Source organism: Papaver somniferum, unplaced genomic scaffold (genome assembly GCF_003573695.1).
Source record: "Papaver somniferum cultivar HN1 unplaced genomic scaffold, ASM357369v1 unplaced-scaffold_133, whole genome shotgun sequence".
NCBI classification, from domain to species: Eukaryota; Viridiplantae; Streptophyta; class Magnoliopsida; order Ranunculales; family Papaveraceae; genus Papaver; species Papaver somniferum.
Genome location: NW_020622492.1, coordinates 18,300,834 through 18,372,922, shown reverse-complemented (window position 1 = coordinate 18,372,922; position 72,089 = coordinate 18,300,834). Strand labels below are relative to the sequence as shown.

Sequence of the window (72,089 nt, the reverse complement as noted above, 5' to 3'; positions counted from 1 at the left end):
AACATCTTTTGCAAGCAAATTGCAAAGAGGTCTAGAAATCAAGCTAAAATCCTTAATGAATCGACGGTAAAAACCTGCATGCCCTAGGAATGACCTAATGTCTTTTACGGTTTTTGGGACCTGTAAAGTCTTAATAAGGTCAACTTTGGCTTTGTCTACCTCTATACCCTTTGAAGAAATGATGTGCCCTAAAACAATTCCTGATTTAACCATGAAATGGCATTTTTCCCAATTAAGCACTAAATTCTTTTCCTTACACCTAGTCAACACTAATGTCAAATGATGCAAGCACTCATCAAAAGATGAACCAAACACTGAAAAATCATCCATAAAGACCTCTAAAAACCGTTCTACCATATCAGAAAATATGCTCATCATACAACGCTGAAAAGTCGCAGGGGCATTACACAGCCCGAAAGGCATGCGTCTATGCGAATGTACCAAAGGGACAGGTAAAAGTGGTTTTCTCTTGGTCTTCTGGGGCAATAACGATCTGATTATATCCGGAAAAGCCATCTAAAAAGCAATAGAAACTATATCCAGCTAATCTCTCTAGCATTTGGTCGATAAAAGGAAGGGGAAAGTGATCCTTCCTTGTGACCTTGTTCAATTTCCTATAGTCGATACAGACACGCCATCCCGTGGTCACTCGGGTTGGGATTAACTCATTATCCTCATTCTGGACTACAGTGATACCTGATTTCTTGGGAACAACCTGAACGGGGCTGACCCACTTACTGTCTGAAATTGGGTAGATAATACCCGCATCTAACAACTTAAGCACCTCTTTTCGAACTACTTCTTTCATGTTAGGGTTCAGTCGACGTTGCATCTCCCTAGACGGTTTGGAGTCTTCCTCTAAATGAATCTGATGCATACAAACGGTAGGACTAATACCCTTAATGTCTGCTATAGACCACCCTAAAGCTTCCTTATTATCTTGAAGTACTTTTACTAGCCTACTTTCCTGATCACTATCCAAGTCGGCAGCAATAATCACAGGTAAAGTCTCAGATGGGCCTAAGAACACATACTTCAGGTATCTGGTAGTGGTTTGAGGTCCAACTTAGGGGGCTCTTCTAAGGAAGGAACTGAGGTAGTCTCAGAAGCTGGTAATGGTTCGAACCTAGCTTTCCATCTATCAGTGTCTAACACAGGGGTAGAATCTAATAGAGCATTCACTTGTTCAATGGTACTATCATCGTCAAAATCTAAACCAAAATGGGATAGACAACTCTCTAATGGGTCTTCAGACAAGATGTTTGGTAATGACTCCTGAACTAAGGATTCTATCATATTCACCTCTTTAACACATGTGTCATCTAGCTCATAAGGTAGCTTACTGACATTAAAAATGTTCATTTCGATAGTCATATTACCAAAGGATAAATTCATCACACCATTTCGACAGTTTATGATCGCATTAGACGTAGCTAAGAATGGGCGACCTAAAATCACAGGTATCTGGTTCTCTGGGTCAGGGACAGGTTGGGTATCTAGGACCACGAAATCCACTGGATAAATAAACTTGTCGACCTCAATAAGAACATCCTCGATAACACCTCGAGGAATTTTGACAGACCTATCAGCTAACTGCAGTGTTATCTGAGTAGGTTTCATTTCACCAAGTCCTAGCTGTAAGTACACATGGTACGGCGAGTAAGTTCACACTGGCTCCTAAGTCAAGTAAAGCTTTTTCTACCCGGTGTTTACCTATTGTACAAGCAATGGTTGGGGAACCTGGGTCTTTGTACTTTGGAGTGGTAGTGTTCTGAATGATTGAACTTACATGACTAGCTAAAAAGGCTTTCTTATGGACGCTAAGTTTTCGCTTTCGCGTACACATATCCTTAAGGAACTTGGCATAAGCAGGAATTTGCCTAATTGCATCTAATAAAGGAAGGTTTATGGTAACTTGCTTAAAAACCTCCAATATGTCATTAAAGTTCGATTCCTTCTTTGTTGATGCTAATAGCTGGGGAAATGGGGCTCTAGGCACAGAATCAGACCTCTCAGGAACCGAATTGGCATCATCGGAAATTTTATCAGTCCCCTCAGTTAGTGGTCCTGAGGGATGAGATCCTGAGGGGTGAACTACAGTATGTTCACTATCGGGCATGGTTACCTGATTGTCTACTACTCTACCACTCCTAAGGGTTCTAATAGCATTCAATTGATTCGATGGTTTTGCACCTACTTCATGAACTCCTCTAGGGTTGGGGGTAGTCTGACTAGGGAGCCTTCCGTTATCTCTCTCACTTAAGGTCTTAGCTATTTGGCCGACTTGAAGTTCTAGCTTAGCAAGGCTCTGAGCATTAGTTTGAAAGTTCTGCTTGGTTTCCTGTTGAAAACTAATTTGGCTCTGTGCTAACATATCCTGAGTTTTTGCTAACATCTTAATAGATTCCTCTAAGCTAGTCGTTTTGTTTTCTGGGCCTGATGAATTCTTAGTGTAACCAAAACCTGGGGGAGCATTAGAATTACTAAACTGACCTTGACTCTGGCCCTTAGACCATGAAAGGTTCGGATGGTTTCTCCAACCAGGATTATAGGTTTCTGAATATGGGTCAAACTTCTGACGGTTATCATACCTAGTGTTATTATAGAGAGCATTGGCTTGCTCTTCATTATTCTGGCCTTCCCAAAAAGGCTCCAATCTACCACTAGTGTGACCCACTTCTAAAGCTTCTAACCTTTTCGCTATAGCAGCAATTTTGGCATCTGATTCAAAGCTTCCTTCTACCCTATTAACGTTTCCTCTGCCTAGAAGAATTGTTTTCTGGGGTACCCTATTGCTTTCCCATTGTTGGGTCTTTTCGGCGATTTCATGCAAATATGTCATCGCATCATCAACTGTTTGGTTTTCAAACCCACCTGTACACATGGACTCTACTGTAGTTGTGGTGGGATAATCTAAACCCTCATAAAGGATCTGAACTAACCTAACCTTTTCTAAACCATGATGAGGACATTGGGCTAATAAATCATTGAACCTTTCCAAATACCTATACAAAGATTCTCCCTCCTGTTGGTAAACGTGCAGATTTGCGTCCTAATAGACGAGGTTTTGTGCCTAGGGAAAAACTTGTTCAAAAAGGCAGATGTAAGTTGTTCATAGGTTTCAATTGATTCGGAAGCCAAACTATACAGCCACGACTTGGCTTTATCTTTTAAGGAAAAGGGGAATAACCTGAGTTTTAAAGCATCATCATCAAGGTTTCTAATTTTCAGGGTACTACAAATTTCCTCAAAGTCCCTAACATGGAAATAGGGGTTTTCATTTTCTTTCCCTAAAAAGATTGGGAGCAACTGTAAGGTTCCAGGCTTAAGTTCATAATTTGCTTCAGTTTCAGGTAACCTGATACACGAGGGACGAGTAGTCCTAGTAGGATTCAACAAGGCTTTCAAAGTTGCCATTTCTGGCGCTATTGGACTATCAGGGATTCTTTCCTCAAACGGACGTTCAAAAACGGAATCTTCACGAATCGGACTTTCTAAATTGAGGTAATCAAGACGCTTAGAACTACTAGGTTTCTCTTTAACAAATCTACCTAGGGCGTCTCTTTTACGTTCAGGCATGCAACAGAATAAGGTAGGGAATTCTATGCAAACACAAAACAAGGCTGACTCAACCAAATCAAACCTAAATTTCTAGCAAACAAAAAGCATGATGGCTCCACTTAGATTGTTTCTAGACCAGCTTCTATTCTTTCGAAAAGGAACTCGTTACAATCTGAGCAAACCCCTCTGGAATCAATCCGAGTCAAAGTAAGTTGAATCGAGGCGAGGGAAGCTTAGTGGAGCTTTGATACCCAAGGCCTCACCGGTTACAAGGCGCGCAGTCACGCATTCAACTCACAGAAACCTTCAAGAACTTCGAAGTATGCTCAAAAGAGTAACCAATATTCTTCGAACGACTTTCCTATTAAGCTCGTTACCCTATAGGTCTCGTTCTAGTCAAAATTTTAGGCTTAGGTTCGCGTTTGGTTTCGTTTTCCTAAGGCGGGCAAGAAGAGAACGGTGATGAAATCCGAACCCTTATCTTGTATGGCCAGTCCTTGCCCTTTACTAGGAAATTAAAGCAGCCGTTTTCAAGTCCTCAGCATATATGCAAACGAAGGAATACAGTAAACCCGCTGACAGGGGATTCGCGGGTGTTTCGAAAAACTTACCTCCCGTACCAGACGGGCGAAGAACCGCTGAAGTCGACTCGGGCCACGACTCCTATGTCATGTACGAACCCGAGGGGCCGAGGCGATATCGTAATCACCGTCCTTCTCTGCACACAGTTTATATTTAAACCAACCCTTCCTTAGGGTTTAAAATAATAATGTCCAAAGTTTAATGTCCAAGTGTCCAAAAAAAAAGAAAAATTACAAAAATAACAAACCCTAATACAGTTCTTTTTTTTATAATAAAAAAAAATAAAAAACTAAAAAGAAATTGTTTCTTTTCCGTTCTTTTCGCTTTAATCTTTCGCTCCAAGTCTTTATGCTTTAAGATCCATCTTTACGAAATCACCAAACTCCTTGGCTCAATTCTTTATGATCCAAAACCTGTAGACAAAAGATAAATACCCAAAAACGTAAAAAAGAACAAAAATAATAAAAACCTAAAAAATAAAAAAAAAATAAGTCTAAAACCCTAAAAGCAAATCCCGCGCGGCGCCAAAAATTGATGTGATTTAGATAGTGATAAAAGTGGTTCGATTCTCAGACTTGCGAAGGATAAAATATAGACTTAAATTCTAAAACAAAAATAGAAAACTCAAACAAAGATGATGTTGTTATCAATATTAAAAGAACACTGAGGCTAAGATTCCACTATTTTCCAAGTTCAAAGTGATTTAAATCCAATATTATATTTATTCAATTTTTTCGTTTAATTTGATTCTAAGATGTTGCAACAAGTAGATTTTTAAAATAACAAGTGTAAATCAGAAGCATGGGATATCAAAAACCTAAGTCCAAGCATATACCATCAATGGAAATCACAATTGTTGAATAAAAATCATTAAAACAATTCTCAAACAAGGCAAATAATCATATAAATAATTGTAATAAATAAGATAAATAGAAAATACCACTCTTTATTGGAAAAATAGCTTCCTCTATCGCCTCAGCAATGGGGTTTAGCTCCTCATATCAAAAATAGGTTCAAAATATTTTTCCATTGCTCAAAAGGTGTTTTCAAAGGTGAAGAGACTCAAAGGGAGTAAAACAGTTCAATCGCAATGTTTATATGTGTTGCAGATCGACTGTTACAAAAGAAACAGAAGGAATAAGTCTGCTACAGAAACGATAGAAGCGAAGTGCTGTAGAACAACGACAGTGTTCTGCGACAGTTAGGTGTGGGTTGATGTTCTTCGTGTTCTTCAGCAGCACCAGCAGAACAGCTTTCATGCAACTCGTGATTTTTGCTCTCTGTTCTCTTCTAAACCTCTCCTAGAGTTGTCTCCCTCTCTCTGTGACTTGAAGCAACCTTTTTATAGCCAACAGGAACCATAATACTCGATTTAATTCTCTCTTTACTTCGGCAGAAAGTCTCGCATTTCTCCACTTTCCAAAATCTTCTCTACGCATTTCTGAGCTTTCCCGATTGTCTCAAACTCTTCCTTAGATAGATATGTATCTTTGGAAAGATTTTTAGGTCTTTAGTCTCTCTAGAACTTCTAAAAATAATCTCAATAGGGTCTCGTGTATAACTCTACCTCTGTTTTGCTCCAAATCGATTTCTAGCCCAATTCAATCCATTCCAGCGCCCATACCAAGCCTGTTATGCTTAATCACGTCCAGCCCAACAAATTCCAGCGATTTAATCTCTCTAAAACAGCCGAGAAATTCGAACCAAGTTTCGCTCGTTGCTGCCATTTTTTTCCCGCCAATTTCAGTTTTTGAACGTGAAGGGGAAAGGTTACCCCTTATCCAGTGGTCGCCCCTTATCCGCTTCTGGACTCCGTATAACACTTGTCCCTTGGGTGCGTTTAGTAATTTTTCTGGGATGTTTTCAACACTTTTCTCGGGGTTCCTCCGGGGTATTTCTGGGGTGTCACTGGTACGTCTTCCACGGAGGTTCAAATGCCACGTTTTGAGCGAATTTCGCCGTAAAAGCTTATTTCTCCAAAAACACCTACACACATAAAACACCATAATAAGTACAAAAATGAGAACTATCAATATATAGAATCGAGACAAATTAGACACAAAAATGTGTCTATCAAATACCCCCAAACTTATTATTTGCTAGTCCTCGAGCAAAACTGAAATAGAAAATAAAATCCTAACTTATTGTCGCAGGCATCGTCGATTGCATTTAACGTATGCAATAAGCCTTTAAACCCCTAAGTGTCCCTAGTGGCCGAGTTGTAGTCTCGGGAGGGCTTACCAAAGGTATACCCACAAAACCTTTATACTCCAGACCCTAGCTATCTACGCAGAACCTTGGAAAGCACTAAAGAATCTCCTTGGTTGGCATACTTATTGACTACAGGAGGAAGTACCCTGATGCGAAATTCCAATTGTTGTACACGAGTTTGCACTCAAGCATACTAAAATTCATTTAAAGTGACTGAGCTCTACTCAGATAGTCGCACTACGGACATCAATATCCGGAGTCAAAACTAATCACATGGATAGATCAAGAAGATGGATATCGATAAACGTAGATGGTTTTGATGTTTACTAAGTGAACGGTGTTTCTCATATCTGTCTAAAGGCCTCCGCTAAAATGAACCTATCCTAATGGGCTGAGATACTAGTATGACTAATATCAACACAACTGGCATATACAAGGGAACCAGTGATTGATAATCCTAACTCTAGGTCAACACAGCTGGCATATACAAGGGTACCAGTGGTCGACTTTATTGAATTTATTCCTTTTGGTCAAATGGTTTGGTCTCAATTTTTTTTTAATTTTTTTTTAATTTTTTTCATCTCTTTTTTTTTCTCTTTTTTTTATTATTTTTTTTTCTTTTTTTTCTTGGTATCTCAATCACTCTAATTCACCCTAGCATTGGTAACAACTTGAATCGTGAGCCCCACCTAGTTTTGGCCACGCCAAACCGCGCCAAGGCATGCCATGCCACATGTGCCAATGGCATGCCAACCACCTTGCCGCCCCATACCATGCCGGCCTTCCCTATGCGGCTACCAAAACGAAGTCCTGCAACAATCAACGACCACTTTTTCATCTAAGATGCAGATCTTAGCCGTCCAAGGTTACCAGCTAACACATGACAACCTTTGGCCCTAGTTTGGTCGCGCCTAAACAAAGCCAAAATCCTAACTTTTGGCCGCGCCTAAACTGGGACATATTAAAGCCATACTGATCATACTTTCATACTACTGGATACCAAATGAAAGGTTGCAATAATAAACGGCTACCTTCCTATTAAGATGCAAAATCTCGACCGTTGAAGGTCACCACCGAGCAGGCAAGTCTCCCAAGCTCAACTTGCTAGACAACAACAACATGCTACATGTTTTCCACGAAAACACTCGAGACATCAACACATGTCACAAACTGGGGGATGCTCATTGGGTATTGGTTTGGCGGTTTACAGCGTGCGGCGTACACTAGGCTCGTTATTAGAAAGTGTCATAAGGATGAGGCGGTTAGTAAATACAGGGAGTAATGGTGAAACGATTTCTTTTATGAAACCTCAATTCCAAGTGTTAACGGTTACCACCTCCTCCCATTTACTCACCCGTTTTCCATTTCTTAATGAGATCAGAGTACGTGTCACTTCGACTTGTATAAATAGGCATTACCTATTTCCACCGAACGACAAGTTATGGTCAAGGAGCATACAACAATCAGAAAACGTTTTCTAGATTTCCCATTTGTTAGCTTCCCACTTTCTGATACAAGTCACAAAACAACTACTCTTCCAGAATCAACTATTCTGGTCTTAACACTCTCTTCGCTTCCCTCCCCAAAACCAACCCTTCTCCTCCACTTTGTGACCGAAGCAAGTCTGGAACGGCCATTTCTTGGTTTAGGCCGGACTTGTACAGATTGATCTCTCGAATCTAAAGTACTCCCTTGCAGTACATTGTTTAGGGTTTAGATTTGTTTCTCACCCACATCACATGAAATTACCGAAACCAGCAGAAATTGTTTTCACCCTCAAACAATTGGCGACCGCAGTGGGAGATTGGTCTTTCGGTTACAATGTCAATTTTCAATCCTCGATCTCATGCTTCGACCCAGACGTCAGGACGGTAGAGGCAAACGATACGCTCAGGGATCGACGACTCAGCTACCAGACGGCCCGATACGATCCGCTCAGGGATCGACGACTCAGTTACCAGACGACCCGATTACTAGTCATGGCACGACAAGGGGAGACTGGAAACTTCCCAGAGGTTAAAAGAAAACGATCCGCCCAGGGATTGAAGACTCGATTATCAAGTGACTCAGGGACGACTGGGGACTTTCCACAATTGCGGTGCTTCTCACAAAACTCGGACTTGCACCTGACTCATTTTTCGTTAGCAGATCCAAAAATCCGAGTAAGTCTTGCCTAGAAAAAATACATGGTTTACTATTTCAAGTTTTCACGGGAATGATAAAACCGATAGCCATGTTATGTTTCATCCCATGTCATCTATTAACATGCAACATTCATGGTTCCACATCTTCCCAGGGATGTTTGTGTCACTTACAATCATATCCAAAAACGACATCATCCTAAAACAGTTCATCCCGAATAATAATCCAAAACCCTCATAGGTAACACTTGTCTACCAACCCAAAAATCCAGAAAATCAAAACCATAAAGCCAGGTGTTTCATTTGCCTTTCAAAAAAAAAACGAAACAGAAGAATTTCAGAAGACAGAACTGCATTCAAAGGAAGCCATTCAATGGTGTTTTGCTCTTCTTGAAGAAGGCGTCCTTCGTCATTTGGAGGACCTACTGTTTCAGCTCCAACTCTTTGAACAGCCGTTCGACCTTCGCTTCTTGTTTTTTGACCACGTTCGTGGAAGGACCTTCGGTCACCTTGGCGTGCAACTTTTGGATCTCAGAGAAACTCTAATGCCCAGTTCCTCGTGGAATCAGTCACCTACCCGCACGTACCTACTTTGCATAATAACGGTTACCAGTCCCTATTCATGAGGTAGTCGACGCTACTATAGTGATATTCGAAGAGAAGAACAATATTTCTACGGATTCATGGAAGGCATACCTATGGCTAGGATTTGCCCCAAAACAAGAAAACAAATTGAAAGAGAAACGCTGGAGTATATAGCTGGAATACGCTTTCCCACTTTATTGCTACCGCGCTACCGCTAACACCAAGACGTGAGAACAAAGATACGAGATAAAAAGGAGAGCCAACCCATTTCATACGCATAAAATTTTTGGAATTTGAATAAGGAAATGATTTCCTATTTGAGCTAAGTATGGAAAGAGGCAACTGGGCCCGCAAGAACAAGTCCGCGCCACGCCAAGCCAGCGCCGTGCCAAGCCATCGTCGTGCCAAGCCAACAATCCGCGCCATACCCAGCCAACAGTCCGCACCATACCAAATCCAAGACAGCGTCCACGCCAAGCCAGCGCCCATTCCAAGACGATCCAGCACTAATAGCTTGCATCTTTCCAGCGCCAGCAACTTGCATCCTTCCAGCGCTAACAGCTTGCATCTTTCCAGCGCCAGCAGCTGGCATCCTTCCAGCGTTGCCTTTTGAAACTCCCAATAGAAGGGAATCAACAATCTAATTTCATCACACGTAAAGATCAGGAACGACTTCTCTAAAATCGAAGCAAAGAAAATCAGCAACCCCCCTGAGTTCACAAAGACTCTCTTCCTGTCAGGAGCTTCATTATTTCTGGGGACTTCTCCCACAAAATCGTGCAGTCTATGATGAAACACTTATGTGAAATTCTGTAGGCGCAGCGTCAAGACATATTCGCAGCCCTCAACCGCACTGCATCAGGGAAGCAACTGTTTCCAACCAGAGAAGCCATTTCCAAACCCCGACCTCTCCAAAGCACGATTGATAGATGGAACCGGGGATTCCTAACCATTGTTCGCTTGAAGGGTGTATAGTTTGACAGCACACTGATTAACGTAGCCAGTCCGCTTCAACATTCGCTCCAACAGCCGCTTCACTTCAACGTCCTCCAGCAGCGGCTCCGCTTCAACGTTCGCTCCGACAGCCGCTCCGCTTCAACGCTCGCTCAAGCAGCCGCTCCGCTTCAGCGTTCTCTCCATAAGCTGCTCCAGAATCCGAAGCCGAAGCTTCAGCGTTTGTCTCCTTAAGTTTCAGCATCCTTTCCAAGAGCCGAAGCTGCTTCAACGCCGTTTCTTCCTGCAAAGGGTCGTACCACCACGCTCTCCATGTCAAGGATCATGATCACAGCCATCCAACCTTCGTAGTCATGACCGCCTTTTGATCCATCTCGGCAAAACTCGTGATCATGGAAAGTTTGCTCGCTTATGCGTCCAGCCAATCTTTTTACTTCCATGGATGCCCATACAATTCCAGCCAACCTACTTTGTTACCACGACAATGTAGTCTCTTCTGATTACATCTGATACCAAGAACTGTTTCCGCTCATTTGTTGATACCATCCAGAGCTTCACCACAACAGTAATCACTACAAAAGTAACCCGTACTCCTCCATATTTTAAGTTCCACGTAGAAAAAGTAACAAAATCACTAGTACGAACGCATGATGGTGATGTCTTTATCATGGTCAACCCACTGACCATACAAGATGGAAAAATATAAACCATACTTGGGGACTGAGGATATACACGGAATCCCTTTACTGTCAAAGCTCAGAAGTCACGTTCAACCAAAAGGTCATAGCCACAACAAGGTCATCTGCTCTTCAAGGGTGCAGCGCAAGAAAATCATCACCTATCTGTCCAGAAGATGCCTTCAACATTTTACAAGGCCGCGGAGGATCCCAAGCCTGCTCAGAGGAAAACAACTTCAGAAAATGAAGAAAAATGCGACTGGGGACTGCTCATCGCAGTCCATCCCGACGACCATCAAAGACTCATGAGATAACTCCAGAGACGCGGATGAAATATTTTCTTGAAGAAACAGAGGGAGCCATGATAAACAAAATGACTCTCTCATTCCTACCACTTCACTATCCAGGATATTTCATCATGTGATATTCTGATCACGCCAGCGTCACATCCAGAAGAGTACGATAAGCTTATATCAAATCCCGTGGACGTGGATTCAAGGCGATGCAATGAAAGTAGGCTACACATGGGGACTACCAACATGGGACGCTTTCACTCCCCTCAACCAGGTTATTTTTGATTTCAACATCATCAATGTCGAAGTTTTACGAGACGCAGGAATTTCTCAACATGAATCCGTACATGTGCACCGAAGACTCCAAATGCACGTCACAAAGATACATTCACATATTCGTCTAAGCCATCAGATCTAACAGAAGCATAACTGGGGACTGCTCACCATATCCCATTCCACACGATAGTCCAAGATTCAGAAGATGGTTTTAAGGATGCCACTTGGAACCAAGTCCTTGAAGACTTGATAGTATCACATCGCCAACGAAACGTCTCCAAACTCATCTATTTCATCCAGTGTCTCCGGAAGATTTCGACCAATACAATCATCCACAACATATTGTCATCGCGGTCAGAGGGTCCAGGCACTGAACAACCTAAAATCAAGGACGGACCGAAAACGCAACCACATCCATCCGTCCCAAGAATGCAATGGAGTTTGATAAATTTTGGAATCCACTGGAGAGACACTGCAGACGAAAGCATGGATCCGGACGAGCAACAGAAAATAGAAGAATGTCAATATCTCTTTTCATGCGGACGGAGTTTCTAGAGTTTGAACAAAATAAAGATTCCTTCTTGCTCCATGAAACGGATGACTGGGCGCGACTATGCCACCTTGGGCCCGCAACATCCCTCCTGAGTTCTTCCTGAATTTTACTGTCGAGCTGTTTTCACCTTCCGAACGAGCTCAAAACCTAAATATTCCCTCGCGGTAGATAGGAAATTCTTTTCCGTTCAGAATGGAGGGGCGGACCGTCAAAATCCGAGTTCGTACGAGAATTCTACAGCGATTCTAGTAAGGGGCGCTAATTAGAGTTGCAACATGCTAACAATTGAAGCAAGTTGTTACCTTCCCGAAGCCAGTCATCACCTTCCCAGGGAACTGAAACAAGTTGTTATCTTCCTGAAGCCAGTCGTCACCTTCCCATGGAACTGAAGCAAGTTGTTACCTTCCCGAAGCCTGTCGTCACCTTCCCAGGGAACTGAAGCAAGTTGTTATCTTCCCGAGGCCAGTCGTCACCTTCCCAGGGAACTGAAGCAAGTTGTTATCTTCCCAAAGCAATTCATCATCTTCCCACGGAACTAAAGCAAGCTTCCATCATTCCACGGGCCTGCAATTCTTCCTGAATTTTACTCCTCCCGAACGAGTTCAAAACCTAAATATTTTCGCGATGAAGATAGGAAATTCTTTTCTGTTCAGAATGGAGGGGCGGACCGTCAAAATCAGAGTTCGTACGAGAATTCTACAGCGATTCTAGTAAAGGGCGCTAATTAGGGTTTCGGCATGCCAAACCCTAATTCAGACAAAGTTGCCATCATCCCATGAAACTGAAGCCGGTCGTCATCCTTCCACGGAACTGAAGATAGTCGTCATCCTTCTAAGGAACTCAAGCTAGATCCACTCCAAGCCGAGCAACGCAAGCAGCTCCATTTCAAGCCGACCAACGCCTGCAGCTCCCATTCAAAGCCGACTAACGCCTGAGGCTCCCATTCCAAACCGACCAATGCCCGCGACTCCCATTCCAAGCCGACTAATGCCCGTGGCTCCCATTCCAAGCCGACCAATGCCTGCGGCTCCCATTCCAAGCCGACCAACGCCAGCGGATCCTCTCAAGCCGCACCAACACCGACAACTAGCTAATCCAGCACCTCCGCGTTCCCTAGCCCAGCCAAGATGACGCGTGACCAAGCCAAGCCGACAGTCTGCATCTCAACCAGCAACCGCCTCTACCATTTCAAGGTCTATCCAGCAACACCACGAGTAGAATTTACGCAAGGCCTCCAACACAAGAATCACGAATTCTCATTACCTCTCGAAAAAGGATAGTCGGGTCTTCCTGACCATCTTTTCATGACTTGCCATTTCGATTTTGTCCTGGCCTGTCACTATCTTATGATTACCTCGCAACAATGCTCCTGTTCCGAGCTAAGCAGGGGACTTAATGTTGATGGTGGTTTTTAGCTTAGGGTTAAAATCGTAAAACCTTACATCTGACATGACGTCACTACAACCACTAGCGCGTTTATTGAATCATTCAACATACCTACGTAAGAATTACCAGGGTACCTTTTTTTATATATATATGTCATGTTCCACGGCAGAACCCTTAGTATTGACCGACATCATCTTCGTACATATCGAACCATAATTCTCATGCTACCGCACCAAGGCATTCCAACCATGCCAGCGGCACCAATGTGCCAATGGAAAACCATGCCAGCCACATCTCCGTGCCAAGGCATGCCAACCATGCCAGTTGCACCACTGTGCCAATGGCAAACCATGCCAACCACATCTCCGCGCTAAGGCATGCCAACCATGCCATCCGCACCACTGTGCCAATGACAAACCATGCCAGCCACATCTCCGCGCCAAAGCATGCCAACCATGCCATCCGCACCACTGTGCCAATGGCAAACCTTGCCAGCCACATCTCCACGCCAAGGCATGCCGACCATGCCAGCCGCACCACTGTGCCAATGGCAAACCATGCCAGCCACATATCCACGCCAAGCCATGCCAACCGTGCCAGCCGCACCACTGTGCCAATGGAAAACCATGCCAGCCATGTCTACCACGCCAAGGCAAGCCAACCATGCTAGCCGCACCATGCGCCAATGGCATGCCAAACCTTGGCCCCACCATGCCAAGCCAACCGCACCTTGCCTTGGACCCAACCATGCTAGACGCACCATGCACCAATGGCATGCCAAAACCTTGGCCCCACCATGCCAACCAACCGCGCCTTGCCTTGGCACCAACCATGCTAGCCGCACCATGCGCCAATAGCATGCCAAACCCTTGGCCCCACCATGCCAAGCCAACCGCGCCTTGCCTTGGACCCAACCATGCTAGCCGCACCATGCGCCAATGGCATGCCAAACCCTTGGCCCCACCATGCCAAGCCAACCACACCTTGCCTTGGCCCCACCATGCCAAGCCGTCCGTACCAAACCCTTGGCCCCACTATGCCAATCCATCCTCGCCATTGGCCTTGGCCCCACCATGTCGGCCTTCCCTATGCGGCTACCAAAACGAAGGCGTGCGACGATCAACGACCACCCTTCCATTCTAGATGCAAATCCTAGCCGTCCAAGGTCACCAAACAACGCATGGTAACCTTTGGCCCAAAACCCTAGTTTTGGCTACGCCAAGGCATGCCATGCCACATGTGCCAATGGCATGCAAACCACCTTTCCGCGCCACACCATGCCGGCCTTCCCTATGCGGCTACCAAAACGAAGGCGTGCGACGATCAACGACCACCCTTCCATCCTAGATGCAAATCCTATCCGTCCAAGGTCGCCAAAAAACGCATGGTAACCTTTGACCCAAAACCCTAGTTTTGGCCACGCCAAACCGCGCCAAGGCATGCCATGCCACATGTACCAATGGCATGCTAACCACCTTGCCGCGCCATACCATGCCGGCCTTCCCCATGCGACTACCAAAACGAAAGCGTGCGACGATCAACGGTCACCCTTCCATCCTAGATGCAAATCCTAGCCGTCCAAGGTCCCCAAACAACGCATGGTAACCTTTGGACCAAAACCCTAGTTTTGGCCACGCCAAACCGCGCCAAGGCATGCCATGCCACATGTGTCAATGGCATGCCAACCACCTTGCCGCCCCATGCCATGCCGGCCTTCCCTATGCGGCTACCAAAACGAAGTCCTGCAACAATCAACGACCACTTTTTCATCTAAGATGCAGATCTTAGCCGTCCAAGGTTACCAGCTAACGCATGGCAACCTTTGGCCCTAGTTTGGTCGCGCCTAAACAACGCAAAAATCCTAACTTTTGGCCGCGCCTAAACTGGGACATATTAAAGCCATACTAATCATACTTTCATGCCACTGGCTACCAAATGAAAGGTTGCAATAATCAACGGCTACCTTCCTCTTAAGATGCAAAATCTCGACCGTTGAAGGTCACCACCGAGCCGGCAAGTCTCCTAAGCTCAACTTTCCAGACAACAACAACATGCTACATGTTTTCCACGAAAACACTCGAGACATCAGCACATGTCACAAAACTGGGGGATGCTCATTGGGTATTGGTTTGGCGGTTTACAGCGTGCGGCGTACACTACGCTCGTTATTAGAAAGTGTCATAAGGATGAGGCGGTTAGTAAAATATGGAGTAATGTTGAAATGCTTTCTTTTATGGAACATCAATTCCAAGCTTACCAGTTACTACCTCCTCCCATTTACTCACCCATTATCCATTTCTTAATGAGACCATAATACGTTTCACTTCGAGTTGTATAAATAGGCATTACCTATTTCTACCGAACGAAAAGTTATGGTCAGGAGCATACAACAATCAGAAAATGTTTGCTAGATTTCCCATCTATTAGCTTCCCACTTTCTGATACAAGTCACAAAACAACTACTCTTCCAGAATCAACTATTCTGGTCTCAACACTCTCTTCACTTCCCTCCCCAAAACCAACCCTTATCCTCCACTTTGTGACCGAAGCAAGTCTGGAACGACCATTTCTTGGTTTAGGCCGGACTTGTACAGATCGATCTCTCGAATCTAAAGTACTCACTTGCAGTTTAGGTTTTAGATTTGTTTCTCACCCACATCACACGAAATTACCGAAACCAGCAGAAACTGTTTTCACCCTCAAACACCTTGTTATCCATTCACAAGCCAGGCACACCATATCCCTCTCCATTAAATGAAGACCTTTTGAACAAGATTGGATCAAGGTCAACATGGATGGAGCAGCGAGAGGGAAATCGGGTCATGCAAGGATGAATATTATTTGCATATCCTCCGCCACCACTATTATCAAAGAAATTTCCCAACCCTAAGGAATCACCATGACACTAATGGTGTAGACCTGAGCCTTATTACCGGCGGTTCATACTTTAATTGATCATCAATGACCGATTGTCTGGTTCGAGGCGGGCACTACCAATTTGTTATACCTTGTCAATAACAACTCGTCTCCACCTTGGTATCTCCAAGCAATGATTGAACGAATCTTCCACTTTCTTCATTCCTTCCCACAATACTTATTTACACATTTCTTTAGAGAAAGAAATCAAGCAGTTGATGGTCTGGCGAACTAAGCAGCGGATGGCAGTCAGCAGAACAACTTCACCACTTTCATATGGGACAATACGGTCCCCAATTTCCTAAATTTAATTGCTTTTAATGATTCCTTAGGTAATATGTACCCTCGTGTGGTAAACCTCTAGTTTTTTTCTAATCTACTAATGCTTAAAAATAACACAGACGACTAGCAAATTGACACGTACACAGGGGAAAACAAATGACTAAGAAACATGTGTAACATTAGTGTAACCAAACACTATTATGTATGGTCCAAAAGATTCGACATGACTGGCTTTGTAAAAATACTATTTTCTATCTCTCTTTTCTTCGCACAACCGTATTCTCCAAATAACTATCCAAAAATTATTTTCTTCCAACTTCTTCATCTCCAAGCTTAGATTTGTTCGGGTTTAACCTCAGATATCAGATTGTCTAAGTAGATTTGGTTTTTTGTAATTAGTTTTTTATACTTTCAATGAAAAAATCACAATTTTTGTGATTTTAGGTTTTTTATTTTTGTTTTTATGATCTGTCAGATGGCTTATCTATGCCATCAAGACTTGTTACATAATAGCCTCAATGGCATCTTATGGTGTTGCCGCTGCATTATTGTCAAATATGTTTTGAAAGAAGACGATCCAATTTGGAAAATAAAACCGACATTGATCACAATGATATCAATTTGGGCATATTACTTTCTTTTGTGTGGAAGCATCTGACATAATGTCACAGTTTCTGATATACATATATATCATGGCTTAATTGGGGGACCTTGAAAATAATTGGGGGCTTCACCAAATTTATACCCACACCAGAAAAGTTAAGGGGCTTCCAAAATGATGGTGAAAGTACCATTTTCTCCTTCTCAGAAAAATAACCCTAAAATCCTATTAAGACTTAAGCTAGGCCCCCATTTCAATCTAACACAAAACCTTTCTTCTTCTCCTCTCCCCCTTCCTCTATCAGTTCCTCATCCTCCATTAACGACCGTGGAGAATTTTGTTTTCATCCGATTCATCGTCGAAATCGTCGATGCAAAAACTTTAATCGACGATTAACTTCTTCTACAAACATGGCACGTACGAAGACGACTGCGAGACTAGCCAATCAAATTCCCAATATCGTTGATACCGTTAAAGCGGCGAAGGAGTATTCGAGTACAAGTAAGAAATCAAAACCTCCGGACAAACAAATGGCTCCAATTAGATGGTATGTCCTTTAAAACCCCCAAATCTAACTTGGGTTTCAGTTTAATTTGATGTTTTGCTGAAAATTAGGGTTTGAATCGGAGAAATTGATTTCTCAGAATGGTAGTCGTTAATCACTAAGTTTGAATGTCTAACAAATTTTCATCTTTGCTTAACGATGTTTCATGTTTGGTTAACGATTTTTTATATGCATGTTAGACTTTGGAGAAATCGTCAACCATTAGGGTGGCGGAGAAAACGATTCCTGCTTTTTTTTTTTAGGTTAGAATCGTTAACCAATTGTTTTTTGTTAACGATTTTTGACATGCATGTTGAAATCATCAAAAAATCGTTAACCAATTGTTTAGGTGAAAACGACCCCTGTGTGATTTATCCAGACGACCATTTTTATTAATCTACGACTCCATGATTTTCCAAAACCACTCTGTCCCAAATAATGAAAAAGTCGTCCACATAATTGGAATAAGTTAACGACTTTTTTGGACGACCAATTTTAGAAGTAAACGACTCTGCATCACACATATTTGGTCTTCTGTCTATAAAATATATGAAGAATCGTTAAGAAAAATTGCTTGAATCGTTAAGCATTAAATGAAAATCGTTAATGATATACATGGAGTCGTTTATTTTAGGAATTTTTTCTGACGACTCTTAAATATTTTTGTTGTTGGCCTTTCAGTAACAAGAATAAAAAGGATAAGAATGTCTTGGTAACTCCTCCATCCAGACTCCCCGCAACCAAAAATACCTAAACGCGGGTCTATTACGAGGAAAAACACCGAGTGAGGTATCCCTAATTATCCGCCAACCCAGAGAACCATGTGCTGATTCCTATAGATCGTCGTCTTCATCATCTGCTGTTATATATATATAACCCCAAGCGATGATGAAGAAGAAGTCGCGGAACATGAAGAAATTCCTTTAGTAGGTGAATATGATGCTTATGATGATGAGGAGGATGGTGATCAAGGTAATGGCGGTGATGGAGGGAATGGTGGTAATGGTGGTGATGGATTGAATGGTGGTAATGAGGTGGCAGATATTGAGGAAGAGGGGGATCAAGGTAATAATGATCAAGGTAATGATGATGATGATGAGGAGGAGGAGGATGAGGATGGAAACGGTGGTGGTAGCAGTGATGAAGAGGATGATGGTAATGGTAATGAAAGAAATGATGGTAGTAGCGGTGATGATGATAATGATGAGGAGGAGATTCAGGAGGATGAGGAGGATGCGCGCAACCACAGCCACAGCCGAAACCGAAGGAGAAAGTACAAAATAAACCAAGCACGCGACACATTTCACCCATGCGTTTGCATCTTACTCGTCTACCCGGTGGGAAAGCCAGAGGTGAACCTAAAGATGGCGGCAAAGTTCTATTCGGAAATGATAGCCCGTGGATCCGTAACATCAATGAGACAATTGTAACAATCTCAACTTTGATTTTCATATGATTTGTTGATATTTAATTTCTTATGTTTTAATTCTATTTGTTTGTCTTTCGTAGGATCATAAGAATGCCACACGTCTTTTTAGACACCAATCTTCTTATGCAAAAATGAAAAAATGGCCCCTAGAAGGTGAATGTCCAAGAGTGAGAGCCATTGTTGAAAACTCAGGTTTGTATGCTGCCGTTCACAACTCTGTGATTGCATATGACAAGGCTGCAGTATCATGTTTTACTGAGAGGTTTTACGGCGAAGTCGATACATTCCAATTCCCTTTTGGCGAGACGACATTGATTCCCGAAGACGCAGAACAGATTATAGGATTGCAGGTTAAGGGAAATCCACGGAAGACAAATTCAAGAAAAACCTAGATCGGAAAATTTTGTATGAATTGACGGAGAAGTTGTTTGGATGGGATGAAAAGACGACGTATGGCCTCTTTGTGATGGGAAAGAAGTACCCCAAAGAAAGAGTTTAAACTTATTGAGATTATAAAGATGTATGCGGGGTCACTTGAGAAAGACGGAGACAATGAACTACTCTCTGATTTTGAAGTTCGTGCGACGGCAGCCGCATACTTGTTGTATGTCCTTGCGTCGGTTATATTTCCCGATAGCAAAGGAAACAGAGTCAGCGTCAACCTTCTTCAACTTTTGGATCCCTTGGAGGAGGTGAGTAAGTGTTCGTGGGGGACTGCCATAGTAGCACATTTGAACGCTCAGCTAGCAAAGGCATCCCGGGAAAGAACTTCTCAAATGAACGGGAATTTGGCTTTACTTCAGGTAATTTGAGTTATCAAATTTGTTCGTTGTTCGTAATATTTGTTGTTCTATATTTTTAGATTTAATATTATTTTTATTGTTTTGATGCTGTTTTAGGTATGGATTTACGATCATTTCCCCTCATTGATTAAAGGCGATGAAGACATCCAATTGTAGCCAACATGGAACAATACTAAACCAAGAGGAACCCGATACAAGTACAATGGAACTCAGGATAAGGAGGAAGCGCAGAAGTTGAATTTGCTAGCCATGCGCCAAAAATTGGACAACATGACAGCCAAAGAGGTAACCTTTGATCCCTACAAGGAAGATAGAGTAGGAGGATTTCAAGATCTTGCACATTACCATGGCCCTCTGTTTTACCCTTATGGATACTCAATGTACAATCCGCATAGAGTAATGCGTCAGCTTGGGTATATTCAAGATTCACCCGATAAGGATTATGTACCACCGTTCAAATATAAATTAAAGAAATGCAAGGCGGAAAAAAAGGCGTTGGTTGTTGCTTACGAACCTGAGCCTGATACTGAGCATTGGAATAATAGGCATTTTGGTACTAGTAGGGTAGAAATATCTTGGTGGGAGCACGTTAATGAAGGTCATGAGGTAACTGACGATTACATGCCATGGTATGAAGGCTTCTCCCACGTCGAGTGATAAGGATTGATCAGACTACAGGTAGGAGGAGCAACAAAGCATCTTCCGCTGCTTCTACAGCCGACACTAGAGATGACTCTTCCATTCTTAAGCTTGTGGTAAGTACTTATTTTTCGAATTATGTTAATTATTTACATACAGTTTTAATTATGTTAAATTTAATCGGTATTTGAATGCAAATATAAGGAACATGTAAAGATTTTTATGAAGTCATTTTGTTGCAAAGCTGACAAAGGAGAAGCGATAGAACCTGAGCAAAGTCGCATGTACGCTGAGTACTGCCAACACATTGAAAATCCACAAGCAAAGAAAATGTTTGATGATCTGGAAAAGCAATGTAAGAGGACAAGGATGACATCTAGCCAACTAACACAAGAACATGCTCAAAAAGGAGATGGTGATGATCAAGGTAGTGGAGAAGAAGGTGGTTCTCAAAGGGGCAGTCCTGGACGAGGTCCTTCAAAGAAAAGTCGGACATCGTAAAGTCAGGGAAGTCAGAGAGGTCGAGGCGGAGGTCGAGGTCGAGGTGGTAGTAGCGGGGAGAAGAACCTATGTCTAGAACTTAAAAGTGTATGGTTTAACATCTAGAACTTATGTCTTTTAGTATTGTCGACTTTAACTTACGTCTTCCTTAGATACAACTTTTTTTTGTAGATCGTACTATCGCTATCTTGTGTGGATTGGGTTTCCTAACAATTTAGCATGTTGTTTAGAAGTTTCTGTGCTTATATAAATGTTCAAATGATGTGAAAATCTGGAAAATATGACAACTTGTTGTTTGAGTCGGCAGCAAATGTTTCGCAAATCAACAACTCTAAATATGAGAATTAGAGTCGTCAGCAAATGTTTTGCAGAGCAACGAATCAAAACCTGTGGAAATAAAGTCAGTGTTAGAGTCGTCAAGACATTTTTTTGCAGACCAACGACTCACCCGTAGACCAAACCACCTCTCTGTATGATTTTATTCAAGAGTCGTTAACACTTATATGAACGGTTAGCGACTCTCTACCGACGACCCATTGGTTAAATTAACGACTTCTTTATATAACTATGTAGCTCCTCTTTCTAAAACTTTTTAAGGCTCGTCAAGGGAAAAAAATGTTAAGGGTCGTCAATTTTGTTTCAAGGGTCGTCCAGGAAAAAATTAAAAAAATTTAGGGTCATCAATTTTGTTTTAAGAGTCATCATTTGTCTTTCAAGGGTCGGTCAATTTTAGTTATTTAATTTTTCTGAGCCCTTTCACAAACTTATAAGTTGGCACGAAAATGGACATCTTTCATTAAGGAAATAACTTTACATCAAAGTTGCATTGCACACGAGTTAGAATTTGATACATCAAGTGTTCTTCGAAGAATTTGAGCGACAACGGAGGGTTAGTATGGGTAATATAGAATCTGACACATCAAGTGTTCATCGATAAACCTCCTTGCACGTCGGTACAACGTCGTATATTCTTTATGGTGAATGAACTTTGTTTCCCCATTAAGAATTCTCCATAGCCCATTGAAACGTTCCAGCTGAAATATAGTGAATTCTTAAATGTTAGTATGCGAACTTTTAACGATGCCGTAAGTATAAATATTATCGGATTACTCACTTTTTCTCTAAGAGGAGCTTGTGGATGATGTTGGTACACCATATTTCTAACTTTAACATACTCTTGCATTGCACTTTTTATGTAGTTGAATCGAAATGCTAAGTCTCGCCATTTGCGGTTATTCGGATTCCCGATACGCCCGTAAAAGAACTCTTTAACTCTCTTCCAAAACATTGAATAGATTTTATTTGGACATTCACAGAACGTATTAGCAAACGATTTAACAAGACACAAATCTTCATAAGGTTCCCATTCCGCCATTGATATTGAAAGTTTATGTACTTTGGTAGAAAATGGATGGTTTTTGTTAATTTTTTCAAGAGAAAAGGGTGGTATTATATAGAAGAAAATCCCAACGGTAGGATTTTTGAAATCCACACTTGGGGTCGTTAGGATATAAATAAAATAAATGACGACTTCATAGAATGTGTTGAAAAAACAAAGTTTGAGTCGTCATTATACTACCTACATGAAGCCTAACGGCCCTTACTTGAAACTTGGAAATAGTAGCATAGGAATAAATTCTTACGTTACATTACAGTTGATCTAAATAAATTCCATATTTTCAACCTGTTACATGTTATTACTTTTCCTTGTGCGAGAGGCAACTACCATTGCGGCTTCGATGTGATAAAACTGCTCTCCTCTCCATTTGGTATATGCAGCTTGGGCACAATCGTTGTAATTGGTGCACAATCTTATAACGTGAATCGTCCTATCACGAATATGGGACGGTAGATAATCATAGCGTAGTTTCTTGTTGTAATTAGCGAAAGGACTCCAACCAACTTGAGTCCAAAATATACTCTCATCTTGATGTTCTTTAGGAATATCTTTGACGATGTAATAGTTTTCAACCCATTCGGTCTCTTCCTCAACTTGCTTGAATACTTCGTGGAAATGTACTTGTTCTTTGCCTCGTTTTTCAGCCTCGCGCATCTCTTCTTCTTCCTTCATAAGATATGGCGCAAAAGTGTATGGTTTTTTTGTAGGTCGCATACTTCTTTTGCGTATCTCTTCTTCCATTGCCAATATTGATTTGATTGGTCGCTTGCATCTTCTAAGTATGCTTTCAATTGAATTGGTAGTTGATAACGAACTTGCCATTGAAAAAATGATATACTTTGATTGTTTTAAGTTCTATTAAACAATTAATGGTTGAATCTTTATATATAAAATAAGCCCAACGGCTATTTTTTTGGGAAATAGTATCTCCAGAAGAGCCGTTGAAGGTATATGTATGGAGTCGTTAGGTTTTAGTATTACAAAACTAACGACCCCTTTTCAAATAAATCTCCAGCATACCAAAATGTTTTGAGTCGTTCATTTGTAAATAAAACAATAACGACCCATATATGTATTTCAGAGTCGTTCGTTTATTGATATCATAGTAACGACTTTATGTTCCACATACAGTAGTTCCTCAAATATGGGTAACTAGGGTCGTTCATTTGTTAATAATCACGATAACGACCCTTAGCTTCCAAAACATCCAGGAGACCCTCATTTATGGTCTAATAGAATCGTTAGTTTATTAATACATTGTTAACGACTTCATAGATCTATGCATAAAGTCGTTCGTTTGTTAATAGGCTAGTTAACGACCCTTGATTTCCAAAACATCCAGGAGACCCTCATTTATGGTCTAATAAACTCGTTTGTTTATTAATAATATGTTAACGACTTCATCGATGTATGCCTAAAGTTATTTGTTTGTTAATAGGCTTGTTAACGACCCTTAATAACCAAAACATACAGGAGACCATTAAATTTGGACTACAAGGGTCGTTTATATTTATGAATACTTACGTAACGACTCAAGTTGATAAGGTAAAAGTCGTTGCGTTATATTGCTTAAATGTAAACGACCCTTTTTCAAAAAAATGTTTTATAATGATAAGTTGATTACACAAGATAAAACACATTGTATTCGTTAAGGATTAGTGATAATACAAACATCCAAGTATTCATGCATTGTACTTCCAAAAGTATGCTTCACAATAGTAAGCTCCAAAAAAAAAAACTCCTTCCACATTTAGTCGCACATGTCAACGTGTTCAGGCATTGTACTTGGTGTTCCTTCCAAAGCATTCCACATGTTCATTCCATACTCGTACTGGTTTGTCCACTCCTTGGTGTAGTCTCCCCAATCACCATAGGCCACCCGTGGTAGAGGACATTCTTCAGAAATCTTCAAACCTATGTAACGGTTATTGTTGACATGTGCCATTACAATTCTTATTTTCTTTATCACCGTGTCGCACCTAGTTCTTGAGGGTATGTACATACAAGAGCCTCCGGGGAAGCCTTTGCTGAATATAATTACAACATAAGTGAGTGTTTCCGCTAAAAGTTGACCACCAAAAGGAATTTGCATCCAAAACTTAATGATCATTGTTAAATAGATTTGGTTGTCCTCGACAAGTTTAGCCGCCATTTTTTTTCTCACATATTCGATTTGGGTGAGGTTAAGTTCATCTGCGTGCTCGAAATGCCCTAATTGTTCGGTTGCAACATGGTAACCACAATTCCCATCCCCATCAACGTCATCGATGGATATAAGGTGATCTAAGATGACGTAAGGAAGTTGGTCGGTATACTCTTTGTACAAAGTGTAAGCAACATGATGTGGTCTTCCTTGCGAATCCCTATGATTACCCTTTATTCCTCTTATCGTCACCATACCACTAGTTTGGCTTTGCTGGGTATCGACCGCATACTCAACAATATCCATATCTTCATTTTCTTGGTTTTTTGACCGACCTCATTTCTTAGGAATGAAAGACTTTTCGTACTCCTCATATTCCACCTGGACATGCTCATGACGTGATAGGTCTCTATCGCAACCCTTGTCATTGTTAACAATTTCTCTAAATGACATTTTAGTTATTGGTCTTCTGGGTGGTTTTTGTTTGATTGGCTCTTCTTCAGACCCCAAGCTCTTACGGGCCTCCGCCCACAAGTTAGCAACCAAAATGTGTCTTCCTGCACAATTCATTTTTCGATATTTTTCGTTGATGTACTTGCCAATCTCCAAGTCTCCAAATTCTTCATCGACTAAACCCGTGGGCTTTGGGATGAATGAAAGTTGCTGCCATAATGGATCAATATTTTCAAGAGGAATGTAATCTTTGTATCCACCAAGTTTATGTTTACAGGGGAGGCCGAGACAAATATCGGTTGTACAATTACACTTCGTTTTCATCACCTTTCCGGCCTCCGCTTTATCTCTAAAATCTATAAGCTCATCCATCATATAGTTCATTGCCCACCATGATACTTGGTGTGCTACCAACCGTAACAAAACTTTGTCCCTTATGTGTTGCATTAAAAAACGGTCTTTACTCAACTCCATCTGAGTGAATATTTTTCTTAGGTCATCCTCTGTGTGCTCGTGAATAGCTTCTTGTACCGTAACTACCCCACCCCTATTTTGATCCATTTTTTTTTTCAAACGCCCGTGAGACTGCTCTGCAAGACTTGTAGACTCAATTTTGAAGTGCTTGTATTTATTGGTCCATGCATAAACAAACTTCTCCTTCCAAGGATTCAACCATGTATTCAGGCAATACTCAATAACCTTCTTATGATTTGTGCTCCATACATCAATAAACTTCTGCAAGTTTCTGTTTTCGAATGAGCCAAATAGTCTCAATCTTCGCAAAAAACTTTCCATAGATCCCCCTCTTCATCATATTTTTCATTTTCTTTCTTTTTCTCTTCCGCTCGCTCTTTTTTGGAAAGTTTACTTAAACGCTCATCTTCCTCCTTAGAACGTTGATTACCCTTCTTAGTATAGATCTTTTGGATTTGATTCTTGCAAATATAAAAAAGATTGTTTTGGATGTGACACGTACAAAGAAATTGTTGAGCAAGTGGAAAAACTTGACGAACGGCACTCATAATTGGAAAATCTCTATCCGTAAATATAACCTGCGGCGTCTCTTCTCCACGGTAAATCAACCTCACTTGTTCCAACGCCCAAACATAGTCCTCTATTTCTTCTTTTTCCATAAAGCACCATGCAACGGTGAATGAATTTTTATCCGAAGTATGGCTTACCACGTTCAACATCGGCATGTTATACTTGTTCGTCTTATAGGTGCAATCTATGAAGAGAACCTGGTAAAAACACTGAGCCAAATCCACCATCCTTGGATGTGCAAGAAAAATATGAGCCACTTTATCATCCGGACCCACCTTAGTTTGCATGGCATAGTTTAGTGTTTCCGCTAACCACTCTGATTGTTGCATAATCAACCTACCATTCCATTCGGTTCTCTTAATCGTTGCTTTGACGACGTTGATTGTGGAAATGGTGGACAAGTTATCCTTATCTTCCGCCCTTATTGTATTTAGGATCTTAAGTGGTCTAAATCCCTTCATCTGCCTAACTCCATCCATCTGATGTGGTTTCAACCAGGCATATGCAGTGTGTCCATATAAACTTGTGGGTGGATCATGGTTGTGACGACCGTTCGGAATACTATACAATCTGAATAGATCGGCTTCATGACGTCTTTTGAAAACAATCCTAAACGGGCATTCACACTTCTTCGAATTTTTTCTGTAGACCCTAGTCTTCTCTTCTCATACTTGTAATTCTTGCCTTTGTGACTTTCTCCCTTCTTACCCGCTCTCTCGCATACCATTTCCATCTTGTTACAATTGACGTGTCTACTTTGAACAACCGCACACATCTTCTCTTTTTCCTTGGGGATAAGCCATTCCTTGATGCCATCCTTGGTTTCCCATGTCTACATTGAGCAAACAATTAAATTAGACAACCATGAGATCACTAGTAAAATTAAAATATATCGATTCAGATAAGGTAAACGTACCAAATCAGTCATATAGTGTTGGGAGGTATCCGGACCCAATGTAGATACCGGTTTTGGCTGGGAGCTTTGTCGTACTACCAACTAAATAAAAAAACACAAAACCATCAACAGAGGGTCGTCCAAATCTTATATGCCCAAATGACGACTCTTCACAGATTATATTAACGACTCTTAACACATTAACGGTAAGTTTGACTTTGACGAGCAGTTACTAAACATACTAAGGGGTCGTTAGGTTATATATATAACCAATACCGACTGTACATGCAGTTAATGCAGAATTTCAAAATCAAAGATATGTTTGATTCCTAGGAGTAGTTATTGCTATTTTTTGAAAAAAAACGGTTTTATTAAAAAAAAAAGTAGTCGTTGAGTACATTTTTGCTATAAATAGAGACCCATCTCTTCCAAACTTATTCACCCATCACTTTCAATCATCCTAAATCAGTCACCCATCAATTTCAAACACTAAAAATGGCTCCAACTCCGTTCAATAATCTAGAAGATGTTGTTATTGTTAGAGCACACACCACTCTCACAAAGCACTCCGTTGAGGAAGCGCAATGGGTGACCAGTAACGAAGACCCAACAAGAGGGCCTTACCTTGGGCATGATCAAAACACCAATGCTTGGTGGAAACGTGTGTTTAAGGTTTTTAAAGCACTAAACGGAAATCATTATAGGAGGACGCTCCCGCAGATAAGGGAAAGGTGCGCTTATTTATACAATGAATGCGTATTGCTGAGAAACGAATTGAAAGCTCGTAAGGACGCTATGCCAAACGAAGACCGCATGAGTAGAGTAAGTTTGTGAATCAATAAGCCGTTCATCAAAAAATTATTTATTTGGTTATGATCATTCAACAACAGTAACTTATTAAAATAATTGTTTTTCCAGTGTTCTTAGGGTCGGACCCAATACGAATTAAGGTACGACCATGAGTTTTTGCACGAGGACTGCTACACTCTCTTGGAGGAAGTTGAATGGCAATTCGCCCAATATAATTAATCTCGTATACATTTTCTAGCGCAATGTATTGAACTATTTTGTATCTTTTCCTTATATTTTATTTCATAGTACATGTATGTTTTTTTTCAATTCAATAATACTAGTTCAACCATAAATATTCCAAACAAGGGTCGTCATGGACATAAATAAAAAATGACGACCCTTCACAAATCATCTTTTCGATCCCAAGTGTCGTCAACCAATCTTTTGCAAGTTGCCGACACCATATAGAATCGTCAACCAATCTTTTGCAGATTAACGACTTTTGTGACAGAAATAGGAGCATTATACAAGTGTCGTCAATATGCTAAAACGTGAATTGCCGACACTTTAATATCATTTGAAGACTACCAACATAAACTAACGACTCCGGACTAACATATATACACCATTCTGCTAAGTTTTCTTCTAAAGTCGTTCAGTTCTATATGTCCAACCTGACGACGTAATATAGAGACTCTAAGAGTCGTTTAGTTGTAAATGTAACATATTAACGACTCAAGATACTACTAGAATTTATTGGGGAATTTAACTCTACCAAATGTGGTTGAGGCAGTTGGCCCGTTCAATTCTATAAATATAGACCCATATCTCACCTCTTCCTTACCAACACCATAATTATCAACCTTCTCTTCTCCTTCTCATTTATTCATCATCCAATAGGAAAAAAAGAGAAACACCATGACTCCCTACACTTCCGAAGAGAATTGTGCCATTACAAGAGCTTGGAAAACAGTCACAAACCACTTTGAAAGTCTAGACAAAGACATTGATGAAACATCAGATGCTTGGTGGAACCTCGTATTCGTCGTTTTTGTGGCGTTGGATGGAAATCGCAACTCAAGGTCTTTGAAACAAGTCAAGGAACGCTTCAAGGAGATAAAATTCGAGTGTGATGTTTTGAAAAGAGAATTTACGGCCGTAAGGGAAGCCTTTCCGGATATGATGAGTGCTATAAAAGTAAGTATTTAAACAAGAGGTAAAACTTATCCAAAGCTTTGATTTATACTAACTAAGTATGTTTGCGTTTGCGTTTTCAGATGAAGAAGGCGTATGGATACTACGAGGTACTTCGTGGGAAAAAGTTTGAGTTACATGATTGCTACTTTATCTTCAATGGAACCATGTATAATTTGATTTATGATTGAGTGCGGAAGTGCATCGTTATCATGTATTGTATTTAACCCTATGAAATATGTATGACTTTTAGGATTCAATGAAATGTTGCTATTAAATAAAAAAAAAGAGTTTGAGTCGTCAATTTTTTCAGACGTACGGAACAACGACTCTCAGTTAATATGAAAGGGTCGTCCGTGTATAGTAATGCTAAACTAACGACCCTTAGAGTGAAATCTACAGAGAGTAAAAGGTTTTTTAGTCGTTGGGTCCTAAATATATTGAGTTAACGACTCTAGATGACCTAAAAGATGGAGTCGTCATCTTTTTCAAACTAGATTAACGATTTTTCATAACTGCAAATTGGAGTCGTCAATTGTTTCAAACTTGGTTGACGATTTTTCATTACCTGCATATTGGAGTCGTATATTTGTGTGCTAAGTCACTAACGACTCATAAGGGTCGTTCGTTTATTATACATTCGACCTAACGACTCTCACATTGAGCTGCTGCATAGTGACCATGAATCGACCACTTGGAGCACCATTCATGCGATTTGAAGAGTATAGGAAGTTTACCTGATTGTTTTGAGCTTTGGGTTCTTCATTTTGAGTATTGGTTCCTTCATTTTGAGCAAAAGGATCTCCATTTGCAACAATTATCAAAACTTCCTCTATTAACATCTCTTCACCAAACATCAAATCCATAGGATTAGTTGAGACAATCTCACCATCAACACAATCATGTATGTTGTTTGAATCTTCACCTACATCATTTCCTCCACTAGAATCACTCATTTCAAATAACTTAAATTTTCCTCCAAAACTCACTTTCTTCCTCTCTTCGATACAAAAACACAGTTTTCCAATTATCAAAATTTATTCCTTAAATCAGATTTTAATCTAATTAATTTAATTACCAATTAATTAACTTAACTTAATTACTAATTACCACTAATGATTAGGGATAGTTTAGCCATTTAAAAAATGAGGATAAGGGATAATCCCCAGTTATTATTTCATGACCTTTTTTGTCATGTAACTAGGGGCCCAATTATTTTCCAGGGCCCCAATTCAGCGGTGACATATAAACGGATACATAATTTAAACTTTAAAGAGGGTGCCCATCTCATTTACATTTGGAGCTAAGAAATGAAAGGTTAGCAACTAACCGATATGAAAGGATAGAAATTAGGTTTGAAGAAAAGTAGAGGGGTAATTTTGGGATAGAGGTAGTACAAGCCATTCTGCTCACTGACCTGAGCTGAGCCGATCGAGGCGTCTGAGTCAGTAAGTTGGCTCTTGAGGCAAAAAGGCTGAGGCGTTTTATGGTGGGCTATGAAGTGCATCGGGCCGGTCCTTATAATAAAAGAAGATTTAGATCTTACTCTTCCTTCCCTCTTTTTGTGTATAATAAAAAATCGTCGTTTTGAAGGGAAGAGATGAGAAGAAGCAAGAAGGGTTTGAATCTGTACTTTCACTGGTAATTAATTTTCTCACATCCGTATACAGATATATAAATTTAAAATCAAAAAATAAATAAATTACAAACTAATAGAAAAATTATTATTTCTTCTTATTGATTCTTTTCTTAAACAACTATCTCTATACTATTACCTCATCATCCCCATTCCTCTCTCATTATATATATTTCCTTTTGTTTGTTTGTTTGTTTTTTTTTCCTCTTTCAGGGTTTCTTCTATAGAAAGCCTTGATCCAGTACAAAATTTCTTAGGTTATAATTTTCTTGATTGTGTTTGTGTGTGTTTTTTTAGTTTAGTGTTTGCATAGAAATGAAAGAATAAACAAATTAGAATTTTCATTGATTAATTTCAATGGAAAAATAAATATTGGTTTTGTTTTTCAACCAAAATCTATATGAAAATGAGGGTAAAGGAACTGCATCCATTGTGTTGCATAACATTGGAAAATACAGGAGGAATGGAAAGAGGAGGTGGAGAAGGAGATGACGATGAATCACCAGATAATAACAATGATATTAGTACTAGTAGTTCTAGAAGCCGTAGCAGAAGAAGAAGCAAAAGAAACTTATTAGTAGATTCATCAACAACATCACCAACAACATCAACATCAGTAGTAATATCGTCGTCCTCCGGTGGATCTGAAGACAATGTGAGATCTGAGTTGGGCAATAATGTGGCCGGAGTTTTATATAAATGGACGAATTTTGGTAAAGGATGGAGATGTCGTTGGTTTATGTTAAGAAATGGTGTTTTATCTTATTCCAAGATTCCTAGATCAGAGATTAATCTAACTAATCTACTTCCTTTGACATCAACAACAGCAGCTTCTTCTTCATCTTCAGATCATCATCATCATAATAGTAGTAATAATCATGATATCCGAGTTATTGGAGATCTTTCTTCCGCTAGATTATCACGTCTCGACAGTGGTGGTGGAAGTGGAAGCGGGAGATCTCGTAAACAACAAAATAAAACTGTTGGTTTTGTCCATTTACAGGTAAGATTTTGCAGTGAAAAACCAAAAATCAAATCCTACTACTACACCACCCACCCATTGTTTGGTGGGTTATTTATTTTGGCGCTTAAAGAAAGAGAGAGAATGAGTAAAAAGTTCTATTCTAGGCAACATTAGGATTCAAAGCAGCATACTAAAAAACCTTACCAATTCCGTCGTTTCTCTCTTTAATTTTTGTATTCATATCTCCCTGTCTGTTGCATCTGCTACTTTTATCTCTGTTATTCTTAGATATCCGAGTCTCATTTTTATTTTATTTTGTTGAAAAAACCCATAGGTTTCTTCTTCACAATGATTCATAAATCCGCTGAACTGCTGAACAAAAGCAAAAACCCCCAATCTCTATTACCAATCTCACAGTGACTGGCTTACTTTTCAATTTTGAGGATTTTTTATTTTTACAGTTTTCACTGTTCACTGCTCGTTAATCTCTAAGTGAGTCACATCAGCAGGTGTTACTTTTCTTTACCCTATTTACACAGAAAACAGTAGGGTCTTTACTTCTACATTTAGGGTTTTTTTTTAGGATATTTTTTTCTTTTGGTAGGGTTTTGAGAAAACAAAAATTAGCTGTATAAGTCACGTCAATAGACTGTTTTTCTATCATTTCATGTTCCCCTTCCTTCATCATCATCACAAAAATGTTACCCTTACCACCAGTTTTTTAACTTCTTCTTGACCTGGTAATGGTTTTTTTCTTTAGAAAATGAGAAATAGTAAACGTTGGGTTTAATCGATTTGGTACTGATAGTAAGTTTTTATTTTACGTCAGCTTTATTTGTCTCTTCTTCTTCTTCTTCAGCTTTCATTTTTACCCCTTGTTGTATGTTTTGTTTCAGGGGTATATCTCTTGGTTTTTTCTGAGTATATTTTTCTTTTACCATCAGTTCTTTTGTGGTGTTACTGAAATCTTGGAACTTGAAATGGTTTAAGTTTTAGCTTTAATACACCTGTTTAAAATTATAGCCATTAAAATACACGGATCCTTGTTTCCTTGTTAACTCATTGTTCCTTCAAGGGTTAATTTAGACTCTTTCCTCTCTCTAGCTTCTCATGTACTTCCTCTTTTGTTTTCATTTTCCTGTGATATAGGTTGTAGGGTTGATAAAATTATATTCAATTTCTTGTGTTTTGAAGCTAACTTGCTTCTCTAAGTTAAAGTACTACTAAAGTCAGAGCTCCCCAAATTTTTTTTTAAACTTTAGTCATAGCTAAAGTTACTTTTATGAATCTGTTATTGTAGAGTGATAGCAAAATGGGTTATAGTTCAAACTTCAAAATGGAGCTGAATTTTCAATTAGGGTTTTATGTTACAGGTCTCATTATTTTTCTTCCATGATCTGTTTGTTGTCTCTACATAGTACTAGTAACCATTTGGCTTTTATTTTATGTTTTTGTGGATGTTGTGTAATTTATCATCTGATGTTTGGATTCTGACTTTGTGATGTTATTTATACATGATCATATTTGCGAGCTGTCCTATATTTTATGAACTAGGTTTTGCTGAATCAATTTTTCTTTTTGCCTTTATTAGGAATATCTGCTTGCAGAAACTTAGTAAGAAATCTAGGGTTGGTAACAAGTCCGATATCATCAATCTTCATAAGCCAGTTATAAGAAGAATATTGCCTTCTTCAATTCCTAAAATTGCATAGTGTAGCTAGCACAAAATATATTATGATCATGAATGTAAGAGCGTACATTTTATCATTTTGTTTTTGGCTTTTGGGTTTGATACTGTGTTTTTTATTTTGTTCATAGCCCATGTGTGTTGTCTTCCCTAGGCATGTCCAAAGCTTTTGATTCTTTCCATTGTCGACTAAATAGCTGAGTTATTCTTAATGCAGTCACAATCTTTAGAGAACCTCATTTGAACCTTACATGTTACTGGTTTATTTATTGTAGTATTTTTAAACTTTGAGCATATGAACTGAATAACTATTTCATCACCCGCAGATCTCATCGTTTCGTGTGAGCAAATCCGACGATAGGAAATTCTACATATTTACAGCAACAAAAACGCTTTATTTGAGAACAGATTCAAAGAAGGATCGGGTGGCTTGGATTAATGCTTTAGCCTCTTCTAGAAGCTTATTTAATTCAAGACCGTTGAACGATGATAAACTTTCTCGCATCAGGAAGGATATGTCAATATCAACTGTAAAGCTTAGAGATCGGTTGCTCCAAGATGGAATCAATGAAGTTCTCGTCAATGACTGTGAACAGATCATGTTGTCTGAGTTTTCAGAATTACAAGGACAATTAAGAGTTCTTTGTGAGGAAAGAACCAATTTGCTTGACACATTAAGGCAGTTAGAGGTATTTTCTTCCCGAAGTCAAATAAGCTTGGCAATTCGTTGCTGTAGTAATACCTACTTATACGAGAATATGAGAATTCTTGAAATGTGCGAAAGCTACTTGAAGAAAACAATATTACAAATTTACATATAGAAATTTGCACACTAAGTGAGTACCACGGGCTGTGACATTTCTGAAAAGGAAAAAAGCTGTCAAGCAAACGACTTGCATGCCTCATCATACTTACTGAGCTTATAAATTATGTTGTTTTAGTAATTCATTATTGTAGAGTTCGAGATCAAACCAGTTAGGTGGAAGATTCTATGACTTCCTTATTTGCTGTACCCTTCCGTTCACATGTTTCAATACTACTCAACTGTGATTTCTTGGTGGAGTATGTTCAGGAATTAGCAACTAGTTTTTCTGCTTTTGTTTTATTTTAGAATTTTATCCCCGCAAACTTTTTTGTAGTATCTTAATATGTTTAAATTTAATTGTGCGCAGAATTAATTAGTTCATTTTCAGGCAGCTAATATTGAAGTCGAAGCTAGTGGAATACATGACAGCCATTACCAATTGGCTAAACATGGATTTACTGGCTCAGGACATGGAAAATCTAGTGGTATTTCCTGCACTGCATTCGTGTTTTTTTTTCTTTCCCTAATTGTCAAGTAAGATTGGCAGTTGTGTATGTGAAGGTCTTATTGCTGCTTCCACAAACTTTGTATCCTTATAACTATCCAAAGACCTGTCAAGTGCATTATGAGAACATATCTTTTCAGTGAGATTTTAGATAATCTACTTTTTTTTTTTTATCAAAGTCAGCTGTTTAAAGGAATATAGGTCCCTTTTTGGCTAATGAACAAACAGGGTTAAGCAGCTCTGTACGGACTTATGTCGTACTTGTACCGTTACCTCACCTGATATAGTAGAATTATATCTTTGTGAGTACTTCCATTTGATAGAGAACCTTCTTAGTCAGTTTGTATAATGTTAGATTGCTTTAAACTGATGAGAGTTAAGGTCTGTTGATGTATATAATGCTTCTTTGAGAACTTGTAACATCTCTTGTAACTTAATGGTGCTGAGTAATTTCAACTTATAGATATTTTATGTGCTAATTCTATTCTTGTTCTCAAGATATTGTTTGAAGACATTTGGTTCTTAATCTTGCTAGTTTTGAAAAGCTTGAGTACTGTCATGTGGTATCATTTTGTTGATCAGTCTTAATGAGTTTCATTGAACTTGTACTAGGACAAGTCATTAGTTTCTGATGTCTGGATAATCCAAAGTTCCGGACATCCAAAGAGAGTAAAATAAGCGTTCGTCATTTTTGCCTTGTTCAATCATTCCTTTTAAATGGTTGCTCTACCTCACCAGCGACATGTAAAGCATCTGCATCTTTCTGAGCCCGTTCATAGTGCCACATGGTTTTGTTCCATTGTATTCTCTGTTCAAGTAATATAAGAAGTTTTTCTCATCAGTATTCTTCATAATATATATGAATGAATCTTTTCTGATGTCTTCTTTTGGGATTTAGAGTGCAGCACAACCGAGTCATCCGATGATATTGAAAAGCAAGATCTTGAGGAAGCTTCAGATGAAGACGAGACTTCATTTTTTGACACAAGAGACTCTTTTGGTGACTCTAGCATTATTTGTGTTGAAGCAAGAGTGAAACCTGAAAATCATTTTGACATTGTAGAAAAGATGCACACTGGAACAGATTCTAATAAAAATCAGTACCCGCTTATCGAAAGGCGGGATAAACTTCCATTTCCTATTGAGAAGGAGAAAGCTGTGAGCCTCTGGTCAATAATCAAAGACAACGTAGGAAAGGATCTTACACGAGTATGCCTCCCTGTTTACTTCAATGAGCCTATATCATCTCTCCAGAAATGCTTTGAGGATTTGGAGTATTCATATCTTTTGGATCGAGCCTATGAACACGGAAAAAATGTAAGTTTCAATATGGAGATTTACATGTCTCCAGCAAAATGTACTCAATGTGGAGATTAGCTGTACGGAAGCATTTTATGTTTGATGTGGACACCTGACATGTTAGGGTATTTCAGTGGTATACCTGGCATAGTGGCATTGTTCTTTGCAGGTCGAACCACGTCCCCTGTCTCTTCCCTGGTACATATTATCTCAGTGCCTAGTCGGTGCTAGATTTCTATTATTGAAAGGTTTGATTGAAGGAAGACTGTAGCTTAAAAGAACGGTGTTATAAATGGATACAGATTTGATAAAGTAATATTTCATGCTCTTGCTTTTCCAGGATAGAAGCTTATAAAAAGTAGTAAAAAATCTTACTTTAATTTTTTCCTCTGGAATTGAAGTTGCCTTGTATTTAGGTGGATTAGCCATGCACCTAGTAGTACATCATTTTTTTGATGCAATCCTAGTAGTACATCATTGTACCTTAGTTTTCATCTGTGACAAGGAGTTTATATGGTAAATGATATCTCATTGCTGAAGAGAACTTCCTGACTTTATAGTGCAATGAACCATTTTTGGCACGAAATATATAGGTATCTGAAAATTTAAATATATGGATTCCTCTCGTGTTCGCATCTTAATATGTTATGCTCATCTTGCGCTGGAAATTTATTTCTAGGGAAACAGCCTTCTGAGAATAGTCAATGTAGCTGCCTTTGCGGTGTCTGGATATGCTTCATCTGAAGGTCGACATTGTAAACCTTTCAATCCTTTGTTGGGGGAAACTTATGAAGCTGACTACCCTGAGAAAGGTGTACGTTTCTTCTCCGAGAAGGTTAGTATATTAGAACCTTGTTTTTGGCAAACAAAAGAAGTTAAGTAAGGTGTTTGCTTTTGGTACTATTATGCTTGTGAGAGAAGATGCCTCATGATTAACCTTGAACTATCATTGCAGGAAAACCTTATCCTTGTACTCTATTAGAGTTCTGTAATTAGTTCTGTCTTATTTAGTATGAATTTGTTAAATGTTTCAACATTCGTCTGGTGTTCTAAGTCCGTCAATGTTAAAATAGGTGAGTCATCATCCCACACTCATTGCCTGCCACTGTGAAGGTAGAGGTTGGAAGTTCTGGGGTGACAGCAACCTAAGGACCAAATTTTGGGGGCGCTCCATTCAACTTGACCCCGTAGGGGTTCTGACCTTGGAGTTTGATGATGGCGAGATCTTTCAGTGGAGCAAGGTAATTTGGATGCATATGACTGGATTGTCTTTTTTTTCCGTTCACTTGCAGCAGTTGTTCTGTCATATATTATGAATTTATGGTGTGTTTTATTTTAATTTCAGGTTACAACTAGCATTTATAATCTTATCCTCGGTAAAGTATACTGCGATCACCATGGAACAATGGAGATTCGAGGCAACCGTGAACTTTCTTGTAAACTTAAGTTCAAAGAGCAATCCTTGCTTGACCGTGATCCACATCAGGTGAGTTAGTTAACTAAATTGAGTGTATTTTTTATGTGTTATGACAGATTGGAATTGTGTTTGTACACTCGTGCCATCAAAATTATGATTACAGGCAGAGTTCCAACCCATTCATGTGATTACCCAACAGTTGAGATATTGGGTTTTTGATATCCCAAAAAATTAGGGCCGTCTGATTAGATTGTTCTGCACCTTGGTTGGGGTCATCATGAATGACCCAAACCTCTGCTTATTTGTGTATGTTTGATAATTATAGGTGGAGGTAGCATACTGAATTGTGTCACCAAAAACTATCTGTTTTGTGCAAGCTGAATTACCCAGATAAGCATTCTGATCAGGTATCATCATTGATAAATACTGAATTGAGTTTATGTTCGTAGGTACAAGGTTCTGTAGAAGATACCAACGGAAATAAACTTGCCACTTTGTTTGGGAAGTGGGATGACAGCATGTATTACCTCAATGCAGACGATGCTGCAAAGACCAAGTGTGTGAATACGTCACCTAATGCCAAATTGTTGTGGAAAAGCAATAAGCCTCCTCGTAATCATACTCGGTACAACTTAACGTCTTTTGCAATTACACTGAACGAGCTAACACCAGGCCTCCAGGTAGATATATATGTTGGTTGAGTTTTGTCACTTTTGTGCATTTGGGTTTAATAGACTGGTAATCTTTAATTTTCCATTCTTTCACCTGATATCGTATTTTATCTTACCGCGGATTAAGGAGAAACTCCCACCAACTGATTCAAGACTTAGACCTGATCAGAGGCATTTAGAGAACGGAGAATATGAGAAAGCGAACGCTGAGAAGCTGCGGTTAGAAACGAGGCAGAGGATGGTATTCTTTTATCATTAACTGTTCAACTTTTTTTCGTTTGAGCATTTTTTTTTGAAGCATATCATTATATTATTCATACATGTGATGGTATCAACTTGTGTTTGAACCTAGAAATAGGGACTAAAATATTGGGAATCGCTTGAAGTAATTAGCAAGATGAGATAGCCACTCTCGAAGTATTTTTTTTTCTTTTAATAACTGTGTTGTTAAGCCATAAACATTAGATATTAACCATTGTTAAGATAGATAGAATCACTGACATTACTAGCTAAAATGACGAAACTTGCTTTGTGGAAGTGGGGAGGCCAAAAGAAGACATTCGCTGATCGAAGCGATTTTCCGTGTAAAGAAACCTGTATAGCTCCTGTGTTGTTAAGCCATAAACATTAGATATTAACCATTGTTAAGATAGATAGAATCACTGACATTACTAGCTAGAATGACGAAACTTGCTTTGTGGAAGTGGGGAGGCCAAAAGAAGACATTCGCTGATCGAAGCAATTTTCCGTGTAAAGAAACCTGTATAGCTCCTTGTAAATTTCGGAAGTGTAGTTTTAATTGTGATAAAGTTTGAATAAAATATAAGTACTAAAAATTGGGTACAACTTGATGCTGGTGGCTGACGGTCAAGTCTCAGTAAATATAATAGTTAAGCCTGATGTTTGTTATAGCCAGCTTATAGCCAAGCTTACACCACTGCAATGATTCTTAACCTGTTATGTGTACTCGGGATACTTGGACTTCTGATATAAGGGTTGGTTTTTACCTGCAATTCTGTCTTTTACTTCTTTTCTTGCAGTCAAGGAAATTGCAAGAAAACGGATGGAAGCCAAGATGGTTTGAGAAGGAAAGTGAGGGTGGACCTTTTCGATATGTAGGAGGGTACTGGGAAGCAAGAGAGCAAAGTAAATGGGATGGGTGTGCTGATATATTTACTGACTTTACAGAACCATGCCAAGAGGAGTCTTCCTTATAGCAGAGGTGAATATTTGTTAATCAATTTTATGTACAACCGGCCTTGGATCTGAGGTGAAGCCATCAGAGGCTTAATCCTCGATACTCGGACCCAAGGGGAAAACAAAAGGCCAATTGTAACACGGATTATATGATTAAAAGAAATATTTAGTGATTTTATTCTAAAATAAATGAAAATAAAAAAGAAAATATACTTTATGGATGGTGTAAAGTGGTCGATGTGGTGCCAGTGTGGAGGAGAAAAAGTTCCCATTGGTACTTGGACTGCGTACGTATATCAGCGAATTTGGGGGGTGTTTTTGTTGTATTTTTTTTAGTGGAGAAGCTTTCTGCAGAGAAAATAAGTAATTAAAGTCTTGCAAAGGATACTGAATATTTGGAACTAACATGATTAATGTTATGAAATAAATATATAGTGGATTTACACCACATTTACACTCCTCCTCATCACCATCCTTTACCATCTTTTCACTTCCCCCATTACTCCTCTTCACCACCATCCTTTACCTCCTTTACATCTTTTCACTTGCCAATTACTTTGTAACCACCACCATCGTAAATGGTCTTCTTTTTTTTCCTTACAAATAAAGAGCATTTCCTTTGTAATGTACAAATCTATTCAGAATTTCTTTTTTTTTTCTCTATTTTGGATGTCTCCTTATAGTTTATAACACGTTATCAGTATGCTCTGATCACTGAGTAGGTTTTTATCGATTCACTTTTCTTTAGTTTTCTAAAAAACAATCTGTGAAAATTATAACAGATAAGATGTAAGTTTATTACAGGAATAATAATCTGGTAGTTAACACGGATACCAATGAGGAGTATTTATACAGGATAGATAATAGACAGAGTCAAGTCAATTGACTTGACTTTACAAGACATTATCCTAATACACCCATCTCAATCGTTACAGGCAGAGCAAGTAACAGATTGAAAAACACAGAAAAGAAAGAATAAAAAAACTAAACAAGTAGCACACACAACAAGAGTCGGTGCAGAGACAAACTAAGATAGAGAAATGCTCAGCAAGAGCCAAAAAAAAAAAAAAAAAAATACACACACTCAACAAGAGCCAATGTGACATAGAAACCATTTTAATCCGCAACATCAGAAGTATCAGTCACCAATTTGTCTTTAGACTGACATTCAGAAGAACAAGCAGCAACAGCAGTGGAAATAGAAGGTGAATAAACCAATCTTGTTAGAAGCCTAGAAAAAGTTGGATGCCAGAGCCCTTTTGTCATGACATCATCTAGTTGCTCTTCAGAAATCACATGAGTAACCTCCACAAATCCTGAGTCCACCAGCTCTCTAATAGTGTGATAGTCTACTTCCACATGTTTTGTCCTGGCGTGAAAAATAGGATTAGATGCTAAACAAATAGCACTCTGATTATCACACAACATATGCATAGAATAAGAAACAACAATATGTAACTCAGACATAACATAAGTGAGCCACTGTAATTCAGCAGCAGCAACAATTAGACATTTATATTCAGCCTCAGCTGAACTACGCGAAACTGTGGGCTGTTTCTTTGAAGACCAAGAAACAAGTGAATCTCCCATAAAAATTACATAACCAGCAGTTGAACGTCTTGTGTCAGGGAAACCAGCCCAATCTGAGTCGGTGTATGCTGTTAAATAATGAAGATCTCCTCTACGCAATGTAATACCAGTACCCTAAGAACCTTTTAAGTATCTCAATATACGTATGTTGATCAGTTGGAGCATGCATGAATTGCGAAACGTAATTCAAAGCAAAACATATATCAGGTCTTGTATGAGTGAGATATTGAAGTCCACCAACTATTGTTCTATACTCTAGAGGATTAGGCAATAATACACCATCACAAACTGAACATCTTTTTCCTTTAACTACTGGAGTGTCACAAGGCTTGCAATCTAGCATTTTTACTTTAACTAACAATTCCATAGTATATTTTCGTTGTTTAAGAAAAATAGCATATGATGATCTAGAAGCTTCAATACCAAGAAAAAAATGTAGATCCCCTAAAACTTTCATAGTAAACTCCTTACTTAAAGATTGAATCAAATTATCAATCAGAGTAGGTGAACTTCCTGTTAAAAGAATATCATCTACGTATAGTAACAGTACCATCATCTCCGAATCAGTTGTATAGATAAACATTGAGTGATCATTGTTCGATTTACAGAAACCATATTGTAGAAGAAAAGAACTAAATCTGTTGAACCAAGCCCTTGGAGCTTGTTTTAAACCATAAAGTGACTTTTTCAAAAGACATACATGATTAGGATAGTCTGGATTAGTGAAGCCCGGTGGTTGCTTCATATAAACATTTTCAGACAAGTAACCATGCATAAATGCATTGGATATGACGAGTTGCTTGACAGACCAATTATTAGTGACAGCTAAAGTCAAAACTACCCTTACAGTTGTTGATTTTACCATGGGACTAAACGTTTCACCATAATCAACTCCATCTTGTTGATTATAACCTTGTGCTACTAATCTAGATTTAAGTCTATCAGTATTACCATCAAATTTAAGTTTGACTCTGTATACCCATTTACAGCCAAGAATGTTCATGTGTGGTTCAGGAAGGACATAATCATAAGTGTCATTGACCATAAGAGCAGTATTTTCCTCTTTCATAGAGTGCATCCGCTTTTCATATTTACATGCTTTTTTAAATGATTTTGGCTCAGAAATAGTATCTAGCAAACTAGTAAAAGCAGTGGAAACAAGATGTTTGACAGAGTGGTGAAAAACAAAATCTGAAAATTGTTCAGGTTTAGAAACTCCCCTCATGGATCTAGTGATGATAGGATCATCAGTGTTAGACTGAGCTGCAGGTAAAGCAGGATCTGAAGATTCTGAATCAGTAATCTCAGTGAGAGAAGGAGTAGATGAAGAAGAAGAGGAAGAAGATGAAGGATAGTAAAAATTGTATTCATCAAAAATGACATGCCGCGAAATATGGATTTTTCGTAAAACAGGGTCAAAAAATTTGTACCCTTTATGCAATGGATTGTAACCAATAAACATGCATTTGAAAGATTTAGGGGATAATTTGTGAGGCCTATAATGTCCAAGAAACGGAAAGCAAATTGACCCAAAAACTAGCAAAGTAGAATAATCAGGTGCAACATGGAAAAGAACTTCATAAGGAGATTTCATTGAAAGAACTGGAGTTGGAGTTCTATTTATTAAGTAAGTTTCATTTAGAAATGCATCATACCAAAAATTTTTTGGACAAAAAGAATGAAATAAAAGGGTATTACCCATTTCTGTAATATGCCGATGTTTTCCTTCAGCTAAATCATTTTGCTCAGGCGTCTCTGGGCATGACAACTTAAGATGAATACCATTTGAGTCAACAAACTGTTTAAAAGGACCCTTGACAAGCTTACAAGCATTGTCTGTTTGGAACGATAAAATCTTTGTTGAGAAAAGAGTTTCAGTGAGCGTTTTAAAATGAGTAAAACAGTGTAAGGCATTTGTTTTCAATTTCATTGGATATATCCAATGAAATCTACTGGCATCATCGATAAGCACAATATAATACCTATAACCAGCATGAGATAGAATGGAAGATGGTCCCAAACATCATAGTGAATACGAGCCAAAGGATGAGACTCATGAGAAGATGACAAATAAAAAGGTAATCGTTTACTTTTAACAATGTGACAAGGATGACATAATTGTTCATCATGCTTAGAAGTAAGAGTAATAGCTTTGTTGGAGTGTAAATGATGAATGATCTTCCTAGAAGGATTCACTAATCTACAATGCCACAAAGATAGGGAAGCAATTTTAGTAGAATATGAAGTAAAATGAGCATTCTGATTTGATAAAATGCTAGAAATGAGATACAAAATATTTACCATCCTACCCTGATCCAAAACCACATGTGACCTTAAATCTCTAATCTCATAACTCCAAGGATCAAACACAAAGTAACAACAGTTATCTCTTGTAAATTGTGCAACATATAGTAAATTTTGGGTAATCTCAGGTACAAGTAAGATATTCTGTAACTTAAACCTAACATCAGATGTTTGTAAAGAAGACATGCCAGTTTTGGAGATAAGTAATGTCTTACCATTGCCAACAAGCACTTTGTCCTGACCATGATAAGTATAAGTATCCCGAAGAATGGACTGATCACCAGTCATGTGCCTTGAAGCGCCAGAATCAGAGATCCAAGTAGTATAAGAGAAAGCACCAGAAGGATCATCACAAACAACGGCTGAATTAATTTGAATACCACTAAAAGCCTTTTCCATTTTATGAACATTTCTAGAATGTTGAGAATCAGATGCAGGTGGGGGATGATACCTAAAGAAACACCTAGAAGCATAATGACCAGTCTTGCGACAAATTTGACATTCAACAGTGGAGAAATCCACAAAAGGTCTTCTAAGATTAGCACCATCAGTAGCATCTGCACTAGCACTACACCATTCTTGATTTAAGAACCACCATTTGTGGAAACATTACCAGCATTCTTGGAATTCTTGTGTTTGGCTTTGCCATTTCGGTTCCCATTATTAAAATTCTTCCCATAAAAGGAAGATGGATTAGCAGAATCAAAAACATTACCATAAACTTGTTCTTGATCAGAAAGCCACTGCTCATGAGTGAGTAACCTAGCCTTAAGCTTAGCAAAACTACATGGTGTATCCCTATTTTGTGCAGAAATCACAAAAGTATCATATTCCCTTCCTAAACCATTAAGGACATACATCATCAAGTCAGCATCAGAAACCCTCTCATTGATAGCAGCCAAAGAATCAACAATCTTTTTCAGGTTGTGTAGATAAATAGAGATTGATTGAGAACCACTTCTTAACCCTATTAACTGATTTTTGAGTAAAGTCTTTCTTTCCCCAAATTGAGACCTAAAACTAGTTTGAAGATATAACCAAATCTCCCTAGCAGAGTTTAAACCAAGAACATCACCAGCTAGTGTTGGGGTCAATGTAGCTTTTAAACAACTCACAACAAATAGATCTTCTTTTCTCCAATAAACCCATACTAGATTAACAGATGATACACCATTAACCGTAACATGAGAAGGTGGTTCATAACTCTCACCATCAACATAACCAATTAAATCTGTGATGATTAAAACTGATTCAAATTGATCACACCATAACAGATAATTTGTATGATCTAACTTGAGTGAAATAAAATTTCCAATGTTATTGAAAGGTAAAGTAAAATTTGAAGAATTACTATTGTCAGTTGAACATCCATTGTAAACCGATTAGAATGTGAATCTTGAACAGGTTGTGGATTGTTCAGAGAAGAACGAGTATTTGGCATTGAATGAAATTTTTAGATCTGAAAAATTCTTGATTCGGAAATCAAGAACTGAAGATGCAAAATCAAAAGATGTTGAAGAAAGATCGTAAAGTTGTTAAGAAATATTCGATCTGAAGATGTGATGAATTCACAACTCTATGTAAAAAGACGTTGACAATTTTTTTTGCATAGTAAATTCACCTGGATCGACCTCCAACAATACCATGTGAAAATTATAACAGATAAGATGTAAGTTTATTACATGAATAATAATCTGGTAGTTAACACAGATACCCATGAGGAGTATTTATACATGACAGATAATAGACAGAGTCAAGTAAATAGAGTTGACTTGACTTTACAGGACATTATCCTAATACAATCAATTATTTTCCCTTGTTTTTGTTGAAACTTGTCTCATAGATTATATGATGTATATGTAAATAATTTTGATTCTCAATCATATATTTATTTATCGATTTACCTGATTGAGTAGTATTGATAAAATGGGTTTAAATTACCTACACAACAATTTTTTTCTTCGTGAAGAGCAGTCTTCGGTTTTAATTATCGATGGATTGGTCAGTATTATGACCAAATATAAATTCTAAAGTATATAGATTTTGGTTGTACGTATACTATTTCTTTTTGGGTAAGTTCACCTTGGTATGAGGTAAGTATATTGTAGATTTTTTTTTTATATCATACGTATTACATTGATTTTTTTTTTTGGTTCACTTTGTAGTCGCGTAACAAATTTTATTTGATACAATTGATATAAAGGCTAATTAATACTTTTTTTTCTGCGTTGAATTTATGAGAGATGCAAAAATGAAAATTGGCATTCTAAATCATTTTAGCCAATCTGGTATGATCTTTTCCGCCGATTCAAGAAGAACGGTAGGATCATAGGCCATTAACTATTGGTTTTATTCAATAATAATTCATTGGTTTCTATTTCTTACGAGAAACCATTAATCAACCAAAAAGTGGATTTTATCTAGAAATAATAATGATCTTTTTTAGAAACATTTTAAGCCAATATAAAATTGGTTTTCTCTACCGATTCCAGTATGAAATATCATTTCTATGGTAGATGAACAGTTCAAATACCAATAAAACGAGGAGTTGATGTATTCTTGAGGGATGTTTAGCAACTTTTGATTTTTCCTCGTGGTAATAATCTCCAATATTGAAACAATTCCACTTGTAGATGGAATATAGTTCGACATAGAAGATCAAAGGGTGCGCACCCGGCTAGTTAGCTTATATTATTAGTCTTTTTAGAGATTATATTGATCTTGGTATAATTTTCTTTTGATAAATAATATGTCCATAATTTCCTTCTAAATCATTATTTCGTTGGACCTCAAGGTCACGAAATTATTGGATATTTATTTGCATATTTTATATGCTTTGTATGCAACCAATAAAATCCATGGTTAATTTTGAATTGTACGTCTAATGGACTACAATTTTAGGACGTTTTTTTTATGGCTCTTGAAGTCAGATCTAATGTCCAACCTAGTATAGTTAAAATCCAGAATTATTAAAAGTATATTTCCTCGCATACTTTACGAAACTTGTTTTCGTGTACGAGATGAAACAATTTCCGCCATATTGAGGGGGGACTGTACATTAATAAGTTAGTATTAATTAACCTTATAGAAGTTATGTCAATTTCTCTCCCATTATGAGAAAATTCAGAAAGGATTCCATCAAATAGACTTGAAAATATCTCATTAGCTTTTGCATAAGCTTACGCCGTTTGAAAGGCAAACCCGATCACATTTAGCAAGCATGTAACGTTTTAGCACTTGTTATAGATAATGCTTTTATAGAGTCTATCATATTGCAATTCACATTCTCAAAATTAATATCTTCTCGTTAAGCTATAGTGCCCGTAAGCGTTGGTACCAGTAAATTTTGAAGTTTTCAAAATATGCATACATTAGAGAATTATGTGGGATCATTGTAAATTAATGATTATCGAATATTTATTTACAATAGCTACCGAATAAGAAATGATGGTGGTTGTGAACTTCTCTATAGATAAATATCGAAAAATATGATTGGTAGGCACAAAATCCAAATTATGTTGGATTAAAATCTCTTGAATATCGCAATTTTTGGATCCAAGACTTAACACCTTAAACGTGCAAGCCTGAATTACGAAAATTACAGGTTGGTGTAGTCTTCATGCGTTGTGTGAGAAATATGATCGTTGTAAAAACGAATTCAGAATTTGAGTATTTTTATTTCTCAAACCCTAGGATTGGTTGAATAATACTTTGTTCACCTATGCATCCGGTGTGGTAGTTCTTAAGGACTCCTATTGCATTCACACAAGAAATGTGGGGAACATATTTGAATTCAGGCAGCCACTTGACTTGGTTATGTCACAATCCTTTATGTGTTTTTATAAATTTGGTACAAAACCAAAATCCGGATCAATTAATTGATGATGTCAACTCTATAGGTCTCATAAAGAGTCCCTAAAAACACAAAAATCCACGTTTTGGCAACATAAATATTATTTTATTTTTCTTAAATATGCAGTTTAATATTATCCTTGCATAAAACTTTTCTATATGATATAGATTAGAGTTATGATTTTGATGCTTGTTTTTTATAAAATTCATACTGTTGAGTTAGCATCCATAAATCGTCAAAAGTTGCACTTTTTTTTTCCTTCGTTTCAGGTTTTGTCCCATGTGGTTTGTTCTAACAAGGTTTTAATGAGGCAACATCCTGTGGACGTTAAATTTTAATTAAAAATGTTGATATTGTGCTCTTTTGCCTTTGTCCGTATATTTTTTCCCGTTGCGTTTTTAATGGAAGGGTTTTTAGTGAGGCAATTTAATTCAATATGGTGGTCATCCAAGGGGGAGTTGTATCATTTTTGGTTATTTGGTGGATTCCCACCATTAACGAGGTAAATCTGCATAGACATTTCGTAGAAATTTGGATGCCCCCCCCTGAACCACATAAGGTTTAGTTACAAATACGTTTTTTTTCACGTATTTGTATTCGTATCTTGACACTTTGCTGAAGAAACTACATCAACTAGTTATACAAATCATCTCCGAAAAAGTAGCAATCCAAGACACAAGTACTCAATGTTTTTAAAGAAGCATGAAAACTCGAGAACACTATTATTATAAGACTAGCACAAAAAAAAACTTCATCAACTAGCAATTTCTTCACGAAAGAACAAACAATATTTTGCATTCTAGAAATTTGTTCATCGAAATTGGGAAGTCTCGTCTCAAAGATTTGCAAGCCAAGATTTAACTGAAGTACTTATCAGGGTGAGCGCAATCATCAAAGGCGCATTTACTAGACTTATCGCGTTGTACTCTTTTTTCTTCATCAAGGTTTTGTCCCACTGGGTTTTCCTTGTCAAGGTTTTAACGAAGCATCATTTACACGTCACCCTATATGTTTTGTACTCTTTGTCCTTCGCCTAAGTTTTTCCCTTTGGGTTTTCCTACCAAGGTTTTAATGAGGCAATGTCTAGTAGCGTGGTGTCATCCAAGAGGAAGTGTTATGAAATAAATATGTAGTGGATTTACGCCACACTTACACTCCTCTTCACCACCATCCTTTCACCTCCTTTTCACCTTTTCACTTCCCCCATTATTTTGTAACCACTACCTTACTAGTAATAATGGATGCATGCCCCTTAATTCCATTGTAAATGCTCTTCTTTTTTTCTTATAAATAGAGAGCATTTCCTTTGTAATGTACATATCTAATGAGAATATCTTCTTCTTTTCTCTCTACTTGGGATGTCTCCTTTAGTTTATAACAATTAAGGATTTGTACTCGATTAGTATAAAAAAGGGTGTTATTTTTTATTTTATTTTTGAAGGAAAAAGTTAAAAATTATTCAAGACAAATAAAAGAAGTATCTTGCATTTGCTCCACTACATATCATACAAGCAGTGTTGTCCCGTGCAGCTTATTAAGCGTTGGATCCTTCACCAACGGTCAGATTAATATTGATTAAAAATTTTCATTATAATACAACTGTCATATTTTTGTTATTATAAATAGGTCATTTTCAGTTGTTTTCATTGCATGTTAGTCATTTTATTTATTAATCTGTATCGTGTATACTTCTATCTATTAATTTTTCTTTCTCTTTTCAATTCCATGAATTCTTATAGTCCGACCAAAACTCCAACTATCTAAGGAACTAGCGGAGATGTGACTAAAGAAAACATCTAGTAGCCGTTAGGAATTCATTAAAGTGATGACATATTTACCTTGATGGATTTTGGTTTGGGTTTGAATAATCTGATTTAATTTACAGAGATAGCAGATATCCATGGGGATGATAACAAACAAAGCAACAGTAGATGGTTACCGAAAAGAAATATGAACAGATAAAGAGATTTACAAGGAAAGGGTGTCTTGTTGGTATGAAGAAAACTCTAATTTTCTATACGGGTACAATACCTAATCGAAAGAAAATTAATTGGGTGATGGGAACCAAGGATCGCCATACCCACTACGGTCCCGGCCACATAGCACCGATACTGTCCCCACTTGACCATCTTGAGGTTAGAGGTGTGAGGTTTTATCCAAAAGGCCTCGGTGCTATGTAGGGATATTTCCTTGCATATATATAACCATATGAAACTTGTCTTCCTCCATCTGGGACTATCTTTAGCTATTCTGTGTGTGACTCACATATATGTATTGAGCCACACAACTCCAACAATCTCCACCTTGGAGAGAATATACATCACCACGCCACCTCCGTATGCTACCAATTGAAAAATGATTACTGCCACCGCACACCCTTGGAACACTACTCAACCTTTGAGCTTCTCGGATCCACCTGCGCCGTTAACCGGGTGACATTCCATAACCACTCTTCATCCCGACTACCGACAACTCTACGTTGCTCTGATACCATTTGATGGGATCCACGGATCACCGGACCTACTCCGGGCCCGGCCACATAACACCTATATTGTCCCTACTTGACCATCTTGAGGTTAGAGGTGTGGGGTTTTATCTAAAAGGCCTTAGTGCTATGTAGGGGGATTTTCTTGCTTATATATCACCATATGGAACTTGTATTCCTCCATGTGGGACTATCTTTAGATATCCCATGTGTGACTCATATGTGTGTATTGAGCTACCTCTATATGCTACCAATCGAACAATGATTACTGCCACCGCACGCCCTTGGAACACTACTCAACCTTTGAGCTTCCCTGCTCCACCTCCGCCATTAACCGGGTGACATTGTATAACCACTCTTCATCCCGATTACCGGCAGCTCCATCTTGCTCTGATACCACCCATACCATTTTTTAGGATCCACGAACCGCCGGACCCGCTCCGATCCTAGCCACATAGCACCGATACCGTCCCCACTTGACCACCTTGATGTTAGAGGTGTAGGGTTTTATCCAAAAGGCCTCGGTGTTATGTAGGGAGAATGCCTTGCTTATATATCACCATATGGAACTTGTCTTCCTCCATGTGAGACTATCTTTAGTTATCCCATGTGTGTACTAAGCCACACAACTCCAACAATCTCCATCTTGGAGTGAATACATACCACTTAGCCACCTTCGTATGCTACCAATCGAACAATGATTACTGCCACCGTACGTGCCCTTGGAACACTACTCAACCTTTGAGCCTCCCGGCTCCACCTGCGCCATTAACCAGATGACATTCCATAACCACTCTTCAGCCCGACTCCAGGCAGCTCAACTTAGCTCTGATACTATTTGAATGGCTCCACCTAGCTCTGATACCATTAAGACCATTTTGTAGGATCCACAAACCGCCGGACCTACTACAGGCCCGGCCACATAGCACCGATACTGTCCCCACTTGACCACCTCGAAGTTAGAGGCATAGGGTTTTATCCAAAAGTCCTCGGTGTTATGTAGGGAGAATTCCTTGCTTATATATCACCATATGAAACTTGTCTTCCTCCATGTGGGAATATCTTTAGTTATCCCATGTGTGACTCACATGTGTGTATTGAGCCATACAACTCCAACAAATTGGATGAAAAAATTTCTCACTACAATCTTCTTAAAACTGCAGAGTTACTAACTTTTTTTTCCATTCATTGTCATTCTCTTTTCATATGGATTCTCTCAATCATTCTTCTTCTTATTTTTGCGGTTATTTCTCGGTTTTGCTTGAGATTTTTTATGGGCCCTCCCTCTCTTCATTTTATATCTGATTAGTTGGAAAATTTGTACCCTTTGTTTTGCAATATAAATGATTTGTCTGTAGGATGTTTCATAAGAATAGTCGTGCTGGTGAGATAGATAGAATCCTACTTGCCTTTGCGATTCGCCGCACTGTAATCGGACGGTGCTGTGCGTTCCAAGATTAGCTCAACACATTCATCAACTTTTTCCTTGTCGACTTGAAGAATACCCATGAGATGGTCATAGTATTCCTTCGCATTACAAGGCTCAATACGGTTGATTACATGCAACATTGTTGCAACAACTAATATCAATGCAAGATACCATACAAATCTTGAATCTGAAATTATAGAGAAGAGGAGAAGTTCACATGTCTGCATAAATTCCCAGTGGAGATTACTATTCAAACCAAGCCTTCTTATAATATGATCAAGAAATGAAAATGGGGTTACAGGGTTCATCTTCCAATCATTTAGAAGCTATCACTGATTCTTTTGTTGAGCTTAAAATAAGATGTAAAAGAAAAGGGACATATAATTAAATGAAAAAACTTGAAAAGTACCTACTTCTAATTAAAAACGACGCCAGCTGCATTATGTAAACAAAACTTAGTCAATAGTAATCTGACCGTTGATGAGATGATCAAACGCTCAATAAGCTGCTTGCTTATTAAGCAGTCTCGTGCAGCTATGCGGAACAACACTGCTCCATACCAAATATGATGAGACTTGATACTTGAGCAAGCATTACACACCCAGATATTTATTAGGGAAGGAGAATAAATCTATTTGCATGAAACTAACAAGTCTTCTTATATCTTCATCACTAATACCATCCACAAAGCAGCTTTTAGGTCTATTAACTACATGACCAGAAGCATACATAAGAAGATTAGATATAAGAAAAACCAACCATTATGGGGCTTGGCTATGTGGGGTCGTAAACTTCATTTTTGCCTAAATAATATCGGCGGAACCTGAGTATCCGCACAGTATTTTTTATAATCCTATTGTTGGGGCTTAGATCCTTTGGGATTTGGGAGCTTTATAAGATATCTAACATCTTTAGGGTGGATAAGGGGTACCTAATTCATATGAAAAGTCAAATTTACCCTTTGATCATTATTATACCTAAAATCAAACCTAAATCAAATTTCAAAACCAAAATTAATTCACCAACCCATTTTCTTCTTCTTTTTCTCAAAATCAAACAACAAAACCTATGATAAAAAAAATCATTTTTTTAATCAAATCTTCAAAGTTTTTCAAAAATGTTTATTAAGGTTGATTCTCAACATGACAAGATCATGACGATTTGGATTGAATCCATCATTGACTTGCACAAATTCTAATGTTTATAAAGGTTTTGAACCATAAATTTAAGATTTGGTAAATAAATTTGTCCAAGTGAATGTGTTCAAACACCAGAATTTTTTAAGAATCAAAAATACACCATTTATTTAACATTATATTGTCTTAACATGATTGATGAATTTAGGGTTTATGAAATATGCTTTTGGGCTGATTACGGCTAGGAGTTTTAGTCGACCAGGCCGAAAATGGGTGGCTACAGTTGGGACACAAAGAACTCCCAGTCGTGAAGTACCTTCCACAATTGGGTCTTTCCTAGCCGTAAGTTGTTCTTTGTGGTTGGGACACAAACAACTCCCTGACAACAACTGTTTTTTTTTAATCATTTCATAACCGTAAGTGTCTGAATTATTGAAACTGAAAGAGAAAAGGAAAGTGAAAAGGAAAAGGCATACATTATTTGTAGCATTTCATTGAAACAAAAGGGAATACATATTACATAGCATAAAATCTAAAGAACAGATCATTACATTAAGGGTCTTAATAATAGTGATCGAAATCAGCATAAGTACTTTCTTCCAAGACACTATAGCAACCATGAAGGTCAAACTTCTTGCCATGGACATCCTCATAATTGCCTTCTGCCATCTCCCACTGAAAAACAAAACAATTAAAATTTTATGCTATGAAAAACAGTACTTGATGGACGAATTATTGACAAACTTACTCTTTGAGCCCGCAACATATCGGGATTGTTTTTCATTACTGCTTTCATTTCCTCTTTCAAAATCTACCAATTGTGGAAAGAGCTTGCCGAATCTTTTCTTAATGAGTTTCATCGATCTTCCATTACGACTTCATGTCAGAGCACTGCTCGGTCGAACTCGCAAGCGTTGCTATCTCAAGCTTGTTTGCCAAGTTTACTTGCCAAAGCTATAAGTCTTGGTTTCTGGTCTACTTATAGCTAAGTCTCGGATTAGGATAGAAGGTGTAGTTGAGATTTAGACTTCACGGCGTTCATCGATTGAAAACGAAGAACTACTAAGGGGAGCTTGTGGAACTTCATCAACAAAAGGTATGTGGAGTCTTGAAGTCATCTATCACTCAAAAGTATATCTATTCTATCTCATATTTGAGACAAAAGTCGTATAGCTATATAGACTTCGATTACACACATTTGATATTTCGAGCTGAGCTTAACTCGCTTACATATTTCTCGAAATATGTGTTGGTAAGCTTTCGCTTTAACCAAGTTCATCTTATATTCTTGACGAAAGACAAAAGATGACCATGTGAAAATCGCCTGGTAACATCTTACATGATTTATGTGAGACAGTCATTTGATGTAGACAGGGAATGTTTCGTACTGATCTATCGATCACTTGGAAATTACTTTGAAACTAATAGTTTGTGTGAGACAGCTATTGTCGTCTTCTGAGAATATTTTAATGATTGAAATGGGAGTTTAGAAAAATTAACCATGATTGGATATAGCATAGTATGCGTACTTGTATGCTAACTGTTGCAAGTTATTCCAAGTCTGAGAACCATAGTATGCATACCCGTACGCGTACTGGTTGGTTATTTGAAAGTCCGAGAAATTAGTATGCATACCCCTATGCGAAACGGCGTAACTTCAAGTCCGGGAGTTCAACTGAATTTGGTGGTATGCATACCCGTTCTCATACCGGTGAACCAAAACTAAGTCCAACCACTTAGGTATGCGTACCCATTTGCATACTTGAGTAGGTTATGTTCTAAAATCGGTTTGTTCATGAACCAATATATTTATATAATAAGGAATGGAATCTTTTGTTCATGAATTGATTCGAGTGAATCAAAATCGATTTTGCTTCAATTGTGTTTTGTATACTTCTATGAGAATATAAAAAATTGAACAACACTATAACTAGTTTCATTTGAGTCATTTGAACTAGTTGTGTTAATATGAACAAGGTTGATATGAAAGTGTTCATATGGTTAATTTCGGTTAATTATTGTTGAGCCAACAAGGTGTACATGTTTAGGTACGGTTACCCATATCTAAATGAAGTCACTTTTCATTTGTGTGTAACAAGCTAAGTTCGATCTAACGGTTGAAAGATATTATCTTGAGTCTAATCAGGTTTTCATCTAATGGTGAATATCGAATGCTTTGTTACCAAGGTAACATTAATTGCAAACCCTGATTTGAAGACTATATAAGGGAGAACTCTTCCAACTGGGAAACCTAATCGCCACACCTCCTATGTGATACTAGTTGCGACTAGAGTCAATGAGCTTTGGATTTGTCAGCTACATCTATGAAGAGAATGCTAGTCAAGCTCTTACTATGGACGGTCGGTGGCGGTGGTTATGGAGATGTCGGAAGAAATGACGGTTTCTAAACCTGCGTTCCTCTTGGCTCTGCATGTTGGTATGCATCTTTAGCAGTAATATGAATGAAAAGTAGACTTATACCACATCAGTCACATTCTTAAATTCTCCAATCTCTCTTTTGTAGTGGGTTTGGTGTCGTTTAGACTATTTGTTGATTGTATTTCATGCTGTTTAATTATAGTCGACATACCTGTGTGATTTTTATTTGACTCTCCCCAGTTAGTTATACACTTATGTTTTGGTTAGTCGTTGAAAATAGAAATCTTGAAGTCTTATCTTGTACGTGGGACTGTAACTCCTGCTTGGTTGGAAAACCATGGAAGTCTTGTTTTTGTTTTCCATTTCTTTAGAAAAATTAGTACTTGCTCAGTTAAATGATTTTATCTTTATTTCTTTCTTTGATTTCGATTTTTGTATTTTTAAAGCAATATTGATCTGATTTAGGGTTTTGATATACTTGTTTGAAATTTATTAAGGGGCTTATGATTAAAATTCTCAATTGGCTGACTTGAAATGTTGCTTTTGACCAGGACTTTAATCACAAGATCCTGTCGTTGAACTCCACAGATTACGGCAGAGTTAAAAACTGCAGTTGCTTAATACTCTCGAAGGATGGGGTAATTTTTCAGGTAACATGATGTTCAGGTAATTGTTCAGGTAGGAAGGAAGTTCACAGTCATTTTTCCTGTCCCCACAGGAAAACAGATACTATGTTCGGAATGATGTGTTTAGGTATCGTGATAGGATCAAGTGCTGAAGCCTGAGCTTGTATTGGTTAACGTAACAAGTGAAAGCATTACAGCAGCAACTCAAGAACTTGGTGGTCTCATTCTTTTATTCTTCTTTCTGTTTCTTTATTTACTGTAATGGGACTTGAATATTGTTTTTCCTTTTCAGAACCCTCTCATGTCCCTGATCTCGCCGTGCCAGATACTATAGAACCTATTGCGGAGGAGATGAGTAATGGTGTTGAAGTTCATCATCATCTGAACAGTGAGGAAGAGGTGGTTGTGCAGGAAGTGGTTGAGGAGCCTCCTCAAGTTCAACCAGTGCAAATTGAAGTTTGGAAATTGACAGAGCCTGCTGGGCCTGTGGTGCAAGAAGATGCATATGCTGCAGGTGTCAGTTCAATTCCAACTTTTTTTTGTTTAAATCTATGTACTTAGTTCCTCATTTAATCTGTGGTTGTGTAATAGTACTTTGCTTATTTCAAATTACAGGCTGAGAACATCGGTCAGTCTGGAGTACATGGATGTTGAAGGTTTAAAGAAGATCAACAAGGAGGGAAAATTTTCATGCTTTTCTAGGGGATGAAACCCTGGTTGAAGCTGAAAGTTTCAATTGGTACGGCTGCAGATGCAGATCAATTTCTTGCTCATTATAAGCTTTATCTGGAGCAACTGATCCAATTCTGAACTTCGTAGTCTATGTGAGTCGTCTCTTTAACTTGGTTTCAAAGCATAACTCAAACGATAAAAAACTTTTAATGCTTTTTGGTTCTTTAACAGATGCAAATCAGCATGCGAAAACAATTGTACCGAAATGTTCTGTTCTTACCATGAATTTGTGTAGGCAAGTGTTATGCGAGTGGTACCTGTTTTTTTCCATAAATAACTTCAGCACGTGGGGCACTTTATGGGGGTGTATGTGTATTAGTCAAACGAATGCTCGAGTGACCGATCTTATTGCTGTTGCAGATAACACTAGAGATGAGGATCTCGATGATCCCTACACCTTGGGAAGGTGTTCCTTCAGATACCCTAGCATTTTTGTAGTGAGAGCATAGCTAAATAAAGATCCATACTCTCAGCCGTTACTCAATCACCGCTAAGGCCCATGTGTCCTCTATATACTGTAGTTTGATGTTTTGAATATATTTTGAATGTTAGTGAGTTGAATATTATTATCAAAATGAAGTTTATGTTTATTTTTTCATGATATTCTCGAGACACCACTCTCTAGCAACTCAAATAAAATCTGTGGAAGGGACAAGCCTTTGAGCAACAATAATAACACCTTGACTGACTGGTTCGTAATGGCTCAAACCCATAAACAGCCGAATTAACCGTGCATATAACTTTTCACGAACTCAGAGCTAACACTTGATGCAACCAATAAACCGATGCCTAGAAACCTTGACCAACGAAAAGGTGGTGGCATAACCCTTGAGCCAACTGCAAAAATAGCAGCTGAAATTCTCATACATCAAACATTATGGGCTTAAATTCTTGAGCAACTAAAATTCAGTGGAAGGAAACTCTATTACATCGAGACATATAGCGGCTCCAACCCTTCACCAGCATCCTCAACTACTAATATTTAGCCAGTCGAACCCTTTAGCGGCTGAAAATGTTGTGTAATGGCCACCTCTATTAACAAGGTTTAAATCTTGAGCCACCAATATTTGTGTGGGTTAAATGTTCCAGCGACAAATGATTTATGTGTTTTACCAACGAAAGCTAATGGTTAATGAATGTGTGTCCCAACTTCAACTTGAGTCGCTTCATAGTAGTTGAAAGATATCTATTCCAGCAACATGGTTGGTACAGGTGTCCAACAAATAAGCCTTCGGCCACATAACCTATTTGTTTCCATGTTGGTTGCTATAGATATCTAAACATTAAAAATGCCTCTGTACCAACCGAATCCAAGTAGTCCCTAGAGCTCAATTTATTTTTAGTGAGTCAAGAAAGTGAAGTGATTCTAAAACTTGTTAGAATCCAGGATGATAAAAACAATCCTTTTGAAACACAAAATCAATGTTCTCATTGGTATAACAAAGGATCGTGTTCTTCAAATTAAGGCTCTTCATGAGGCCAAACTCAAAGAGAATGAATTGGAAATTGAACATCCATTGAGTAAACTCTCTATTCAATGTAAAAGATGTTCTAAAGAGTCCTCTATACCAATCACTTCTGTCTCAACTGTGAATTCAGTTTCAGAAGTTAAGCCACATTTTTTTCCTATTGGAAAAGATGTGCCTGTATCTTCCTCAAATCAAGGAACCACCACATCCCTTGGAAGGAGATATCTCCTAACGATGGTGTCAAGTCTATGTGTCTCTTTTGTGACCCAAAAGAGCATAATGAACAGAAAAGCAAATCTAGGCTTAATGACAACTAAATTGATCGACTTCAACACACCTTGGATTCAATTATTGAAGGTGTAATTGACATTCATATGTATAAACCAATTGGTTTTAGCACTTTCCCTGTGAATCCTTCCAGGAAAGCCAGTACAATTTGTTCCTCAAATGTTCATACTGGTGTTGATGGTGGTTTTTAGCTTAGGGTCAAAATCGTAAAACTGTACATCTGACATGACGTCACTATGACCATTAGCACATTTATTGAATCAATCAGTATGCCTAGGTAAGAATTACTGGGGTACCCTTTTTTTTTACATGGGTCATGTTCCACGGCAGAACCCTTAACACTGACTGACATCATCTATGCCAAACCCTAATTCCCATGATACCGCGCCAAGGCATGCCAACCATGCCAGCCGCACCACTATGCCAATGGCAGACCATGCCATCCACGTCACCGCGCCAAGGCATGCCAACCATGCCAGCCACATCTCCGCGCCAAGGCATGCCAACCATGCCAGCCGCACCACTGCGCCAATGGCATACCATGCCCGCCGCACCTCCGCTCCAAGGCATGCCAACCATGCTAGCCACACCACTGCGCCAATGGCATGCCATGCCAGCCGCACCTCCGCGCCAAGGCATGCAAACCATGCCAGCCGCACCACATGTGCCAATGGCATGCCAACCACCTTGCTGTGCCATACCATGCCGACCTTCCCTATGCGACTACCAAAACGAAGGTGTGCGATGATCAACGACCACCCTTCCATCTTAGATGCAAATCTTAGCCGTCCAAGGTCGCCAATCAACGCATGGTAACCTTTGGCCCAACGCCAAAACCCTAGTTTGGCCGCGCCTAAACCACGCCAAGGCATGCCGACCATGCCACATGTGCCAATGGCATGTCGTTCCATCCACCTTGCCGCGCCTAAGCCATGCCATGCCGGCCTTCCCTTCACGGCTGCCAAAACGAAGGCGTGCGATAATCAACGGCCACCCTTCCATCTTAGATGCAAATCTCAGCCGTTCAAGGTCACCAACCAACGCATAGTAACCTTTGGCCCAACGCCAAAACCCTAGTTTGGCCGCGCCTAAACCACGCCAAGGCATGCCGACCATGCCACATGTGCCAATGGCATGCCACGCCATCCACCTTGTCGCGCCTAAGCCATGCCATGCCGACCTTCCGTTCACGGCTGCCAAAACGAAGGCGTGCGACAATCAACGATCACGCTTCCATCTTAGATGCAAATCTCAGCCGTTCAAGGTCACCAACCAACGCATGGTAACCTTTGGCCCAACGTCAAAACCCTAGTTTGTCCGCGCCTAAACCCCGCCAAGGCATGTCGACCATGCCACATGTGCCAATGGCATGACGCGCCATCCGCCTTGCCGCGCCTAAGCCATGCCATGCCGGCCTTCCCTTCATGGCTGCCAAAACGAAGGCGTGCGACAATCAACGACCACCCTTCCATCTTAGATGCAAATCTCAGCCTTCCAAGGTCACCAACCAACACATGGTAACCTTTGGCCCAACGCCAAAACCCTAGTTTTGGTCACGCCCAAACCGCGCCAAGGCATGCCGGCAATGCCACATGTGCCAATGGCATGCCAGCCACCTCGTCGCGCCATACCATGCCTGCCTTCCCTATGCGTTTACCAAAACAAAGGATTGCGACGATCAACGACCATCCTTCGATCTAAGATGCAAATCTTATCTGTCCAAGGTCGCCAACCAACGCATGGTGACCTTTGGCCCAAAACCCTAGTTTTGGTCACGCCCAAACCGCGCCAAGGCATGCCGGCCATGCCACATGTGTCAATGGAATGCCAGCCACCTTTCCGCGCCATACCATGCCGTCCTTCCCTATGCGGTTACCAAAACAAAGGCTTGCGACGATCAACGACCGTCCTTCCATCTAAGATGCAAATCTTAGCCGTCCAAGGTCGCCAACCAAAGCATGGTAACCTTTAGCCCAAAACCCTAGTTTTGGTCACACCCAAACCGTGCCAAGGCATGCCGGTCATGCCAGATGTGCCAATGGCATGCCAGCCACCTTGCCGCACCATACCATGCCGACCTTCCCTATGCGGTTACCAAAACAAAGGCTGGTGACGATCAACGGCCATCCTTTCATCTAAGATGTAAATCTTAGCTGTCCAAGGTCGCCAACCAACGCATGGTTACCTTTGGCCACGCCTAAACCGCGCCAAGGCATGCCATCCATGCCAGCCATGCCAGCCATGACACATGTGCCAATGGCATGCCAACCGCCTTGCCGCGCCATACCATGACGGCCTTCCCTATGCGGCTACCAAAACAAAGGCTTGCGAAGATCAACGACCACTTTTCCATCTAAGATGCAGATCTTATCCGTCCAAGCTTACCAGCTAACGGATGGCAACCTTTGGCCCGACGCCAATCCCTAGTTTGGTCGCGCCAAACAAATCCAAAACCCTAACTTTTGGCCGCGCCTAAACTAGGCCATATTAAAGCCGTACCGACCATGATTTCGTGCCACTGGCTACCAAACGAAGGGTTGCAATAATCAACGGCTACCCTTCCTCTCAAGATGCAAAATCTCGAACGTCGAAGGTCACCACCGAGCCGGCAAGTCTCCCAAGATCAACTTGCCGAACAACAACATGCTACATGTTTTCCACGAAAACAGTCGAGACATGAACACATGTCACAAGCTGGGGGATGCTCGTCGGGTATTAGTTAGACGGTTTACAACGTCCGGCGTACACTACGCCCGTTATAAGACAGTTTCATAAGGATGAGGCGGTTAGTAAATACAGGGAGTAATGGTGAAACGCTTTCTTTTATGGAACATCAATTCCCGGCGTTACCGGTTACCACCTCCTCCCATTTACGAGACCAGAGTACTTTTCACTTCGACTTGTATGAATAGGTCTTACCTATTTCCACCGAACAACAGGTTCAGGTCAGGAGGATACAACACTCAGAAAATATTTGCTAGCTTTCCATATGTTAGCTTCCCACTTTATGATACAAGTCGTGAAACAACTACTCTTCTAGAATCAACTATTCTGGTCTCAACACTCTCTTCGCTTCCCTCCCCAAAACCAACCCTTCTCCTTCACTTTGTGACCGAAGAAAGTCTGGAACGACCATTCTTGGTTTATGACGGATTTGTACAGATTGATCTCTCGAATATAAAGTACTCCCTTGCAGTACATTGTTTAGGGTTTAAACTTGTTTCTCACCCACACACCCGAAATTACCAAAATCAGCAGAAATCGTTTTCACACTCAAACAATTGGCGACCACAGTGGGAGGTTGATCTTTTGGTCACGATGTCAATTTTCAATCCTTGATCTCATACCTCGACCCAGAAGTCTAGACAGTAAAATCAAACGATTCGTTCAGGAATCGACGACTCGGTTACTAGGCGTCTCGATTACCAGTCGTGACACGACAAGGGACGACTGGGGACTTCCGAGGGGTTAAAAGAAAATGATCCGCCCAGGGATCGGCAACACGACAAGGAATGAATGGGAACTTTCCACAGTCACGGCGATGTTTCCCACAAAACTCGGTCTTACATCCGGGAGATTCCTTTTTCACCAGAAGATCCAAAAATCGAGTAAGTCTTGCCTAGACAAAATACGTGGTTTACTACTTCAGGTTTTCACGGGAATGATAAAACCAATAGCCATGTTATGTTTCATCTCATGCTCTCTGTCGACAAGCAATGCTCATGATTCAGTGGATTTCCTGGGATGTTTGCACCATTCGCAATCGTAACCAAAAAGCATCGTTATTCTAAAAACAGTTCGTTCCAAATAATAATCCAAAACCCTCAAGGTAACATTTGTCTGTCAAACCAAACTCCAGTAAATCAAAACCGTAAACTAGGCGTTTCATTTGCCTTTCAAAAAAAAACAACCTAAAATAAGAAGTTCAGAAAACAGAAATGCTTTCGAGGAAAGTTTTTCAACAATGGCTTGCTCTTCTTGGAAAAAACCTCTTTCGTGCTTTGGAGAGCCGCCCTCTTCAACTTCAGCTTCCTGGACAACTTTTCGACTTCCGATTCCTGCTTTTTCACCATATCCGCAGAAGGACCTTCGACTGTCTCGGCCAACAACTTTTCAACCTCAGATAAACCTTCAACGAACCAAGGAACATTGAGATCGAAGTTTACACACGTGTCACGATGGAACCTCCAGCTCGAGACTACATCCTCAGAAACAGTATTACCACTCACATTGCACATGTCGTCAATCGAAGACAAAGCTTCCTCCACACCCTTAACCAATGCAAATCGACTAGCAATTTTCTTGGTCGTGGCGATATGTCCGTAGCTTTCCCATATCCTGGTGTATAGTTCTGCGTGTTTGGCTGGCACGCTAAATCCCCCGATCAACACATGATCCAGATGAGGAACCAGATATGGAGGGTTGAAAGTGGTGCCCGCGACTGCATCAGCAACCGGCAAGGGATTCCTAACGACAATTGCACCTGCGGCCACTGGAGTACTCTCCATTGTCTGAGTCACAATGACGTTTTCATCTCGATCAACATCCATTTCAAGGTCGCCCGGTGCGGCTGTCACAATTGGAGACAAAGCTGTATCTCCGCCAGTCTCCTTCTCAGGGCCATCTTCAGAAACGGCTCCCCCCTATGATATCACGGATTAAATATTTTATAAAGAGAAAGGAAAAAAGGAAAGAAGAAAAAACATGCGGGAGACTCACTGATTCGCTTTCATACCGACTAGAGGAAGATTCAGCACTTCTGTCGGAAGAACTAATCTCGCCATCACTGGACTCTGAACTTTCATCCTTCTCGGGTTCCCCATAACCATGGATAGGCTCAGCACTGCCACCCTCCGTCTCGAGAAACGATGTTTTCTGACTACTTGCAAGTTTGGTAAAAGTGTTCACGCTGTTGAGACCCTGGGCAAGATACAAAGATGGATACTAAGAAAAGAAACATGGATATACGCGATCCAACTAAAATCAAGAGGAAAAGCATACGCACCCGCATATTAGACGAACTGAAAGTTGGTAGGGCTGTCGAATCTGACTGGGAACCGTCTGCACGTCTTTTAGACCTTCGCTCCTTCACTGGGGGACTATCTGCATTCGGGCTAACGGATTTTCGCTTGGTCGAAGAAGGATCCCTCAGCAGTGGGTGCTCCGCTAAAACCGCAGGAGAAGGCTTATCGCGACGGTTTTCTACCACATCATTCACGAATCCATGGATAGCGAGAAACTCATCCTGCCAAAATATGTTATATTTGGAGGTTGTTGATGGATTTCATTCCGCGAGCGGAAAAGGGAGACTTTTACCCGACACAAGAACACTAGCATCGAGAACAGTTGGCAACGAGTCTTCTGGAAAAAACAGCTGACGAAAGAGTGGGACCCCTTGTTCAAAACCCATATGTCGAGCCGCCCTGTCGATATTGTAAGAAACTTCTTTGCAAGATCCTCGAAAGAAAGACGGCACATGACCGGGCGTGCAGCTTCGCATAAACACCATCTTTCCAACATTCATATCCTCTTTATCAGAAGACAAAGACATGATCGGAGCAGGAGCAAAGGTATTGATCTGAGTTATGGACGCATGCACTGGAGCCCATGGACGAAAATTGACCGTGTGCGAGTTGTCAAGGAATCCAACCAGGTTCGAACCAATCTTTGGGCGCCTATTCGACCAACGCAGTATTCTAGAACCACCCCAAGACTCGGGAAGTACGGCCAACGGTTTTGGAGAGTACCTTTCAAAGTGCTCCCACAGCCACGCTTGAAGAAAGGCGGCATCAATATACAAATCCACTTTCATGTAGTCATTTGAAGCGCACATGTCCGCGACCAGATGGTCCAAGTGTGTGTACAGAGAACCAAGAAACAAGCCGCCAATAGGGAGAACGACACCTTTTGCCAATTTTATGGAAAACTTGATAAGTTCCTTTCTTATCTCTTTCTTACCAGAGTCGTCATCGAAAATATCTTTGGATAACCAAAGAGCCAAGAACGCTGCGACATGAAGTGTACTATTTTTCTAATTTGGATCCAACTCATCAGGAAACCATTGAGACACCCACCAGCCATAGAAGCACCTCGTCTTGTTTTCTTTCCGAACGAATCCTTTTGATTTCGCAACCAGAGCGGCGCGCATTTCTTCTTCATCTGCAGACAACTTGACATCGAGGTTTCCTATTACTGGATGGTTCAGCAAGACGACCACGCTCTCTAAAGAGATAGTCATTTCACCCCACCTGCATAAGACCGTGTGAGTGTCCGGACACCATCTGGAAATAAAAGCAACCAAGCCTGGAATATCTTTCCTAATTTGAAGCACTGTGGAAGCCGCGACATCATCAATAATTTGCGCCTTGGTCAAGCTGGCTTTTACACATTCCTGGCTCATCATAAATCACATCCATTTATCAAAGGGACGCAACGGACTCACACATATTTTAAAGTCAATGGGAGAACCAGAATACTCTTTCCTATGAAGACAAAACCTTATTACACCTCCAGGCCGAACTGACCGGGCCTCTCCTTCACTTTCCGGACCAGTCAGAAGAATCGACACATACTTGGGATGATTTTTCCTAATTGTGGCGGATGTTGTAAAGAACTCATCGTCTATGTTTGGCTTGGAATTTCCAACATCTTTCGGTATGGCAGAACTTTTCTCAAATGACATCCTAACGAAATTCTCTCACGCTACTTTCACCTTCGAAATAACTATAATGGAACAATACGAAGAGAAATTATTATAGAAAGTGCATGGAAATTATTTTATCAGACACAGGAGATCCATCCTGGATGCAAACCAATTTGTTGCAAAGTCATAATGCGCATGAGAAAAGAAATGGGGACTGACAGACCCTGCATCACCACCTCATGCCAAGGTCGTACCCTGTAGCAGGAAATTTGCGCCCGGACGTCGAGGCGCGCCCCACCATGGGAACAATACACACGACCACACCAGGAAAAGGGAGGAAATCCTAGGAGCTAGGTTTTCACAGAAGGGAATGACAATTACTAGCTCATGCATGCCTACTTTGCACTGTAATTGAGGCGTCCAACCTTACTACGGTATTCACGCCTAAATGTTACTACAAGTTCACGCAAAGCATATTTACGGCTAGGACTCATACCAACACAAAAGAACAATATTTTTACAAGTTCATGAAAAGGTACGCCTACAGCTAGGGTTTGCACTAACACAAGAAAACAAGAAAAACAAGTTAAAGAGGAAGTGCTGGAAGACATACCTGGGATTCGCTCGTCCGCTTTACTGTTACCACACGGCCAGAATAAAAAAAATATAAAGGTGTGAAATAAAATGAGAGGCCGGTCCCCTTTTATAGGCGTGGTACTTAGGAGTTTGAATAAGGAAATGACTTCCTATTTGAGTCAAGTAAGGAAAAGATGCAACCGGGCCCGTGAAGATAAATCACCATGCCAAGTCGTCCGCGCATGCTTTACCTCACAAAACCGCACCTTGTCTTGGCCCTACCATGCCAAGCGGTTCGCGCCATTACCTTGACCCCACCATGCGAAGCCGTCCGCGCCATGACTTGCCGCGCCAACACCAACAACTCTCCAAGCCAGCGTCATGATGTTCCCTAACCCAGCCAAGGTGATACATGGACATATTAAGCCGACGATCTTCATCTCACCACTTCACGGTCTATACCATAAATAGAATCTATGCAAGGCCGCCAAACATGAGAATCATGAACTCTCCTTACCTCTCGAAAAATGTTAGTCGGACTTTCCTGACCATCTTTTCACGACCTGTCATTTCGATTTTTGTCCTCGCCTGTCACCATCTTATGCTTACCTCGCAACAATGCTCCTGTTCCGAGCTAAGCAAGGGACTTAATGTTGATGGTGGTTTTTAGCTTAGGGTCAAAATCGTAAAACCGCCACTCTGACTATTAACACATTTATTGAATCAATCAGCATGCCTACATAAAAATTACCAGGGTACCCTTTTTTTTTACATGGGTCATGTTCCACGGTGGAACACTTAACACTGACTGACATCATCTATGCCATACCATAATTCTCATGCCAGCCGCACCACTGTGCCAAGGCATGCCAACCATGCCAGCCACGTCACCGCGCCAAGGCATGCCAACCATGCCAGCCACACCACTGTGCCAATGGAATACCATGCCAGCCACATCTCTGCGCCAAGGCATGCCAACCATGTCATTCGTACCACTGCGCCAATGACATGCCATGCCAGCCGCACCACTGCGCCAATGGAATGCCATGCCAGCCGCACCTCCGCGCCAAGGCATGCCAACCATGCCAGCCGCACCTCCGCTCCAAGGCATGCCAACCATGCCAGCCGCACCTCTGCGCCAAGGCATGCCAACTATGCCAGCCGCACCACATGTGCCAATGGCATGCCAACCACCTTGCTGCGCGATACCATGCCAGCCTTCCCTATGCGGCTACCAAAATGAAGGCGTGCGATGATAAACGGACACCCTTCCATCTTAGATGCAAATCTTAGCCGTCCAAGGTCGCCAAACAACGCATGGTAACCTTTGTCGCCAAAACCCTAGTTTGGCCGCGCCTAAACCACGCCAAGGCATGCCGACCATGCCACATATGCCAATGGCATGCCGCGCCATCCACCTTGCCGCGCCTAAGCCATGCATGCTGGCCTTCCCTTCACATCTGCCAAAATGAAGGCGTGCGACAATCAACGACCACCCTTCCATCTTAGATGCAAATCTCAGCCGTTCAAGGTCACCAACCAACGCATGGTAACCTTTGGCCCAACGCCAAAAACCTAGTTTGGTCGCGCCTAAACCACGCCAAGGCATGCCGCCCATGCCACATATGCCAATGGTATACCGCGCCATCCACCTTGCCGCGCCTAAGCCATGCCGGCCTTCCCTTCACGGCTGCCAAAACGAAGGTGTGCGACAATCAACGGCCACCCTTCCATCTTAGATGAAAATCTCAGTCGTTCAAGGTCACCAACCAACGCATGGTAACTTTTGGCCCAGCGCCAAAACCACGCCAAGGAATGCCGACCATGTCACATGTGCCAATGGCATGCCACGCCATCCACCTTGCCGCGCCTAAGCCATGCCATGCCGTCCTTCCATTTACGGCTGCAAAAACGAAGGCGTGCGACAATCAACGACCACCCTTCCATCTTAGATGCAAATCTCAGCCATCCAAGGTCACCAACGAACACATGGTAACCTTTGTCCCAACGCCAAAACCCTAGTTTTGGTCACGCCCAAATCGCGCCAAGGCATGCCATCCATGCCACATGTGCCAATGGAATGCCAGCCACCTTGCCGCGCCATACCATGCCGGCCTTCCCTATGCGGTTACCAAAACAAAGGCTTGCGACGATCCACGACCATCCTTCTATCTAAGATGCAAATCTTAGCCGTCCAAGGTCGCCAGCCAACGCATGGTAACCTTCGGCCCAAAACCGTAGTTTTGGTCACGCCCAAACCGCGCCAAGGAATGCCGGCCATGCCACATGTGCCAATGGAATGCCAGTCACCTTGTTGCGCCAAACCATGCCGGCCTTCCCTATGCGGTTACTAAAACAAAGGCTGGCGACGATCAACGGCCATCCTTCCATCTAAGATGCAAATCTTAGCCGTCCAAGGTCGCCAACCAACGCACGGTTACCTTTGGTCCAACGCCAAAACCTTTGTTTTGGTCACGCCCAAACCGCGCCAAGGCATGCCAGCCATGACAAATGTGCCAATGGCTTTCCAACCACCTTGCCGCGCCATACCATGCCGGCCTTCCCTATGCGGATACCAAAGTAAAGGCTTGCGATGATCAACGGACACTTTTCCATCTAAGATGCAAATCTTAGCCGTCCAAGGTTACCAGCTAACGCATGGCAACCTTTAGCCCGACGCCAAACCTTACTTTGGCCACGCCCAAACAAAGCCAAAACCCTAACTTTTGGTCGCGCCTAAACTAGGCCATATTAAAGACGTACCGGCCATTCTTTTATGCCACTGGCTACCAAACGAAGGGTTACAATAATCAACGGCTACCCTTCCTCTCAAGATGCAAAATCTCGACCGTCGAAGGTCACCACCGAGCCGACAAGTCTCCCACGATCAACTTGACGAACAACAACATGCTACATGTTTTCCACAAAAACACTCGAGAGATCAACACATGTCACAAACTGGGGGATGCTCATTGGGTATTGGTTTGGAGGTTTACAGCGAGCGGCGTACACTACGCCCGTTATAAGACAATATCATAAGGATGAGGCGGTTAGTAAATACAGGTAGTAATGGTGAAACGCTTTCTTTTATGGAACATCAATTCCATTCGTTACCGGTTACCACCTCCTCCCATTTACTCATCCGTTTTCCATTTCTTACGAGACCAGAGTACGTTTCACTTCGACTTGTATAAATAGGTCTTACCTATTTTCACCGAACAACAGGTTCAGGTCAGGAGGATACAACACTCAGAAAATATTTGCTAGATTTCCATCTGTTAGCTTCCCACTTTCTGATACAAGTCGTGAAACAATTAGTCTTCCAGAATCAACTATTCGGGTCTCAACACTCTCTTCGCTTCCCTCTCCAAAACCAACCCTTCTCCTTCACTTTGTGACCGAAGCAAGTCTGGAACGGCCATTTCTTGGTTTAGGCCGGATTTGTACAGATTGATCTCTCGAATCTAAAGTACTCCCTTGCAGTACATTGTTTAGGGTTTAAACTCGTTTCTCACCCACACACCCGAAATTACCAAAATCAGCAGAAATCGTTTTCACCCTCAAACAACTGGTAACAGTAATCTTAACACAAATCGTCCCAGAAGGTATCAAGGAGGATCTTCTTCGGTTAAAAAGGGAGATGCAATTGTTCTTGATGTGAATAAGGTATTATAAGAAGGAAGCAAAAATGGGGATATGAAAGACAACATAAATCTGATAATTGAAGGATACAAAGAGCTCATAAACAGGGTGTCAAATTCCTCTAATAAAAAACCTTCAGGTAAGAATCCAAACTATGCGTCTTATTTTGATGATATTATGTTTTATGATAACTTTTCATATCAAAAAGTTTTTCCTCCAAAAATAAGGAAAAAAAGATGTAACTTTGAACAACATTTACTTGATGAGTGCAAAGCTCAGACTTGTGCTAATTAGTCACAAGGTTGAAACCTCACTCACAAAAATCCCAGTTGAGTGAGATATGATCAGGAATACTTTGTGGAAAAATGTTCTCTGTATGGTTGAGCTATTTTCTTGTCGTTCTTAGCTGGATTATCGGTTGCATACATTTTTGCACAAGTATCTTTATTTTTGTTCTTGTGATTTTTCTATTAGCTTTATTTCTTTCCCCATAAATTTTTAATGGGTTAAAATGCAACTTTTATGCTCTAAATTTTCCTCCTGAGAGAATATAAAATTTATTGAGCTAAGATTAGTGAAAATACTCACTGAGCAATATTTGATGTGCACACAGTTTTTCCTGGTTTGCCTTTTCAGTAGTTTTTTGTGTTTTTCATTTGTGGGTCAAGACTGTGTTCCTACGGGTACCCATGTTACTTTTCACGAACCAACTATAGAAACCTTAAAATTTCCCTAAAATCGTTTATATACTTTTCCTTTTGAGATTGAGTTATCTCACTCAAGGTTTTTTCTCTTATCAAAAATGTCTTCTCCTCCTTGTTCTTGGGATTTGCCAGAGTTGATAATGCAATATATATCGGTTTTGATGGGAAGAAGAAAAGAACCATTGAAGATGCTGACGAACTCATTTCTAAGGTATCACGCTATTACGCATATACTCATCAAGATATTGAAAAGGTTGAGATGGTCTCTACTGAAGTGGTTCATGATTTTCTCAATTACTTTAAGAAGGAAAAACTGCAGCTCGTTGATACTATGAAAGGTATTGATGTGTTACAGACTGAGTTAAAAAAGGTTAACTCTGACCTTGTTTTCACGAAAAAACATGTGAAAGATCTTCTCAATGAGGATATCTTCTCCGAAGAAGCTGTTGAAGCTGTCAATCACAAGCTCAAAAGCCTTGAAACCCGTGAAGTTTCCGAACGTGATCTTTGATTTATCTTGTGATCGGTCTTTGTTTTTAGAGTTGTTTTATTTTGTCCAGGAAACTTCTTATGAGAATTTATTCTTGTGTTTTAAGAAGGATAACTAGGGTTTGGAATAACAATTATTGTGAGTACATATAGCTATTGCCAACGATTTTCATCTTGCAATGTTTTTATATTTATTTATTTAAATTCTAAAGTTTATTTGGAAGATGATTTTGCAGTATTAGTCTTTATTGGTTTTATATATTACAAAAATTGTTATGGGATATGTGTGTTTGCGTCCGTGAACTATGATTATCCCATATATGTCAAAAGTTAAGTCTATTATATGTCTTTATGCAAATACTGATGGAAAATAAAATGAACTTTTGATAACAAAGATTAAGATTATGATATCATTATGCAAATATTGATGAAAACAGAATGAATCTTTGTATATTCCACAGTATTGATCTTTCCCTGATCCACTTCTATGTGAAAGTACTGTGCGGCTCAATAAGTTCTCTTATGTTGAGCATTTTCGATTAAATTAATCAGGGGTTATCTTGTGGTTAATTTAATTGAGTTTTCTGGATACAAATTCATGTTTCATGTAATTTGTTATGTCCAAATAAATCCTTTTTTTCTTGCAAAAATAAGGTTGCTCTTGTTTCTCTCTCGGGAATGACATTTTATGGGGGATAGTTCTTAATTAAACTTGTGCTTAATTGCCAAATCTTTGTGAGGAGTGCGCCTGTGGAATATTGTAAGAGTTTTCTATTATATTTATAAACTCCTTGATGAATACACTAAGTTTCGACTAAGTGAAATCATCGAAACAAAGTTGATATGTTCTTTTTTAGTCATGAAGTATCTCTATGAGAATTTCATTATGATCCCGCTAGTTTTCGTACCTTTGCCAATTTATATTGGTAAAAAGAGGGAGAATTATTGTGTAGTTCACACTACAAATACATATGGTTTACGGATCACTATGTAAGAGGGAGGGGAGTTGTTTTCATTGTGAGATGAAGTATAGACCAAGGGGGAGCGGTACATATCACCATAGTATTGTTGTCAAAGTTGTGATACAATTGGACTTTGATGCAGTGTAATAATACTATGACACTGTATAACAATGATTGAGAGCTATTTTTTACTCATTGTTATAGCTAAGGATCTTCAACATCTATGATGCTGAGTTGAACACGTTCAAAATCACTAGAGTACTTGGAAGTGACGAAGATTTCGAGTAATATTGAAGAACCAAGGAAATCAAGCATTTGGATGAGAAGCTACAAAGTTTATTTATTTTGTAATCCATATGTATTGATAGTTTTGTCACTAAAATTGACAAAGGGGGGGGGGGATTGTTAGAGCACTGCATTGCTATCTCAAGCTTGTTTGTCAAGTTTAGTTGCCAAATCTATAAGTCTTGATTTCTGGTCTACTTATAGCTAAGTCTCGGATTATGATAGAAAGTGTAGTTGAGCTTTAGACTTCACGGCGTTCATCGATTGAAGACAAAGAACTACTAAGGGGAGCTTGTGGAACTTCATCAACAAAAGGTATGTGGAGACTTGAACTCATCTATCACTCAAAAGTCTATCTACTTGATAGGGTGGAGAATACACCGTGTTTACTATCTATTGGTTATGATTTCTTTGTTAGTTTTCGTGTGAATTATGTATTTTACGAGTGTTTTTGAGTTATTAGGTACTATGAAGTCGCACAGAGGAAACGAAGAAGAAATCATCCCATATGAGCAAAAAGGGCTAAATTTTCATTTCACAGGCAAACAATATGGGAGCGCAACTAAAGATAAGGGGTAACCCACAGAAGTGCTAAAAGCACCATGGCAGAAATTCAGGGCAACCAATAAGGGTGGTCCTATCCCTGGGTTGTAACCATCCACCCCAAAATTAGCCAACCCTAAATCGAGAATTTATTTCTCAATCATTCTCAATCAAATCTCAAGAAATTTGTAATATGAACTCAAATTATGTAACCTTTCTTGAAGAAATTAATCACACAGATTCAGTCATCGGACGGACGACTCAATCAGAGTTGATTCCACATGAGTCTGAATCTACAGATTAGTCTTCTTTGCAGTAATATATATGGTTATTTTCAAGAAAAAAAAGGTTACTGCTTATGAAACCGAGAGATGATGATTCTAGAGAAATGGAAGAAGATTGTGCTGGTAATGGAGAAATTAGAGATCGAGAAGGAACTGCGGCAGCTGCTACCTGAAGTTGTTGTTGACCGAGAGTGAAATCGAGAGATTCATGGATTCAGAAGGGGATTTCTGGAAGATTGAGATGGGAAAGAAGAAGAATTTGCTCGATATGTGAAGGATGATAACGTAATGAAGATTGGGTCAAGGAATTGGAGGAATTAATGATGTTGTGAAGATGAAATAGGTTGAATCTGTGAACAGAGGAGAGAATCAAGATGGGTTTGTATGGCTGTTGCTTTTGAGCAGAATTGAAGTCGATAGATGGAGATGATGTTCAACAACATAGATCGAGATTCAATTGAAGTTGAAGGTTGAGTTTCATTGTGAAGACCTTAGAGATCGAAGAAGAAGCTGTTATTGGTACTGGAGTTGGACAGGGAGAAGATCTGTAATGAAGAAGATAATGATGTTAACGGTGCAGCTGTAGGCTAAGCGAAGCACTGTTGTGCTGATAAATTGCGAGCATGAATGGTTGA

At 39.8% G+C, this 72,089-nt stretch overlaps 1 protein-coding gene across 6 annotated transcripts; it reads left to right on the top strand.

Annotated features, from left to right (window-relative positions):
* The first annotated feature begins 30,383 nt into the window (after window positions 1-30,383).
* LOC113333443 (oxysterol-binding protein-related protein 2A-like) lies at window positions 30,384-39,256 on the top strand. Of its 6 annotated transcripts, none has more exons than XM_026579919.1 (10): window positions 30,384-30,495; window positions 33,468-33,830; window positions 34,335-34,431; window positions 35,350-35,768; window positions 36,430-36,585; window positions 36,824-36,991; window positions 37,096-37,236; window positions 37,617-37,847; window positions 37,960-38,079; window positions 38,879-39,256. In XM_026579919.1, exons 2-10 carry the CDS (start codon window positions 33,657-33,659, stop codon window positions 39,053-39,055), a joined length of 1,683 nt encoding a protein of 560 aa, XP_026435704.1. In that variant the 5' UTR covers window positions 30,384-30,495; window positions 33,468-33,656; the 3' UTR covers window positions 39,056-39,256. The 6 variants fall into 6 exon arrangements, with proteins under 6 accessions (XP_026435704.1, XP_026435701.1, XP_026435702.1 ...); XM_026579916.1 differs by lacking the exon at window positions 30,384-30,495 and adding an exon at window positions 30,718-31,493; XM_026579917.1 differs by lacking the exon at window positions 30,384-30,495 and adding an exon at window positions 30,720-31,493 and having other exon boundaries at window positions 37,966-38,079.
* The last annotated feature ends 32,833 nt before the right edge of the window (window positions 39,257-72,089 follow it).

Coding starts and splice junctions, on each gene's coding strand:
- LOC113333443 (XM_026579916.1), top strand. CDS start 30,891: ATGAAAATGAGGGTAAAGGAACTGCATCCATTGTGTTGCATAACATTG. Junction 34,432..35,349: donor AGGACATGGAAAATCTAGTG/GTATTTCCTGCA, acceptor TTTGGGATTTAG/AGTGCAGCACAACCGAGTCA. Junction 36,992..37,095: donor AGATCTTTCAGTGGAGCAAG/GTAATTTGGATG, acceptor TTTTAATTTCAG/GTTACAACTAGCATTTATAA.